Source organism: Pleurodeles waltl, chromosome 11, assembly GCF_031143425.1.
Source record: "Pleurodeles waltl isolate 20211129_DDA chromosome 11, aPleWal1.hap1.20221129, whole genome shotgun sequence".
Lineage (NCBI taxonomy): Eukaryota > Metazoa > Chordata > Amphibia > Caudata > Salamandridae > Pleurodeles > Pleurodeles waltl.
In genome coordinates, this window is record NC_090450.1 from 852,091,235 (window position 1) to 852,163,323 (window position 72,089).

General features: G+C 42.4%; 1 protein-coding gene across 1 annotated transcript; it reads left to right on the forward strand.

The window, feature by feature from the left end:
- Positions 1 to 6,362: 6,362 nt before the first annotated feature.
- Positions 6,363 to 58,253, forward strand: LOC138266196 (retinol dehydrogenase 12-like). Its single transcript, XM_069214682.1, has 4 exons — positions 6,363 to 8,089; positions 25,252 to 25,494; positions 52,820 to 53,122; positions 57,558 to 58,253. The coding sequence occupies exons 1-4, from the start codon at positions 7,969 to 7,971 to the stop codon at positions 57,830 to 57,832; spliced, it is 942 nt and encodes a 313-aa protein (XP_069070783.1). The 5' UTR covers positions 6,363 to 7,968; the 3' UTR covers positions 57,833 to 58,253.
- The last annotated feature ends 13,836 nt before the right edge of the window (positions 58,254 to 72,089 follow it).

The window sequence follows — 72,089 nt, forward strand, 5'->3', positions numbered from 1 at the left end:
CACTGCAGCTGCTGCTGCTGCCAACCCGTCAGACAGGTTTCTGCCCTCCTGGGGTCCAGGCAGCCCTGGCCCAGGAAGGCAGAACAAAGGATTTCCTCTGAGAGAGGGTGTAACACCCTCTCCCTTTGGAAATAGGTGTGAAGGCTGGGGAGGAGTAGCCTCCCCCGGCCTCTGGAAATGCTTTGATGGGCACAGATGGTGCCCATCTCTGAATAAGCCAGTCTACACTGGTTCAGGGATCCCCCAGCCCTGCTCTGGCGCGAAACTGGACAAAGGAACGGGGAGTGACCACTCCCCTGACCTGCACCTCCGAGGGGAGGTGCCCAGAGCTCCTCCAGTGTGTCCCAGACCTCTGCCATCTTGGAAACAGAGGTGTGTGTGGCACACTGGACTGCTCTGAGTTGCCAGTGCCAGCAGGTGACGTCAGAGGCTCCTTCTAATAGGCTCTTACCTCTCTTGGTAGCCAATCCTCCTTCCTAGGTAGCCAAACCTCCTTTTCTGGCTATTTAGGGTCTCTGCTTTGGGGATCTCACCAGATAACGAATGCAAGAGCTCACCAGAGTTCCTCTGCATCTCCCTCTTCAACTTCTACCAAAGGATCAACCGCTGACTGCTCAGGACGCCTGCAAAACCGCAACAAAGTAGCAAGACTACTACTAGCAACCTTGTATCGCTTCATCCTGCCAGCTTTCTTGACTGTTTCCAGGTGGTGCATGTTCTGGGGGTAGCCTGCCTCCTTTCTGCACCAGGAGCTCTGAAGAAATCTCCCGTGGGTCGACGGAATCTTCCCCCTGCAACCGCAGGCAACAAAAGACTGCATCACTGTTCCTCTGGGTCCCCTCTCAGCACGACGAGCGGGTGCCTGGAGCTCAGTAACTCTGTCCAAGTGACTCCCACAGTCCAGTGACTCTTCAGTCCAAGTTTGGTGGAGGTAAGTCCTTGCCTCCCCACGCTAGACTGCATTGCTGGGTACCGTGTGATTTGCAGCTGCTCCGGCTCCTGTGCACTCTTCCAGGACTTCCTTCATGCACAGCCAAGCCTGGGTCCCCGACACTCTAACCTGCAGTGCACAACCTTCTGAGTTGTCCTCTGGCGTTGTGGGACTCCCTTTTGTGACTTCGCGTGGACTCCGGTTCACTTTTCTTCTAAGTGCCTGTTCAGGTACTTCTGTGGGTACTGCCTGCTTCTGTGAGGGCTCCTTGACTTGCTGGGCGCTTCCTCTGTCTCCTCATCCAAGTGGCGACATCCTGGTCCCTCCTGGGCCACAACAGCATCCAAAAACCCTAACCGCGACCCTAGCAGCTAGCAAGGCTTGTTTGCGGTCTTTCTGCGTGGGAACAACTCTGCAAGCTTCTTCACGACGTGGGACATCCATCCTCCAAAGGGGAAGTTCCTAGTCCTCTTCGTTCTTGCAGAACACCAAGCTTCTTCCAACAGGTGGCAGCTTCCTTGCACCCTCAGCTGGCATTTCCTGGGCTCCTGCCAACTCTTGACACTGTTGCGACTCTTGGACTTGGTCCCCTTGTCTTACATGTACTCAGGTCCAGAAATCCACTGTTGTTGCATTACTGGTGTTTGTTCTTCCTGCAGAATCCCCCTATCACGACTTCTGTGCTCTCTGGGGGTAGTAGGTGCACTTTACACCTACCTTTCAGGGTCTTGGGGTGGGCTATTTTTCTAACCCTCACTGTTTTCTTACAGTCCCAGCGACCGTCTACAAGCTCACATAAGTTTGGGGTCCATTCGTGGTTCGCATTCCACTTTTGGAGTATATGGTTTGTGTTGCCCCTATACCTATGTGCTCCTATTGCAATCTACTGTAACTTTACATTGCTTGCATTACTTCCTTTTGCTATTACCTGCATAATTTTGGTTTGTGTACATATATCTTGTGTATATAACTTATTCTCAGACTGAGGGTACTCACTGAGATACTTTTGGCATATTGTCATAAAAATAAAGTACCTTTATTTTTAGTACTTCTATGTATTGTGTTTTCTTATGATATTGTGCATATGACACCAGTGGTATAGTAGGAGCTTTACATGTCTCCTAGTTCAGCCTAAGCTGCTTTGCCATAGCTACCTTCTAGCAGCCTAAGCTGCTAGAAACACCTCTTCTACACTAATGAGGGATAACTGGACCTGGCACAAGGTGTAAGTACCTCTGGTACCCACTACAAGCCAGGCCAGCCTCCTACACCCTTCTGCTTGTTTTTTTTGTTTTTGTTTTTGTTTTTTAAACAAGGAAAAGGAGTTGGAGCCTCAGACAAACACTATCAGAGGCAAAAAGATAGATGTACCTCCCAATCTAATGATAAAGTCAATGGCTCAATGCATCACACTAATGCCTAACGTGGGCGACTACCTGACATACCTGCAATAGAAATATCATAAATTTGTACTCAAGGCGGTGTGCTGGAATACAATCCAGAGGTGGACATGATGGACTGCTCTGCCAGCTTTGAACTAAGCAATTCAAATGTTAGGCTGCTGGACGAAACTGAAGCCACACAAGGAGAATTTAGAAATATGACCATACCATTGTTCACATCCCAAAACTCCACCACTCTCTGGTGGACCATTTAATATTAACAACAACCAACTCAGCCCTTCTTGCAGCAACCAACGCACTGAACTGGCAGTCACACAAACTTGAACTGCAGGTGGACCTAATACAATAACTAGAAAATATTATATCAAATCTGAACATAAAGGTAAATTCACTCAAAAACAAATTACGCAGCACAATCAACTAAATGGCCATAGGTCATTTTGCTTGTGCTCCTCTCGTGGACAAACACTACACCCTTCCTGACATGTTAGCGCACTTAGTAGAGAATTTAATGGAAATGACTTGCAGCAATAGAGACTGGGTTGAACCCAATCAAGGTAACAACCCAGTGTCTGCTGTAGAACCGGCCTTCAAACCTACTGAATCCATGAATATCATTATAAATTCAAAATTGGTACTCAAGCAAGAACTTTTTCAAAAGACAGAACAAAATAGCTCTGGCAATAACAGAACCTATACAGCTAGATGCTTGGAATCTACAGCAGCTGCAGATGTGGGTACTCAGTTGGTAATAGCAAAATCCCAGCAAGAACCTGATGAACCAACTCGATTTCTAACAAGGAGAAAAAAAAACAGGAAATCTAAGGTAATGCAAAAGTACCAGGCAAAGCCTGAAAATATTGAGGTAATTAAAAGAGCAACAGGGAGTCTATACAACCCAGTGTTCAAAGAGGCAAGACAAAGCAGGAATGACTAAGGAAACAACATCAAGTGGTGAAACCAACATGTCATACGACCAGTCGTTGCATGCAAGCAAAACAATCCAAAAATGAGAAATACCTCATCGGCCACACCAAGCAGAGCAAACGGAGTTACCCGCATCAAGCAGTGACACAACATGGCAACCAGCTGGAGATCAAAAAAGTAAGACTAGTACGGCAGAAAAAAAGATCGACCATGAAAATAACACATTCTTTCGCTTAGGGAAACAGCAGCAGCTCTATTTTGTATTGTACTTTGGGACTTGTGTCCGTGATTTTATGGTGGAATAAGCAGGACTACAAGCCCCAAAGGCAAATAACCCTGTATTGGATTAGCAAATTACAAATACATTATGGAAAATTGAGCCTCTGTGTCCTCAGTGGGTCTGAACCTTATGATGTCTGCGTGGGCACAGGTATGCTGAGCTGAGAATATCTCATAGATTGATGGTGGTGTGGAGGGGATATTCAGAGTATTCTCAGCTGCCTTGTGTGCGGTGTACTTTTGTAGGTGTATTGTAGATGTTGATAGCCTGAACTTCTACACAGCAGTTATAAAAGTCTTTAAATATATAACAAGCAATATTGAGAGCACAATCACTTTAGGAGAACCTCCTCCCTTCCCACTCCCCATTGTGAATAGAAAGTCGCTATTTGAGGGACATACTGTTCTGTTCAAATCAAATCAAATCAAATCAAATCATTAACATTTATAAAGCACGCTACTCACCCGTGCGGGTCTCAAGGCGCTAGGGGAAAAAGGGGGGGGGGTTATCGCTGTTCCAACAGCCAGGTCATTAGGAGTCTCCGGAAAGCGGAGTAGTCCTGGGTGGTCCTGAGGCTGGTGGGGAGGGAGTTCCAGGTCTTGGCCGCCAGGAAGGAGAAAGATCTCCCACCCGCTGTGGAGCGGCGGATGCAAGGGACAGCAGCGAGTTCGAGGCCAGCGGAGGAGGCGGGTGGGGACGTAGAAGCTGAGGCGTCTGTTGAGGTATTCCGGTCCCTTGTCGTAGAGGGCTTTGTGTGCGTGGGTGAGAAGTCGGAAGGTGATCCTTTTGCTGACAGGGAGCCAATGCAGGTGTCTCAGGTGTGCGGAGATGTGGCTGCTGCGGGGTATGTCGAGGATGAGGCTGGCCGAGGCGTTTTGAATGCGTTGCAGGCGATTTTGGAGTTTGGCTGTGGTCCCGGCGTAGAGGGTGTTGCCGTAGTCCAGGCGGCTCGTGACGAGGGCGTGGGTCACGGTTTTTCTGGTGTCGGCGGGGATCCAGCGGAAGATCTTGCGGAGCATGCGGAGGGTGAGGAAGCAGGCGGAGGACACGGCGTTGACTTGCTTGGTCATGGTGAGAAGAGGGTCCAAGATGAAGCCGAGATTGCGGGCGTGGTCTGTGGGGGTCGGTGCGGTGCCGAGGGCCGTGGGCCACCAGGAGTCGTCCCAGGCGGACGGGGTGTTGCCGAGGATGAGGACTTCCGTTTTTTCAGAGTTCAGCTTTAGGAGGCGGAGCCTCATCCAATCTGCGACGTCCTTCATACCCTCTTGTAGGTTAGTCTTGGCGCTTGCGGGGTCCTTGGTGAGGGAGAGTATAAGTTGGGTGTCGTCGGCGTAGGAGGTGATGATGATGTCGTGCTTGCGTACGATGTTGGCGAGGGGGCTCATGTAGACATTGAAGAGTGTCGGGCTGAGTGATGAGCCTTGGGGTACGCCGCAGATGATCTCGGTGGGTTCTGAGCGAAACGGAGGGAGGTAAACTCTTTGGGAACGGTTTGAGAGGAAGGAGGCGATCCAGTCCAGGGCCTGGCCTTGGATCCCGGTGGAGCGGAGGCGGGTGATTAGGGTGCGGTGACAGACGGTGTCAAAGGCAGCCGAGAGGTCAAGCAGAATGAGGGCGACTGTTTCACCGTTGTCCATCAGGGTTCTGATGTCGTCAGTGACTGAGATGAGGGCGGTTTCAGTGCTGTGGTTGGTTCGGAATCCGGTTTGTGAGGGGTCGAGCAGGTTGTTGTCTTCCAGGAAGGTGGTCAGCTGTTTGTTGACGGTCTTCTCTATTACTTTGGCTGGGAAAGGCAGAAGAGAGATGGGGCGGAAGAAAAAGAAGAGTTGATGACGGTCCGGAGGTGCGGGCGATGATGTCGTCGGCTTTGTTAAAGATGAAGTGCAGGCAGGGGTCCGAAGGGGCGCCGGAGTGGATAGAGTTCATGATGGATTTGGTTTCTTCCGTGTTGATGTGGGACCAGTTGTTGAGGGTGATGGCCGTGGATGCCGGTTCGCTGGTGTATGGTTGGGTCTGGTGTCCGAAGCTGTCGTGGAGCTGTTATGCTACAACGGTATTATAGAGCACAATGGTCAGTTTTCAAAAGCTCCTTTTTGTGGAACATGAGGAGGTTGGGCCATTCAAGAGGAAAACTAAACGAGAGAGTATGCCTACAGATCTAGTCATCATTAAAACCTATTTTACCATGTAATTCACCAAATATTCAGGAGGGGGGCAAGTTAGAAAATACACATATTTGCCACTGCTATGTTATTTGAGTGACTTTGAGTAAAGTTTTAGTTTTATAAATCATATGTCCACTTTACCAGCGATCAGAAATAGCCTGGTGGTGGCAAGTGCGTTTTGCAAAAAAACAAAAATGTAATCGCACAGAAATGTCAACAGAACGTTTCTGATTTCTCGATTGTCTACACGTCAATACAAAATGGCGCAAAATTGCAAACTTTTTAAACTGATGTGTTGTGCTTTGTAATAAAAAAAAATTGCTTTCTCCCGCCTGATGTTGCCTTAATAGAGTTAATGGGGGAAATACATTCTCCCAGTTATTTATTTTGTGCCACAGCTACGAACTTCCCTCGGTCTTGGTCAAAGAGGAACGGCGTCCCCTCTCTAAAAAAAAAAAAGTGGGACGACTCCGTATACACGGGTCCTCCCTCGACGTGTGTCCTGGATACAAGTACAATCCTTTCCTCCTATCTTTCAGACTAAAAAAAACAAAGCGTCTCTTCGTCTAACATGGCCGCTATCAACCTCCAAATACCGCGCTCTAGTCTTCCTTCCTTCTTGACACGCCCCAAAAAGACCAAATCCCTTCGAGTCTGTCGAAAATACAGTTACTATGCACCGTTGGGTATCTGTAGTTTCCGTATTCCTTACTCAGCTATCCAACAATATATAAACATTTGTAACGATATGTTCAAAGGATTTAGAAACGGAAATTGAAAGCGCCGCAAAAGCATCAAAAATAAAAACGCCACGAATGATAATCTCTGCAACAAACTAATTTGGAGATCTGCTGCTTCTGTCTGGGCACGCAAGGGCGGGGTTTACTTTCCGAAGACGGCCGAAGAGCACAGGATCGCGTATACCGGAGATTACTGGAAATTATACACCTGCCTATTTTCCGAAACTGTACGAAGAGCAGGAGAATACAAATATTATATAAAATACATTACTTAAAACCTACTAACTATTCCCTTGTAAACTGCAGCTGGTGTCGCTCCAACAGTGGGATGCTGATTGGTTGTAAGTGAAGTATAGAGAGCGGTGTGGATGGTTGAGAGTGAGCTGTCCCTTGTAGCTTAATAGGATATAGTGGCTATAGAGCTGCAAGACGCTGCACATTTACAGAAGGCTGAGTCCGATGCAACGCCATTAAGAACAGTGACACCGGCAAGCGTAGAGCTGCAGCCAGTGTGACTGTTTTATGCACATATATAGAAACACTGACTGGCAATACAGAAACAGCCCTTTCAAGGTTCGCTGTGGTTTGTGTGGCCCTATGCAGGTACATGCCTTGTCTTTAAAAGTCAGCGAGTCGTGCAACGCTGGAGAGACGCAGTAAGTAACGCACGTAGAGATGTAGTGAAGAGTAACGTGCATCTTTGTAATGTACAGTCACTGTTAAGGCTGCAGAGACTGCGCCAGGTGCAGCTCCCTAGAGAGATACAGTAGCGAAGGCATAAACATCCCTGTAAAGAACGAATATTCATGCATGTGCACCTCTCGGGTGTCTCAGTAACAGTGTCGAGTGCAGTGACTGTAGCACGTGCAGCTCCGAAAGGATACAGTAGCAAGCCTTCAACACTACGTGAAGGTCCATTGTATCATTCTAGAGCTACAGCGACTGTCGCATTTACTGCGATTGTGGCAAGTGTTGCCCCATAAAGATTCAATAACCAAGGCATGGACAACTTTCTAAAGTTGCACGGGGGCATGTGCAGTTCGGTGGAAAAAGACTGAATGTGCAGTTTTAGAGACGCATTAACTGAGTACTGAGACGGGGTGGAGATCCAGTGACTAATAGTGGTATAACCCTATAGGGATAGCGCGACTGAGGTTTGAAGCATCAATTTCGAATGATGTGGGCCAGTGATGCGTTTTGCTGATACAAATATTGAGGACTGTGCAGCACTATAAAGATGCAAAGCCTGCCTGTGTCCCCATGTGGTAACTAAGCCATGCAGTGACCAAGTGTCCTTCATCTGTGTATACTTTCCTGCTTCCCACTCTGAGTTGCGGGCCAGACCGTACATTTTTTTCATACAGTTTAAAATGTATTCATCGGACCTTAGCCTCACAGGTTGAACGTCAGCCTCTATGGACGATTAAACGTTATGGAAATGTCTGGCCTGGGGGTCACAGGTTGCTATTTTGGTTGATTTTTTTACCCGAGAGCACTTGAAGCCTGAGATTTTGGCGTCACCATGTATGCCCTGGTGGGAGTGTTGCTGGCCCTGCTCTGTGTGCTGCTGCTCAGGCGATTGAAGGCCAGGAGATTGTGCATGGACATCAAGAGACTGGATGGAAAAACTGTCTTGATCACAGGTGAGAGGCGCAGCTGATTATGGAACTCTCTGGGAATACTACCATATCTCCTATGAAGTTGTATCATGACATTAAACAACAAGAGCCATTTTCAAAGAAATGTCTATATATTATGATAAGATTCTTATTGGGAACCTTTTGATTTTGTCTTTCATGAAACTGCAGACAGCTTTTCTCAAACAGCACGTCTCCTATTTATAGAGAGAAAAACATACACAGCTAAAGCTAATTCTAATTGTAAATTGCATTTATGTCGTGCTTATTACCCCTGACAAAGTGTTGAAGTACTTTGCTACTCCAGAATCAAGGATTAGAGTTAAATAGTTAGTAGAATAGTAATATATGTGTTAATTTTGTGGAGGGATACATTAAAAAAGGATGTTTGGGAGTTCATAGTAGTTAGAAAGTTTTGAGGTGAATCAGGGAGAAGGAGGTATTGGATAAAGACTGACAGCAATACATTTTTAAACAAATACCTGGAAGTAACATGCATGTATAGAGGCATGCTCACATATCTAAATATGTAGTCATATGAATTGAATTGAATTTCCTTTATTTCGATTGTAAAAATAATCATAAAAATACAAGCATCACAAACTTTAAAAAATCATGTAATAAAAAGACAAACATATTAAAAGCATTGCCATGTCATGGCCGTGAGTTCTAAACAGAAATCTTATGTATTGTTTTAAGAGACCTCAAAAATGTAGGGCCCAAAGTTAATAATCTTGTTCCTGCATAATGCGTTCTTTAAAACGTTAGAGCCTGCCAATACAACAATATGTTCAGTCAACATTTGTAAATATATAAAAGCAGGGCAATATTGATAAAATCCTTTACCTTTGAGAACAGGCAGGAGAAATATTCTTCCAAATGGGTTATAAAAACTACAAAACAAGACCAGATAGTTTAAGGTCTGGGGCAAGACATTATCGCAAGGACAAATCTTAATCGCAGAGACCACATATTGCCCAGGCGGGAAGCATAAATTGCATCGGACAGAACCTAGTCTGAACCTAGTGAGAAGAAGTCTTTCCCATAGGTTTCTGACAAAGGAAAGATAGGGTTCCGGACCAGGAGTAGTATTTAAAATCATCAAAGCCCTGGCTGATTGACTACCAAAGGCCAGGTTTACTCTACTTTCACAAAACTCCGTTAATAGCAGCCCCTTCATAATCTTTTTGTTTGCCCTTTTCAACGATTCAGGATTATAAAATAATTTTGGGCGCCCCAACAATAAGGCTGTAGATCTAATATAGTTAAGCCATGGGATTTTGTGGCCTAGATCACAACTGAGGCAGTCCTCAATAACTTCCCTTTTAAAAGTTGCCATTTTCCCACTCCAGACTGACATTCACAGTAACATAGGTGCAATTTTTGTATGATCTTCCGCAAAATCCAAACCCAGCTCCTCATGCATAAACAAACTTGGGCTAGCCGGTCCCACCCCTAATAGCTTTCTACAAAAATGATTTTCTTCACGCTGAATAGATTTACAATTAGAGTACCCCCAAATTCCTGCACCCTAATAGTACAGGTAAACATTTCATCTTGTAGATCCGCAAAAGCGGTAGAACGGGTTTGCTCCCAGGTAATCGAGCAAATCTAGAAAGCACCCCACATGACTGGTCAAAGCGCAGATATCGTTTTGCAAGACATTGGGCCCACGTGCAATGCTCATCAAATGTGACCCCCAAATAAGAACAGGAGGTCACCCTTGTTATCACCGGATCCTTGATTGTGATTGTCCTAAGTTTCGGATTCCACTTCCCACATATTGTAAAGTGTATTTTGGAGGTATTAACATCCAGTTGCAGGTCTCCCATAAAAACAACAAACAGGTCCACCAGAACTTTAAGACCATTCAGTGTTGAGAAAGGATGAGTACATCATCCACATAAAATAATGAGGGGACAGGGCTGTTTTTGACTTTTAAAAAGTCTTTACCATGAGTGACTAGGTACAAATTCAGACCATTTATATATAGTAAAAATAAAATTGGCTCCATGATACATCCCTGCCTAACACCCCATGACAGTTTGAAAACATCAGAGCATTCCCCTGCCTTCCCAAATCTTGCTGAGGCATTGACATCTAGCTTTGGCACCCGGAGGCAGTTTACCAAGGGTAGGGGCAAACCAAGGCCTTTCAAAATTGACCATAGCTTTGATCGACTAACCCTTTCAAAGGCACAGCTATGGTCCATAAAATCCAGATAAGCAGTACCCTTCTTGGCCCCCACATATTTACCCACCAGAAGGTTGAGATTAAGACACTGTTCCATTTTACCTATGCCCTCTCTAAATCCATATTGGGCCGGGCAAATAATATTGTTTGCTTGTATCCATTCTTCAATACGAAGAAGGATGATATGTCCCACTATCTTAACAGTGGAGTCCAGCAAAGAAATATGGTGATAACACGCTGGATCTTGCCTACAAACTGCTTTAAAAAACAGCACTATTACTGCTGACTTCCATGACCTAGGGATACCGATTTGCATAGCAGCATTAAGCACATTAGTCAATTATGGGGCCCACATGGCAACATTTTCCTTATGTAAATCCATAGGAACTCCATCAGGACTTTGTTTAGAGGGGCTTCCCAAGATGGCATCCTGAACTTCTTCCAAATTAAACTTTAAGCCCAAGGGGAAGGAAACTGCTGCGTCCACCTCCACTGGTTGTGCTAAACTATCCAGTGAGTAAACCCTCTCAAAACGGGCAACCCATTTTTGGACGGGTATGGTAGTCCCTACAGTGTCAGGGGAAACTTGATAAGCAGGCTTCCCATTCACTATACTACAGAAGGTCCTCGCATTCCCAAGCTTACAGGCACCCACTAACTGCTCCCACTTCTATTCTGTGAGGCACTGCTTCCTTTGGTTTATTGCCTCTATATAATCAGCCCTAGCTGCACTGATAGATTGGGGGTTCCTTGGCTTCTCCTTAAGGGCTTTATTTAGGTGCTTATTAGCACTGCAGCAATTTTTATCAAACCATCCCTCTTTATGATTCCCTAGCAGCCCTTGCAGATCCAACATAATGGATCTAAGGATGCTATTCAAAAACTGAAAATCTGCCAAAATAACAAGTGGTGGGGCCTCAAATAGTAAGAGGGGGCTAAAAAGCAAATTCCTGCATCTCTTACCAACCTCTCCCAATAAAATAGGGATCGAAGTTTTCCACCAGCTGAGCCTCCTGGCCTGATCTTTTGGGGTCAGCCCAGACACATCTGGAGTCAAGTTCATAATCCCTAAAGTGGCAATAACCATTCTGGCATCAACAGAATTATGATCACTTTGCAATTGGCCATGAATCTGCCCCTTGGTAAACAAAATCAGCAAACCTGCTGAAGATAAAAATATAATCAATTGTGGTCCCCTTTCCCCACCCAACAAATGTGGGTTTGTATAAATCGCAGCTTGCCACTCTCGCCAGCACATTACAGAGGCCGGCACGACTCACTTAGGTAATCAACAGGTTAGCTCTGGGGTCAGGGGCTCTCCGGGCAATACCCCTTCTTCCATAAGAAGGAGATCTGCATCCAGAAGAACCGCTCCTATCTTAGCATTAAAATCCCCTGCTAAAAAAACATTAAAACAACCCAACCTATCGGCAGCCCTTTCTTCCAGGGTCGAAAGTGCTTAGAATAAAATCCTACTCTGACACCCCATATGACAAACTAAATTATACAAATTTACGACAAAAAAATGAAAATCTGCAGATGCCACAACCCAAAATATCTGTATTCCACTGTGCCTAAGAGGAATTGGAACAACTTGCAGCTGTGCGGAAACTCGGAATAGTAGAGCCAGGCTTCCACTAGCTCTTGAACCTTGTCAGGGAGTTGCTGGTACAATATGGGTCTCAAAACCCTCCACATAAAACAACTCCTGTACCCACGTTTCTTGAAGTAATACGACATCATACTGGTAAATAAACATAATCCACTGGGGGTCAGAGATTTTATTCCCCAGACAAGCACAATTCCACTCGAGGCAACTAAGTTTCCTAGTTGTGCATGTGGTATTTCCCTCCTGTGAGCCACAAACATCAGACTTAGCCCCAGCCGAGGACCCCTGTAGGCAAAGGAATAATTTGTCAGTCGATTTCACTGAGGACAGACAAGGCAAACTCACATCCTGTACTGGGGTAGGTACATAGATGATTGTCTCATGATTGGACAGGAACACCTTCACAATTGGAATAATTTTGTAACTATTTAAACAATAACGATGCTCATATTAGATTCACATACCATTATAGCATGGAAAAGATTGAAATTTTGGATGTGGAATTGTTTATATCAGAGAACAAAATTCATAGCAAATTATACAGAAAACCTACTTCATGTAATGCCATACTCTACGCTACGAGTGCACATCCTAAACACCAGATAGATGCCATCCCGTATGGTGAAATGTTAAAGACAAGATGCAATTGCAGTAGAACTGAGGATTTTGACATATGTATACAAGATATGAGACAACGGTTTAGTCAAAGAGGATATCATACAAGGGTGATTCCGAATGCCACACGAAAGGTTGGTAAAATCAGTAGGTACGTGATGCTAAAAACTCGAAAGAACAAAGGTAGACACAACGATAGAGTAGCTATAGTTATGGATTATTCAATATCTTCTGATATATTGAGGAAGTCATTGATGCGACATTGGAATATCTTAAGACAGGATGAAACACTAGCAGAGTTCATATCATGCAAATCAGACAATTCTTTTCGTAAAGGGAAATCTTTAACGAACTTTGTATGTACTAGCTATTCTCGTCCATTAAACACAGATAATTGACTAACAGAAAAGAATAAGGGTTTCTACAAATGTGGTCAATGTGGGGTATGCAATTGGGCCTGGGATGCCAAGAAGGAGTTTAGAGAGATATTGGATGCTTTGTTTTTTTCACTGTTCTCAACGCTGGAATCGATAACCGATTATGATTTACTAAAGAGGAAGCAATTAAAATTCGGACTAGAAGCAGACAGCCCTGATGAAGTCGTGGGGTAAACCCCTGACGAAACACGTGTTGGCGGGCGAGTTCCTTTTGGTCATCTACAATTAATAGCTGGAAAATTGAAGAATTGAAGACATGAATATTGGTTCTCCTTGAAACATCGACAATAAAAATTGAAGAACTGTGGATATGGTTTTTCGCTTTCTGAATTTTGGAATGATATGTACATTGACAGACAACAGATTCAATGTTTGGTTGTGTGCCTCATATAAACTTATATTGTTATCAGTGATTCATCGCTGTATGTAAGGAGTTTTGGATTACCTCCGTTTAAGTGCACCACCAGTGATATATAATAAACTTTGACAGGCAGCGCCAGATACTCATTTCTTTTGGTGTCATCCAGGGTTGTTATTAGAGGTCAGACAAGGTGGTGAATCTATTTCTGGTAGGTATAGTGAGGATAGGGCACAGCCTTGATCTCTGCTCCAGATAATTAAAACCCCTAGCTGAAAATAGGGTTGTGGGCTTATAGAAAAATCCTAATGGCAAAATCCTGATGCCAGGTCCCATTTTAAATGGTTGCCTGGGAGTAAAAATCAACCTCCCCGCCATTTCAGGTGTTCTGCAGTTGATGACCAATCCACTCAACTCTTCGCACAAATAATATTCCTCGATTCCAGAGGGTGAAAAGTTGCATTTTGACTCAACCAATGACCTACCTTGTTCTGCAGGTTTTCAGTTGTCTCAACCTGAGAAGACTCAAGAGGGGGAACTCCAGCCAATACTGCCACATATAGGCAGCATTCGAGCAACAGATTCAAACAGGGCAATCTCCTAGATGGTGCATTTCAAACATCCTTGCCAATGTTATTTCTAGGGACCCCGTCTATGGATTGCCCCTGGTTCACCATTTCCCTCCCAACATCGCGGGACAGAGGGCCCTTTACATTACCTAACGAAGACCCTGAGGCACGAAATTGGGAGGATTGGACATTGGGTAGAGCTGTAGTCAGGACTCCAAAAAAAGAACACCCCCTCCATAAGCTCAGGTTTACTAACGGCCTCTCCCCGTGAGCGACTATCCTCACACATTCTTTCCTCCAAACCAGGGGTCCCATGTGTGGTCACAGCAGAATCTGGCCTGCTCAAGGCAGAGATCGACATCCCCAATTTAGATAACCTTTCTAGTACAGGAGCCAGACACTGCTCAACAATGTGTTTAAATTTATCCAAAATATGATCCCAGTCCTGGCTACCACCCAGGACTGCCACCTTACTACTCATAGATTCTATTGTCACTGATTGCTTGGACTGTCACTTCCTTTTTTACTCCAGAGGCACTCGCTTTGGTTGTAGGGGCCTGAACTAATGAGTCCTCCAGATTCTCCGTCCCAACTACTACCTCACTTGGGTGGGTATCATCATGGAGCCCCAAAGACAGATTGTCAGGGGACCCTATAGGATGGAGGAGGGAGCTTGAAACTGCGGCCAAGCCACTTGGGCCCTCCCCCGGCTCCATTGATAGCCTCCTCTCAGCCAAGTCAATTTCTCTTGCAATCACACCCATGGCCCGGGTTAAGAAAGAGTCAATTGTAGTTCCCTTTTGGAGCTTTGGGGATACTACCTTACTCTCTTGCAATTTGCGCTTTACCATTATTGTTACCCCAAGGCTCTGGAGACCTCGATACACCTCTACAAAGATAAGAGCAGAAAAATAAGGAAAACAGGCCCACCTCTTTGCTTAAACCACACAACATTAAAAATGGGCGGGAGTAATAACAACCAAAACCAAGAGGGCAGGCCCGCCCAGCCTCGGCCTGCCACAGAGGGGCACAGACGGGTCTGCTCTTGGCCCAGTCTTCGCCTGGGCACGTCCCGCGTGCGTTCCGTGTGTCAGAAGCGCAAGTCTTAATTTAAGTGCCTTTGGGCGTGGCAGAGCATCATTGGTGGCCTCCTCCTGCCGGTGTGCCTGGGAGGTGTGGTCCTTCTCGGCCCGTGACCCCTGAGGCAAAATGCAGAGTGTTCCGCACAGCGGAAACCCAAGCCTTAATTTATGCACCTACGGGTGCGGCAGAGCATCATTGGAGACCTCCTCCCGCCGGTGTGCCTGGGAGGTATGGTCCTTCTGTGCTTGTGACACCTGAGTCAAACTGCAGAGTGTTCCGCGCAGCAGAAGCGCGAGTCTTTAATTATTCACCTTCGGGCGCAGCAGAGCGTCGTTGATGGCCTCCTCCTGCCGGTGTGCCTAGAAGGTGTGGTCCTTCTGGGCCCGGGACCCTGATGCAAACTGTCCACATATGCATGCATACATATATACAGACATGACACTACTTTATATATACAGCCAAATGTTCATAGAAGAAGCAATAACTACATGTTCTGATGTAAACATGTATAAATAGACAAAGCTGTTGTCCTCCATATCAATGTATCTGGTTATAAAAGGAAGTATATTTTCATGTACAGGCACACTTATATGACAACAAATTCATCTCCATACCTTGAGATGCATACTTTTCATGTATACATTAATATACATTCACTATCTCTCTCTGTACTCTCCCTATATTCCGAGTTACATACTGTGACGTGTTTTGATAGAAAGATTCCTAAAGCCATATACACCCACTCATCCACTTATATGTGATGTAATTAAGGTGTATTTACTTTGTACATATGTATGTAATGTGAAAGACATACATTTATTGTCATATATAGATTAAATGAAAAAAAATTTTTTGTTGTTTTTGATGTTAACATTTATTTATATATTTACTTATTATTTTTTCCTTTTCAGCTGATAAAGATTCCCTACTAACACTAACCAAAACCTTTGTTGTCAGAATGTATAATATTCCACAGAAAGGTGGGAAATCTGATTAAGGACCAATCTTCCTGCCAAATGTGTGTTAAATATATATTTAAATACTGAGAATCAGACCTTTTTTCTTTCTTTTTTGTTTTATCACCCACGTAAATCCTCTAGGGGTTACAAGCAGTATATAATTTAGTTGTTGGCTGTCCTTTAATATGAGGTTTCTGCTATTATCGTACTAATCTTAGAGTATCTGGTAATACCCAGGGAAAATCTTTTTTTTAACAGTGTCTGTTTCCTCACTTTCTACTATGATGTCTCTTATGTTAATATATTCAGAATGACTGTCAAGAGTCAGCATCTTCCAATTCATTTAAATATAAGTGTTACTGAAACGTAGATCTCTCTTTCCGTAAATCATTTGCTTTTATTTAATATACTACGAACATGCAGAGATGCCAGGCTGAACACATGTTCATGATTTAAACAGTACATTGATTCATTTCCTCGCAATTACCATGTTTTATTCAGGTAGGGTCAGAGAAACCGTCAGTCTTACATATGATAAATGAAACCTATTGATTATTCCTTGGATATAAAGTAGTTCATGTTGCTCAGCTTCCCATTCTCTTCTCCAGGTATTCTAATGTTTACATAAAGGGTGTGATAATTGTCATGCAAGGGTAAAAATCCTGTTTCCTAAATCCTAGTTTGGTCACAGGATGAAAGAAGATAGGGTGGTAGAGGCTCCAGTGGCAATGACAAAATTAGTTTTTAATCCCTGTGCATGTTTCACAAACACACTGCCTGCTTCAACATTTGGGTCAGGAGATGGTATTGATGGGGTATTTTCTTCAAAGTATCTGTCTAGAAACAGAAAATCCGAGCAGTTTTCATAATTTTAATGTTATCGTAATCAATGTAGTGGGAGAACAATTTCTTCATTATGTGTTCAGTGTAAACAAACTATGCACCTAAACCTCTATGCACACGCCTTGCACCATTATCTGTTTCTAATCAGTTTTCATCCTAGATTAAGGCATAACCAGAGGACTGGATTTGCTCATTCAAAATTGTGGCTCTAGAAAATCTCTCTCCTGATGTATTTCTCTCTTGTTAAGTTTCCCTCTTATGATAGGTAGCAGCCCCAATATTGAAACATATCAGCCCTTTACCCACAACAGTGAATTCAGAATAATAAATCAGGCAATTTAAATTACTTTTCACAAGCTCTATTTGCAATATTCAAATGCCTAGGTGTACAAAGAGATGTCTTTTCAACCCATCTAGCATGTATGAATTAAGTCCTTGTTACTTCAACTTTGTAACTTTGATCAAAGAAGAATCAAAGAGTAGCATCTATTATGATTTTTCAGATTCATGACCCATCAACCAGAATTTTAGAACATATGACAGATGTGAGCATTGTTTTTTAGATTTCATTGCCCATGCTCTTTTAAATAAGTACTGACAAAGCCAATAGATCTGCGTTTTGCACCAGCCTTTTGGCTCTGTCATTTCTTATCTTGTCATGGTTTTTGGTTAACATTGTTGAGAATGCTGCTGGGCCCTTATCTGTCTCAAAAACAACATTGGCAGAAAGCAAAAACATTTTTTGGTCTCAAAGATCGCACATGGCAGTAGTAGTCCCTGGCACGTAAGGAAACAACTTTGTGTGTGGATAAACACACAGAAGAAAAATGTGAATGATGCAACAATAGACCAGGGAACAAGGAGGGTGGGCTGAAAACCCTTATGAATATATTACACATATAACTTTAAGAAAATCAAAAGGATTTGGCTAGTGCCAGATCTTAAAAAAATAACATTGATTACACTCATTATGATTTGGCTGCAGGATGACAGTGGTAAAGCTTTTAAAATACGTATAGTTGCAACATATCCCTTAAGGATGTACATATGCAGGGCAGGCTTTAGGGCAGTGGGACTGGCGACCTGGGGAGGGGACACTGACCTGGGGAGGGGGCACTGACCTCAGAGGAGGGTACTCTGTTTACCACTAACTTAAACACCTGCAGTTCCTAGGGCGACCAGCTTTCAGGCAGCATTAAAAATGTCAAGATACCTCTTGTGATTATTGTTCCTGCTAGAGAGCGAGATCACAGTTTCGCCCAGTGACAGTTTTGACTTATCATAAAGTACTGTGCAGATCACAGATCTGTATTTTATATGGATAGCTGAGTAAATTACTGTTTTTGTCACAGAGACCCCTTTGTTATTGAAGTTTATAAGATAAACCCTAATATAGACCGTTAAAATCTCTGTCATGAAAGAGCTGCATGCAAACTGCATAAAATAGGTTAATGCGTTGTTATATTTTTTTCTTCAGTCTTTATCTACTCCTACTGTTGCCAAAAAGGGTTGGTTTGGGAGGATAGGCATTCGTATTAGTAAAGCCAGGCTTTAACAGTGCTTTAAAGCAAATTAAATGCATGTGAGAGAGGGGCTATGGAGAGATGAGGGACACTTTTGCAAGGTGCTGATGATAGAATCCGAGGAGGAGGAGGTCATGAGGGAGGAGCCAAAATTATTGTCGCACCGGGCACCACCAGCGAAACAGACGACCCTTTGATATATATATATATATATATATATATATTTATACAAAACTATAGTTTCGCCTTCGCTCCAGCCACTTATTCTAATGGTGAATCACAGCAGGGCGGCGTCCCCTCATATAAACATCAAGACATTGTCAAAACCTCACGGGGACAGATGTCCCATGACAAAGATCAACAGGCCGTGATTCCAAGTCGAAGAGAACGTGATTTATTGAATTAAAATAATCCTGACGCGTTTCGGAGCAATGGCTCCTTGCTCACAGCAATGGAGTTTAGATAGCACACACATAACTAGGGAGCAACAGAGATCTAAATAACAATGTCTCCACCAACACACTGATAGTCTCTTTCGCCTGTCATTTTATTGTACCTGGGGTCCATACACTAGGCAATTCATTAGATTTAATGGGTATTAATGATTTAAATATTTGCAGCCTATTTATCTTTATATCAAATTTATATTTTCAAGTCTGGGCATGCTTGGTCCACCATCTGTAACATAATCTGTGCACATCTGACTTACCAATTGCTCTTTGAGGCCAAAAAAATCAGTCAGTTTTACATTTTAGTAATCCTTTATACCCCTGATGATGATTTACAGAAGAGCCTGTCCTTTCAACATCGGCATTGCCTGATCCTGATTCTCCTCATGGTTTGACATGATGGTTTTATTTTCACCTCTGTCTTTCTATTTAGTTTATTGATCATGTCCTACTATTATGGTGGCAGCGCTTTTTGAACTTTTTTACTGCTCATTGTCAGTCCATATTAATGTAGTTTCCCTTGCATGTTCAGTGCCCTCAGGCTTAGTTTTATTTTAGTGCGGATGATGATCCTGGTATTGCTAAAAGGATTGAAATGTCATTGACTTTGGTGCATTGACCTCATGCGAATTGCTCATTACATGTATAAGGGCTATGTATTCTCTTTGTTGAATTGTGATTTATCAGATGTATTTATTTTTGTCACATATTAGCCTGAGTCTGCTCTTATGGAACATATTTTCTCACTTACATTTCTTTGTGTCATTTAATTGCTAATAAAATATATTGTGTGTTGATTGGACTTTGCATATAGGTATGATTGTTCTCCCGTATGCCTATATATATTTTTTAATCTCTAAATTAGGGACCATTCTTTCTGCAGTAATTAGATTTATAGAAGAGAATCAAACAATGTGAGACCTATGTAGAAACTCCTATTAATGAGCAATAATTTTGAAGATCAATATACATTATGGGTAGGTTCATAATTCCAGCTAACCGCGTATTCCAGCCTTTTCTGTTTGTCACCTGCATTCATTGCCAAAACATTTTTATAAATGGGTTGTTTGTGGAAGGGGAATGAGTATTAATGGAAGCCAGTATATTGCCAATTGAACTCACATCTTTTTCTGCATGACCATCTCTGCAGATATTCTGGGCTAGGGCTTCCTGAAATAGTAAGTGATATGAAAACCTAGGATTCCACCTAAATAAACCTTAACCCCTTCTAAGGATTGAGGTGTTGTTTAATTCTAAAGTGACTCAATTTTTCTGATGTCAGCTAGGATGAGTCAATGCAGTTGTATCTTTATTTTCACTCTGGTTTCAGGCAGAAAGTGATTCCTTCTACATGGAAGATGCTATTAAACAGACTAGGGTGCAAAGCCAGTCTGTACAAATTTGGAACTAAAGCTCTCACTAATAAAGGATCCAGATGGGTCCCATCACACAACATACATTGATTGACTGACAAAAGAAGTATAAATATACAAATGGGATCTATTTTTCATTACAGGCTGATAGACCAATGCTTCTGTGTGTCCATGCCTGTCTGTTACTTTTTATTAATGGAAACAAAATTAACATTTATTTGTGTTTGCAATGTACTGGGATTTTCAGGATAAAAAGTAAATATAAGGCCACCGATGTTCTTTGCATAGCAGACGATGAGATAGCAAAGCATCCCACTTTGTCTGTTAAGAAAAGCCTACAGAAAAGGGTTCATACATCAGTGCATGATTAAATATATAAATCTAATAATCCACAACTGCTGGGTGAGTATCAAATATGTTTTGCCCTCTCTGCACGCCCTTGTCTCCTGGAGCTGGGTGATCAATGGGAGATGAACTTTTCTGACCTTGTGACTGAGAAATAATACACCCCTCTCCAGCATCTGGTTACCCTGAGCGACTATCCTCACCAGAGATGTGTGAAATAAAAGCTCTTTTCACAGAGGTTACAGCTATTCTAGCTTTGTCCTTGTGGCTCAGCTGGATGTTCATAGCTGGCAATTGGTCATAGGTTGCATGGCTACTTTAACATCATGTTTCATTTGGTCTAGGAAGCTACCCATGGTTTAGGAAAACAAAAATGCAAAGCCATCCAGGAAGGACAAGTCACAGGAGTTCAATATTGTGAGAAAACAATCCAGCTTTCTAGAAAGACAGCGTAACTAAGCTGCACTCACACAGGATAAATGAGGTCTCCTCTACTTTTAGCCAGTTCGGTTTGATGAGTACCCAGCATAGTATATATAGGGATATCTGAAAGGGTCCAGCTGAAATCTACAATTAATTCACATAAAACTCCTTAAAGAATTGGCACTGGACCTTCCAACGAAAAGGCTTGTCTAATTGGCACACATCCTAAAAGTATGGCTGGGTTTGCATGAAGCTCAGTCTTTCTTAAAGAACAAGATCATTCATTAGAACTAAAATGTTCACTGGTGTCGTTCTATTGGTCACCCTTACAGCTTTTTTGTAAAACACTACTCCGTTCTGGCGGTAAAAAGGGAGTACATTGAGGTAAATCTTGTGAAGCTTTGAGTTGTGCCGGGTTGGTTGCACTTGAGCTTAAATCTCCACTAATGGGAGGTTATGGAGTCCAGTTCAAATTAAGACTGCTGCATACTTCACAATTTACAACCCAAACTCTTAAGACACCTAAAACTAGTTTTGCTTGTGGTTGAGTACCAGAAAATATTGATGGTTCTTCATTATAATCTATTTACTGACTTCATGGTCATTCATTCATATTTCCAGAGGAAACCACTCCGTTATTGTTAGAATCCACTCCTAATCAGAATGAGGAATCACCCATCAGACATTATGATCATGACTGTCACAGCTTCACAAGCCACCATTCTTTACATTTGCTTGCAAACCCCATCCATTTGACCTGTTTAAAATTCCATGAATCAATGAGGGAAAACTGTAATGAGTTGCTGACTTCAGAAATTTCTTACATGACTTTACTTAGCTGTAATATAGTTGGGATAACATCTAAATGGTTAGTGATTGGTGGTTGTACATATATAAATTGCAAATTTTGCTTACTCCAGTAAACATGGGCCACTACTCCAGTACACAGGATGGGGTTTAAGACATTTAATATTGAGGCACATAATTCAAATGTCGGCAGACTCTCAGGTAGGTTGTCTGGATTAAAATATCACTTCATTGCAAATTAAGGCATATTAGCACAGGCTCAGATGACATGTTGGGGCTGATTATTACCCTTGGCTAGTGGTAAATCTGTCATGTTGATTAACATTTCTAGTTTTTAAAAACCCTTAATAAGAAGTCTATTATTCTCTTCCAACTAGGCATTGTTTTAGAATCTCTTGGTAATTTTGCTTCATAATAGTCAGAGGAGAACTAGATATATGCTTTGTTCCTCACTTACTAGCTTTGTCTGTGCCCTCTGGCTTTCTTGCCTGTAATAGTTGTTGTTCATCAGAAATCCATCCTACTTTTAGGAGGGGATATTCTGCAAGTAACATCAATTATATTATGCTGGATGTTCATATCTGGCATAAAATAATGGACACAGTTGTACATCTGCAATCAGAAAGTGACCATTATGAGCCTTTGGTATTATCCCTAAAAAAACACCAACATATGTGGGCATGTTGTAGATTCTGTGAATTGAGGGGATGACTTTATTGAGCCAAGTTGTCTAAGTATCAAAAGTCATGGATGTTTCAATAACCACTGTCCAGCCACAAATGAATCCCTGATTACTGCAATAAATAAAGTCAGAATAATTGAAACTAGGGGGGGATATACAAGGATTCAAAGATGGACTAGAAAGATCTATTGAAAATTGTTCATTGAATAGATACAATGGCCTTCTGGGGCATTATAGCCTATGGAAAACAGAATAATATTTGAGAACTGAAATATATATATATCCAACCACTTGAATGGGTTTCACCTTTCACTGATTTACATGGGCAGCCCCTACAGATCAGCTCAGTTTTATTCTAATTGTATTCTATGTGTATGGAGTCTTGAAGCAACAGATCCAAGAAGCTTTGCCCTGACCCACTTCTCCTTATGCAACACTTTCAAATCCCTAAAAGCCGAAAAGGCAGAGAAGGCCGCCATCCTGGACATGATTACTTGTGACTTGTTCTGATCTGATCCTTAAATTTAGGGGTTCTTATATACATAGTTTATCAAAGGCAATAGCAGTAGAAACACCAAACTTTGATACTTGGAATGGTGTAGTGCAGAGATCAGTCCCCATCCACAAGAATGACTCCTGCATCCGCCCAGGGAACTATAACCCTATAAGCTTAATTGACAACCTAAAAAAAAATAATTTAAGCTAACCTTGTAGATAGATAAAAATCAAACACTGACCCATTTTGAGGCTGGTTTCTGGTTGAATAAACTACAAAGCACAGTGGACCGGCTTTCTTTTCGTGAAGTAGAAAACTGTTAACTTACATTCTGGTCACCTTTATTTAGTATTTCTTGATATATGGGTCACCCTTATTTTGGTACCAAGAACAAAATTATTGGAAGTATTACAAAAGCCAGGAGTTCCCTCACGTTTACTGCCTCTAATATTCTAACTTCATACTGAAAAGTATGACCACGTTTTTTGGGGCACTCATGGGGAATTAGCAGAGAGGATCCAGATCAATAGAGGGGTCTGGGATGGTTATGTTTTTGCCCCATCATTTTTTTCACTTTAAATAAATGGTTGTATCAATTTTACATTAGAGTGCAATACTGATTCATTACGTATTGTGTATCAAAATATTCAAGCACTACTGTTTGCCAATGATACACTTCTGTGTTCTAAAACCCGAGTGGATATTAAAATTTGAATTGAGAGATTTTACTTGTTTTGCCAAATCATGGCTTCAAATTAACACCACTGAATCGCAATTGATAATTTTTAACTCTCATAAATCTTTGCAAGGCTTAATTACAACAAATTATTGTACATTGGTGAGGATACATGAATTAGACTGTTTGGACATTGGACTCTCATTCTTGGTCTTCCCAAATTACCTAAAGCCAAGGTATTTTATACTATAGAGCATCAGCCCTTATTAAATTTGCAAGAAGTTTTCCTATCACACTATACCACCAGCCGTGGAAATCTACAGGGCCAAAGCTGTCAATACAGCGTTGTGTGGGTCTGATTTATGAGGACACTGCAAAGTTGAGATGCTGGCAAGAAGTGAAAATCAATATATTAAGATCATATTGAAGGTCCCCCATGGTACAACGTCTACCTCTAAACGACTTGGTCTTGAACCGTCTATCCCTGTACAACATGGTTTAGCACCAAATCCCATTTCCAAACTCATATCTTCAAAGTCCATTATATTTTTTAAACGTATTTGGGCTGCAGGTGAGATAAACCATTAGAGAGATGCATTGCAAGGCGTTTTACATAGGCTAGCTGTCTTGAGATTACCTTTGGTTTCACATATTAAATCATGGTTCGAAACATTGAGCTTGCATCATTATGGAGCAAACCCATATCAAACCTTAGAAATGGTTCGTAAATTGTAAAAAACGGGTATTGGGAGGTAATTTCTGGTAAATGGCTAGATGAAGCTAGTGGGGGCCTTTTAGTTTATTAATACCTAAGTATAGCAGTAAATTTGAGGATTTCTTAAATTATATAAACCCAGATGCAACAAGAGCGTTCTTTATTAAATTCAGGTTGGGCACTCTTCTCTTGTCTGTTACTTCCTACAAGCAGATGACTAACCCTCTTAGTTCTCCTATGCACAGTGTGTGAAACAGATACTAGTATCCGTGTAGTTTTTGCAGTTTCTAAATATTTACAGGCACTATGGCCTTTTAGAGTGATATTTGTTTAACACTGTTGATAATCTATTTTACCTGTAAAAGCTGGGTGCATTTTAATGGAATGTTGTGAATTTGTTGTAAATATTTGCATTACATTTTGTACTGTGTTGGTGGGTTAATTAACCTAATGGAACAACTTATTATGTCTGAAATATGCACTCACTCTTTCACCTACACAGACTAATCAATTCTGGCCAATCGTATGGAAATTAACTTTTGGACCATCATTCCCCCCAGCTGTTCAGAGAGCAAGCAGGGCCTTTGGCATGTCGTGCCAGTCAATGCTGTCGCCCGTCACAAATGCAAATGATATCATTATAAAGGCTCACTTTTACACAACCTGAATAAAGAGACAGCAAAGACATTCTGTCACCACCAGGCATTGCTGACATGTGTTATGCAGAATCTACATCATACGCTGGCATTGTCCTTTGACATTAGAAACCATTTACCATTGCCCATTTGGGAAAATGGAAAGGGCCATTTGTTATTTCACTAATGCTCTTGAAGAAAACACAATAAAAATACATTCTTTCGTGCTGGTATAGCAACTACGTACAGTGGGGATATTTGACATTCTGACTTTTGAAAACAAATAAGTCTAGATATTCTTTAGAAAAAATATGTGCAAAGTTGCTGTAAAGTGAGACTTTGCTTACACCTGTCAAAATCTGTTCTGTTCTATTTCAGGAGGTAGTTCAGGCATTGGGAAAGAGACCGCCATTGCATTAGCACGGAGGGGTGCTCGTCTTATAATCACTTGTCACGATGAATTAAAGGGTGAAAGTGCAGTGCGGCTTATTCAGAAGGAGAGCCACAACCTGAATGTACATTTTATGATGCTGAACATGGCTAACCTACAAAGCATTCGCAACTTTTGTAAAACGTTCATACATAATGAAAAGCGCTTGGATATTCTTATTAATAATGATGGTGAGTAAAATCTGTGAAGAACCTAACCAGTTTTATTTTCACTCCTTTTGTTTGTGGTATCCTTTTGTATTTTTCTTTCAAAGGCATTAATCTATTTTCAGTTTTAAAAATAAATGTTTATTGAATGTTTATTGATGAACCTACAGTGATGTGTGTAGAGTCTTGCAATTGTTGCGTACATTGGTTTTTGTATATTTAGTTTTGATATAAAGTTATTATTTTTTCTTTCCTTATAGTTGTTCGACTTCCTGTCAACCTTTACCTTGTTTTTCAAAACCCCTTTTAATATTTTCGTTTGTGTATATTACTGTTGCCTTTTTCACTATATTCTGTGTACCTGGATACTGCTGCCTTCACAGTGTATGTGCTCTGATAACTAAAACACTGGTAAAATTGGTTAAAGTTTTGAAACAAAATAGAAAAAGTAACTTTTAAAAAGTTTAGTTTCACCTCCAGAGGCCCCATGTGGCTAATTAGAATTAGTCTGCCTGCCACTTGCTTGTCAGTGCTGCTTTAATGGGGCATGACATTTTACTGTCAGCGCAGAGATAATGGGGCCTGGCAGGATGGCTTGAAGGAGAAATATGGCCTAACTTTATTAAAGCAGGGCGATGTAGGAGTGTAATGTCCAGGAACTTCACTAACTCAAGAGGGATTTTTATAGTTTAGTGATAAGGCAAATCTGAAGATGGGTCTTTTGATCTCATTGCACACTTTAGCCTCCTGGCTTTAGTCTCATTGGAACCTGTTTATAGTGGTTGAGTGGGAACAGACTGCTCATTATCTAAACACACCCCTAGATGTGCCACAAGCTCCCATCGGGGCAGAAAGATTTTGCCATCTTACTGAGAATGGTGCTTTGTGGGATACATTGCAGCGAGGCAAATAAGATGTGCTGCAAAAGTGGGAATGTTTGCTATTGGGAACTTTTTATCTATTGGTCAGGACATGTCCCGGAATCATCCCTGCTTCCTGGGCAATTAATTGAACAAACGTAACACTTTACCCCTAGCTCATCAGAACACTTTCTGGACCTGTGGCAGGACAGAACAGAAGAGAACTGGACCTGCTGTTGGTACCTTTTGTGGGGACGGGAGGGGCTTTGCCTGATCTATATGTAACCAGGACAAAGAAGTGGACTTTAGTGGTCAGTTGGCTGGCCTCCTGTGTGGCTACACTGAGGTAACAAGCTTCAAGAGGCCTTTTTCCTGGAGTGACCAGGAACAACTGGGCCCAGGCTGGACCTTGCTGGTGGGATCTGCTGGAGTGTGTCCTGGTCGCAAAGTTCTGTTAGTGAATCCTAGGGCCTTAGAAGTGGCTGATGAACTGTCCAAGAACATCTAAAAAGTTGTGACTTAGAAAAAAGTTTGAACCTCCAAGACCTCCAGACCTTGTGGTAAAGGTGTTCAATTTAACTAATTTCAGAAGTACTTTGCTGGACACAGCTTCGGGTTTGCCCAACAGGAAGATTTGGAGCTCCAAAAAAGAAACTAAATCTGAATGTTAAAATCTTGACTTAGCAAAGGCACAAAAAGTATCTAACCTGACAAGAGGATTTTGGCAAGGCAAGATATGAATTTTCCCTGTCGTATTGTTTCGTGCCAAAACTAATGGCTGCAGCAAGACCTTGTCAAGTGGCTATCCAGATTCACAAAGACCTTGTCAGATACACTCTTCAATCTTCCCCTGCTGCAGGATTTAGACTTGCATAAAAAAGACTGAGGGCCTGATTTAAATATTGGCAGACAAGTTACTCTGCCACAACTGTGATGGATATTTTGTCTGCTGAAATCTAAATCCTATAGGACATAATGGGATTTAAATTTCAGCAGACGGGATATTCATCACTGTTGTGACGTAGTAACTCGCCAATATCTAAATCAGGCCCTAAGTCAAGAGGTAAACACTTTGACCAGGATGACCTGCTCGGTCGATCTGATATCTGCTCCGTCCTGGTCATCCTGAAAATGCACCTAGGATGCAGTCAACCACAAATAGTTGTTTCTGATTGGCACTTCTCTTTTGCTTGGTACTTTGTGCCTTAACACTTTGAAAATTCATACATCTGGTCCTATATACTCAATTTTAGCTCCTTTGGTGTAATTCTACTTATTACATTTTACTTGAATTTTAGTAATTGGTTGTACTATTTTGATTGTGTTGTGTTTTGACATTTTGACTCTTAATGTTGCTAAATACTTGATACGTTTTCCTAAGTTAAACCTGCCTGCTCTGTGCCATAGCTACCCAGGGTTGATTACAGGTTAAAGTTATTGAAACTGGGCATTTGAGGACAGATAGTGGATGATGGATAGATTGAGGGTGGATAACCCTCACATGCACCAAACTAATAACCTATTTTTTGCATGTATGATCCAAAAATGCCAGAAATTCAAAAAGGTAAATACAGGTTAGAGCAATGTTCTGGTTAGCTGTGGTTAAATCACCTAAGCAGTAATTTACTTAGAAACACATGTAACATGGAGTTATGATTATAGCTGTGGCAAACTATGATTAGAGGTAATTTACCACACCTACATGGCCGGGTGAAGAAGCTCTGACCAGACTCCCAGTCAGAGCCCTGGCAAGCCCAGGGTTGGAAGGCCCAGGGCTTTCTTCCCTGGCCCACCGTATCTAAAGTGCCTGGAATGGGATTTCACAGGCTTGGGAAGACCTCTCCTGCGTGCACTGCCTAAAAGTCTCTGACGGTCCTCACCTCAGAGCTCTAGAAGGCCAAAGGGTTTACTCAAATATCCTTCTCTGCCATTCTTTGTGCATGGATTACAAGAAAAGCAGGTTGCTTTCCACCAGACGTGTAGGGACAAGGTGCTAGGAACCTCCTTGTTGTCCTTTTTTCTCAGGTGCTGCAGTGGCCCACGCCAGCCTGCCCCAGGCCTCCAGGGGCCTGGTCTGTGGCTGCTGTCCAGTCCTGTCTGCTGAGCCTTTTTGCCCAAGCCAGTACCCCAGTGACTCACTAAGGCTTTACTTTGTCCTACCTCTCCCTTCCATTGTCGTAGAGCAGGCTTGGTCCTCCAGTGCCCATTTGACTGCCTTGCCCTCCCCAGCCCTCTGCAGGCAAGCAGGGGGTCCTACAGCAGGCTACTGAGGTGTCTGTAGGTCGGTTCAGGATGGGCATGCATCTCCTCCTCCCATCCATTTGGTGCAGATACATGGTTAATTTTACCAGTAGCATATGCTTGTCTCAAAGGTCTATCCATGTATGTGTAAGTACACATGGGCGGTAATAGTGAAACTGAAAATAGCTAATTAAATCAGTTATGGCTCCTTTGGTCACTCCATCTGTTCAATGGATAACTGTGGTAATTCTAGAGCTAATACATCCCGAGGAGCGTTAATCCCCCCTGCCCTAAATGAGTGCATTTATCAGACCAATCCGGACTTGCCCAGCCACTTAGGTAACTCTAGATGACAGTGATGATACATTCCGAAATCTGCCCTACCAACTTTCAAAGGTACTATCTGCACCTACTATGGAGACCATATGTAATGGGGAATCGGGGTTCTATTCCGAAGAGGTAGCATGAGAAATGGGTACCACATTCAAGGAAGGCAGCAGGCGCACAAATTACCCAGTCCTGACTGAGGGAGGTAGTGACAAAAAATAATAATACAGGACTCTTTCAATGTCATGTAATTGGAATGAGCATACTTTAAATCTGAGGGCAAGTCTGATGCCCTAAGTGATAATTCTAGCTCCAATAACATACATTAACATTGCTGCTGTTACAAAGCATAGTTGGATTTTAGAATCAAGCTGGTAGTTTGCCATGAGGCGAGCTACCACCTGTCCCAGCCCCCGCCTCTTGACGCCCTCCTTCACGCTCTTGACGGAGTGTCCTGGGGGTCTGAAGTATTTACTTTGGAAAAAATTAGTGTGTTCAAAACAGGCTGGTAGTCTGACTGACTGCTTCATCTAGGAATAATGGAATAGGAAACCGGCTCTAATTTGTTGGTTTTCAGAATTGGGGCATGATTAAGAGGGACAGCTGGGGGAATTCGCATTGTGCCACCGGATTTGAAATTCTTAGACCGGTGCAAAATGAACCAAAGCAAATGTAATTGCCAAGAATGTTTTAATTAATAAAGAATTAAAGTTAACGGTTCAACAAGAACCAGTTACTGTCAAAGTTCTGGCCATAAATGAAGCCTCTTAATGATCCGGTGGCATTATTCTCATGACCTGTGGACCAGCTTCCGGAAAAACTAAGTTTTTGGGTTCTGGGAGAAGGAATATCTTTGTATAGCCGAAACTTAAATGAGTTGACTGAGGACATGCGCTCATTACCGGGCAAAGGCGATCTTACTCTGATATTGTGTGGCAGTGTCCCCAGTAATGCTGGAAATGCTGGGCCAGTGCCTTGTATGCTTAGCTCACAGGCTTTGATCCTTGATCAACTGGCTTTTGATCAAACATCAATCAGCCTGGAGAAAGAAGAAAAACCACGGCAAATCGCGGATTCGTAGAAGTATCAATTTATTCTCCTGTGGTATATCAGAGAAGACGTACACCCTAAGATTGACCCAGTGAAGCAACTGGGAAAGGTGTCAACAGGCCAATACAGTTCTCATGTTCAGATAAAACAACAGCCGACACGTGTATCGTCAGTAATGACTTTTTCAAGGCTGTGAACATGATGATTTGAAGATGGAATGTATTAATCACATGTATTGCATAGACTATTGTACAATATATTGCCTGATGTGAAAGGAAATAAAAATTATATTGTGAATGAAAAGAGAGGCCCAAATCTGATAGTTATAAGTATGCCGTGTTCCAGACCGAGAACATAAAATTGCCCAATCCAAGACAAATACGAAAGTTAATAAGAGAACAATGAATGATACAAGAGTCTGTGACATCAGTGTACAGGTGCCAACTTCTAAAATGTATAGTGGCAAGCATAGGACAATGGTAATGTAACCAAGGTCCTGGTGTGGATAGTAATACAAGCAGCATGCCCAAAAATCCCAAAACATTCAAAGTAGAATTAAATCAAAGTTAAAAAATCGTAGGGTAAAGAAGTAATAAAGAAAGCGCATAAACAAAGAGATTGAGGAGTCAGACATACCTCCAATATGTAGAAATATCAATCTATGCTATCAGCCTCCTATAGGCACTACAATTGTCAAGTAGAGTAAATGGAGAAAAGGTCCAAAGACCATGATAAGCCTGAAAGAAGAGATACAAAGATTCCGAAATCTCAACTTGATCCCTTTTTGGTTTGGTTGACAGCGATGGAACTTTCTCTTACGGATATTAGCAGGCCTTTGCCACTGTTACCGTCATCGTTCTCTCTACCTATTCAGCCCACTCAGCACTCGCAGATTATTCAGCCTACTCAGACAGCTCGACTGCAGATTACCCAGTCTTCACAGGTCTCACAGAATGCTAACAATAATGACAATATTCCCTCACAGATGCTGGATGAAGCTGGGCATGATAAGGGGCATGATAGGGGGCTAAAGTCAATTAGCGGGGAGAGCTTTGTATCATGGTTAATGGGAGGGCACAGTTGCGAGAAACTAGGAACCTCCCTGACATTGATTTACCCCTGCGTCATGCCCTTATGGAATAGTGCTGACAGGAGTACTGGGCCCAGACGCGGAACAGTTAGAATCATACCACAATTTGATCAATAAATGTCTGCACTGGTTCACGAAGTACAATAACTCCCACCCCCCTTCCCTGGCCCATAACATACTCCTTACACGCAGAGTGCGGTGGATTGGGAGGAGTAGAAAGGATTGCCCTGGGGATTGTGTTATAGTTAATTTTAAAGACCCCGGGCTGGTTCAGAAGTTGCTGGTCATTACCAAGAATCCATGTGAAGGCCATACTAATATTGGCCTTTCTCCCTTAGGGCATTTTTATAAACCGCCACATGACGTTGGCAGGATCGCGCAGCCTACCCCACTAGTACAACTCCCCATACGTTCTTGTTTTCCAGATACTAGTGCCCCACAGACAGTCTGGCCATATAATGTTCCGGTGTCTAACCGTTTTGACATTCTAAATAAGGTTGACTGACTAATTAATATGGTGTCCCTAGGGTGCTCAAACAGTAACAAGATTAATATGGATGGTGAGTATTTAAAAATGGGGGGTGTTACTGGGCCCTTCCCATCAAGGGAGCCTGTCCATATGTTGGGAGCCATGGATGGCAGAATCACCTTAGACGCTAGTAATTGCCTGGGTCCTCACACAGAGAGCCCCCTTTATACGGATTACTCGAATTCTGGGGGGGCCTTTGAACCTTGGCAAAAGTTCCCCGCTTCTTTTTGGGACCAATGTGACCAGTTACAAGCATCAGGCCTCCCTGGTAAGTGGGATGCAGCTCTATCCCCACATGGAGTGGGGAGTGTAGATCTGGAGGCTGAGGTAATTAGAGATTATACATCCCAGTTAAAGGGGGTGACAGTAGCAACTTGGAACATTGCAGGCACTCGTAATAACTCGAATAATCTAGATTGGTACAAGCTGGGTGCATCTTCTGATATTCTTGTTATTGTGATTATGTCATCAAACAAAGCACTTGTCTCTTTATTATATTCTGTCCACTCTCTGCAGGTCTGATTTTTGCATCAAAGGGAGCTTAGACAATACCATCCTGCAATGGAAATTATCCAGATATTAACTACGATTGATTTGTGCCATGCTGTGTTAAATTTTATGAATAGTGCAATTTAAATTAGAGACCTGTATGAGCTTGTAAATTTAACCGGAGATCTTAATGGGAAAGAGAAGCGAATTTTATTGGTAGTGATTTTATATGTTTATTGTCTTTTGGTGTTATTTATAGGAACTTTTTCTATGCTCTGCACTGTACCACCTTGCTTTTTATGGCTTATTGCCAAAATAAGGTTGTGTGACTGAGGGCACCACCATGAAATGAATCGGCGGCTTAACCGGACTCAGCAGGGGAAACTTCACCCAACTTGGACACAGATTATGAATGAATGCCTGTAAGTCAGAATCTAAACCATAACAAAACCACATAGTTGTGGCGTCTCAGCTGGCCTGGGATAGTCAGCTTCTGAACTGGTGCATAGAGACACGCGCTTGGGGACTGGAGCATGGACGAGGGGGGCCACCTCCATTGGCCTTAGTTCATCGCATGTTTGTGAGGCACCTATTGTTAAATCATTTGTAGGCAAGCTGATTCTGTTTTATAAGTAGCAGAGCCACCACCCCGGTGTGATCTGTTGAAAGTCATCTTCTTAGCCAAGCTTTTGTCTCCATCCAGGGGTGTCCAAGCTCTCCTGGGGTGTATCTGCTGCCAGACCAGTGGCAGAGATGTGGTGCGGGCCCATGTAAGGCTGCCTCCACCATGTGCAGTATGGCACATGGGCCTCACCTTTTCACCCTGTGCGTCCAGGTCATGGGGTGTGGGCATGATCCCCCACAAGTCCGCAGCATGACCAGATGGCCGTGGAGGGCATTAGTGGAATCGCTTGGAGGCAAGAAGCTGTTGGGTGGGTCTTTGAAGGACGTCTTGAGTGCTGGTCTCAATGTCGGCTGCTACCCGGGCACTCTGGTTGCCAACTTGGCCTGAGCCATCTGGTCACTTGGTTGACCGACCAGATGACCAGCGGGCTGGCTGTGCAGCTAACTCCGACTTGGGTGACCCACTGGGTCTTGTAAGCCTGTTCATTGTGGTGACTTAATAATCAAGGAACATTACTTCCCAAACAGATCCAAGGGGGAGGGGAGCTGACTGGAAGATTAACCTTCCTTATATCCACAGGCTTGGGCACCAGAAACATGAAAGGCACCAACCTGGGGCGCCCTTAGCCGATGGACTGTTGTGACACTCCCTACCCGGGACATGATGGCTGCATACTGGGAAGGACTGTTGTGTCCCTCTGTGATGTGGAACCTGTAAAGTCCCAGCCACCGGGCAGATCCCAGGACAGGATGGCATCGGACCCACGGTGAATGGCTTTCAACTGGTAATCCTGGTGCCACAGGCCAGGGCTCTGGACAGGGTTATCTTCCCTACCCAGGGCAGGATGGCTTCAGACCCAGGACGAATCAGTATCTCCTGTGGGCTGAATATTTCCTGTAATCTTGTGAGATGTAGACAAAGCTATGGTTTTTACCTGGTAGACCCGAACGCCGAAGACCAGAGTTCCAGGGATAGGTAAAGGCCACCTTCCTTAACTAGGGCAGGGTTGTGTCAGAATTAGGAGGAGTTTGTGGCTATTGCAGGCTGAACAGCTCCCATAATTACTCGTGAGAGTTGGGCAAAGCCCTGGTTTTTGCTTGGGAGGCCCAGTCCCCACAGGCCGGTGGTGCCAGAAGAAGGGCCTGCTCCTGGCAGGGTGGCTCCTCACTGGCAAGGGTTTGCCAGGTTTCAACGTGTCCACCAGTTTGCTTGTCGGTTTTGTGTTGGGAAAAAAATCATGAGTGACATTTCATTCTCAATGCCGATCCAATGAATGGGCAGGCATGGGTGTACAAGCTCAGTCACAACTAATTTGCCTGATGTTCAGGCCTTGTTATGATTACAAATTACAACTCAAAAAACACTAAAATATGCAAGCTGTTATTAGGACCACTCTCATACCAAATGCAGTGGTTTACATGGCTTTTTTTGGTTGTAAGTTGTAGCCAGAAATGCACTTTGGTGGGGGGGAGGGGGGGCGTTAAAGTGTATTTTTTTTAATTCGTTAGTGTTGAAAACAAAACTACCCTTAATTCATTTGATAGTGAAAGCCAATGGAGTTATGTGATTCTGTGTGTAGGAATATTCTTGTGCAGTTCATTTACAAATAGAAAGGTCTGTACCCTCTGCACTTTTTCTGATAGGGAACTGAATGTTTGGGCCTAATTCACAAAATCATGTAAGAGTGCATAAGAGTACTAATGTAATCTAATGCATGCTGGACTCAAATGCTTTTGTAACTCACCCCATAGTGTTCTTGTGTTTATTGGAAATCTCACTTTACTATCTAGGAAAGCAGGATGGTCATTGTAATAAAGGCCAAATAAATGTGAGGAGGGGTCTTGGGTAAAAATACAGTTATATTTCAATATCTTCAGATTTTTTTGTGTATGTGGATCCTGTAGGAACTTGGTTGACAATCGTGATCCCATGTCATTATAACAGTTTTGTAAAGAAACCTACTACTATCAGCATAGTCAAAGGTTGTCTTGAAATCACAAACATTGTGTGAGATTCGAAATTGATTGTTTTCCACATTGCTAAGAGGAAAACACAATGAGTAACTAAATCGGGGATAGGAAATTTGAGTAGTAATCCGTGAAGCATAACTTTGTGTCTCAGTGTGTTTCAGACATAGTAAATCATATCTAACAGCGCGAGGCATCACCAAATGAAATAACTATTGGCAAAGACAGTTCGTTCACATTTTTCAGTGTACTTTATTTTTTTTTTTAATACAAACGTGTGCAACAGATGTTAAAATTGTAAAAAAAAAAAAAAAAAAAACTCGTCATCCAGTGGCATCCATATGGGGTGCATAAGTCTAAAAAAGTAATGAAAAAGATGCGTTTAAAAAAATGAACATGAAATGAAAGCAGATGTGAAAGCACGGATTGGACAACCAGCCCTAACACTGATAGGCACTTATTTTTAGGTGTATGGGCACATGTTCAAGAGGAAACTGGCCACTCACAGTGAAGAGAACCAACGACTGATGTGGGCTGACCAGCTGCACCATACTGTTGACAGGGTCTAGTGGCAGCAAATTATGAATGCGCGTTGAATGGATGTACATTGTTAACCAAAACCTTTCTAAATGTTTTGCATTTTTTACTTTTTTTCTTCGGAAAACATGATTCTGGGAAGATTCACTAGACCATATCAAAAAATAGTGCCATACTTTCTGAGACTGCCTGCTTCAGTACAAAATACTGCGTCTCTTATCTGAAGATGTACTGAGTTTGTTCGTTTACTGAAAAATGAATGTTACTAGTAACTGTTGCCACGTGGACAAGACGCATTTGGGGCAGTACAGAGGCTTTCTCCAGATAAGAAAATAATGCGTTTGATTAAATTGAGCAGGGTGCTTGACCAGTGAACAGCCTTCGCGATCTTCTTGTAGGCTGATTCCTCACTCCAAAACAAACTGAAACCAACTGAACCTGGCTGGCGGAAAGATACGATTCTGCAGTGGGTGAGTCTGTTGAAGTGCAGTGGATGTGATGACAGTGGTGTCCGTGCATAATTTGAACTCGTGATGGCCAGTGTGGGCGGGGGGCACTAGAGCTCACATTTGGGGATCAATACTTACTTTTCAGCTTCAGATACTGTGCGAGAGCAGGAGAGGGGAACACAAAGCGGAAAGACGGAAAACCCGTCACAGAGGGAGAAAGCGAGGACCTCCAAGAGTGAGATAAGGGAGTAGGAGTATTAAGTAGTGGCTTAAAGAGGCCTGAGGTGAATGGAAGACCACAGCTTTTACGTTCGACACACTGGCATTTAATTGCAGTGGCCGCGGTCTTCTGACTAGAGCGTTGGGCACCAGCACCAATTCATTTACACATTAAGCACTTAGTGGTATGTAGCAGTTTTAGTACCGTGTTTAAACGCATGACAAGAAGGTGCAGGCCTTAGTCTACCACGAACGAGAAATATATAAAGAATATGTGATTTATTTTGTAACTCGATGGAAGGAAGGCGGCCTATGGCCTTTACATAATTTTCGATACAACAAATAGGCTTCAAAAATGTGTAATTGCTATAAAATAGTGCACCATGGCTAATCGCCTTTTTTCCTATTTTGAGCATCTTGTCTTTCATAGTGTGGTAAATTGTAATTATGACAGGCGGTTCCCTTCGATAGGGCACCACGGCATGTGATTCGTAAATTTCACCACTGGATGTCCCTATCGCTCCATTTTAATAAACTCTCATCCTCCAGAAACGCATTTACAAACAAACGTCGCCAAACGCCTACACTAGGCGTTTATCAAGTTTATGCTAAACGAATTTAGAAACGACGTAATAGGATTTAGTATGGCAATTCTGTAAAGTATGGCTTCTGGGTGTTTGCCCTGAGACATTTCTTTTGATGTCCTTATAGAGAAACGTCTGTTGTGCGGTGCATTTATATTTGTGCCACTGTATTTGAGGGATATGTGTTGTAGAAGGTACTGTTGATGTTGCAGATAGTGTGAGGTCTGGACATTGAAGCACAATAAAGCTGTAGGTTGTTTGCAGACAGAGACAAAGGACTGGGTGTCTAGAGTTACATACAGGGAGCGCAGGTAGAGTACTGGGGGTGGTCACTTCCCCAGGTGGTAGGATTGGAGGGATGCAGCAAGGTCCCAACATCAGTAGGCCGACCACCTGGCATGAATGCAAATTGTGGGCAACGGCGATACAATTTTGGCACAAAGTGTCCAAATTCAGGACATATAGTACATTTTACAGACACATCTGAGGAAGTTAAGCAATAACATAAAAGTAGGTAAATAGGCAACCAAGACAAGTGCAAGAAAATAATAGGTTAATGGTTTTTCTTTTGAGTATTGCATAGCAGTAGTCAGAAAGCTTTCAGAGGTAGGTGGACTTATTTAAGGATTAGAAAAATTAGCAAACATAATAAACAGGCTTTGACTGCCGACATCAGGGACAACTTCATGCACATTAACTTAAAGGGTGCACGACATTGTAAAGGGGCAAGCTAGGACAACTTTACCCAGCATTGTCACTTTTCTGATATGGGCTACAGACAACAGAATTGCTTTCAGGAATGAGTAAGCTACCGTGGCACCCCTGTGGTGTGTAAAGGTGCAGATGCTCATGATACTACCTTCACTTACAAATAAAGTTCAGTCAATAACAGGGGGGAGGTTCAGATATTGTCTAGTTAATTTATTAAGGTGATCCAAGCCAAATCGTGTAAATCGGCATGTTTAGGCATGAGTAAGTAGTCAGACTTGGTTGAAGACTGTTTTTTTTTTTACTATGCTCTATAAATAATATTTTATATTTTTCTCAAACGCCAATTCAGGAGTTCTGCGTGCCAACACAGTCTGCTTTTGTTTTTATTTTGTTTTTATTTTGTTTTTTTTCAGTATAGCACACTCGCGGTTACAGTGCCAGCATAATTCACTATTCATACCTGTCTGAAACACTAGATTACGCATTCGAAAGCTGCTGTAATCCATGATTTAGGACAGGCCTGCTTCCTTTCCTCTAAAAAAGTGGTTGGAAAGTTGGGCCATGACTGCACTGTCCACTGTCCATAAAAATATAACTTGAAACAACCGTCCAGAACTTTGGCAGTACAGAATGCGAACTCGCCTCGGTGCACTATTTTCTTCATGCTGCGTGCACTCGTTTTTTCCCTCTTTCTGCTCCATGGTCTCTTCATTGCAGGCAGGTCTCTGCTTCCTCGACCTGGGACAGTGCAGGGCATGACGTTTCTCTTACTGTGGAACAAGAGTTATATTATCATTTACGTATGTAACATGTTTTCACCCAAATCAGTCATGAGTTTTATGAACATGTGCCAACAGTGTTGGTGGCAGTTTTTGTGACCACCTAACCCTTAAAAACTGACTGGGACCTGTCAAAAAGCCTGTTTTTCGGACTGACTTCATTTTCCGCCATCCACACCACAAATATTTTTATATTTGACAGATTGTGTTTGTTGTATTACATACCTTCGTCCCAATCTGTTGACTGATCTCGAAACGTAATATTTATGCCTTTGTGACTACTAATCGGATTGGTTCTTCTAATTTGCTATCAAAAGGCAATCAGATTGTACCTAGTGCAAACCTCATTCTCAAGTTCCTATTACTCGAAAGCAGAAGACCAGTAGCAAAGGTTTTAATTTTTTTCGCTGCCTGTCCCTCCTCTCACTTCACAAACTGGTGTCCTTTTCAGCACCTCGATATACAAGTGTTCAGGAAAGGTTCTTTTGTCATGGAAACTCCTATTTTTGTATAATGAAAAAAGCGTGGGAGATTCATTCGCAATAGACCCTGCCCACCTTGACCTCTGCTTGCATGTCCCCATGAAGTTATACTTTTATCCATTCTCTGCTGATGTAAATTGAAGCCAGCTTGCTCTGGAAGTCACAGCACTGGGCGTTATCCACGATATACTGGATATCAAGCATCCATCCCAAACAGGTTTGCACAGTATTGACAATGATTTATCCTTTGAATCCACCTTTGTCGTATCTTGTCTCTCTTACGAGCCTCTTCCCCTCCTCCAGGGTTTGTTTCCATTAGGTTTTTTAGTGAGTGCCAGGATTGACTCTTTTTCTGTCTCATGTGTGTTGATTTTGGGGTTTAATTTTATGTTTAGTGCCCCCAAGCGTTTGATCATAGCTCACAGGTGGTGGGTTCTCTTTCCTCCTGGCTGCCCAACTCTAACCAGCACCCCTATCGGGAGTATGTTTTTTCACTTTGAGCAGCAGACCGTTTGCCTTCTGCTCCAGGTGTTGTGTATGGGGAATCACAGAGCAATCCCCTTGTAGCTAAATTTTCTGATTATTGGAGTTGGCTTCCCCCTGTATTCTGCTCTCAGAGACCACACCCTCGAGAGCATTTTGATCACACTCTTCCACTAAGAGTTCTAGAAGGACTCTCAGTAGACAAACTCAAACGACCCCCTACCAGTACCATATACTTTCCTGGAAAATATTAGGTATGCAAAACCCATGAAACGGTTTCGTATGCACTCCCCTCTCTGCTGGAAAGGGTCCCACATCACATTCCTTCAAAAATCCCACCTAATGCAGGCGAAAGGCAGGTGGCTTCTAAAACACAGGAGGGGGTCAGGTATAGACTACTATCTCACATGTGCTAGGGGAGCCCTGTTTTGGGTCCGGGTAAAAACACCTTTGCAGGTTCTAGTAACGGAGATTGATCCCGAGGATGGCTTCGTATCTCTGGAGGCCCACCTAAATGATGCTCCCCTGCTTCTAGGATGTGTATACGTCTCTAATGTAAACTAATCAGACTTTCTCCAGTGACTTGCAGCCCTGCAGGCCCGTTGGACACTCCTCACCTAGAATATTGGAGGTGACTTTAATAGTGTCCTCTGCTGGACCGCTCACACCCCCATTTACCTTGAGCCCCTACAGTTGGCAAAACTGAAGCCCTTCTGCACTGGCTGGCACATTGTTTACTCCTGGACACCTAGCGCATCCGTAACTCAGGAGTTAGACACAATTCATTGTACTCTACAGTCCCTGACCTTTATGTATGCCTTCACAGGAGAGTTTGTTCCATTCCTTTCTGCCCCGCAGGGCTTGAGACGTTGTACCTTGGCACGACAATCTCCAACCATAATTCCTTGCTACTGTCCCTCATGTGGGGCTGGCAACCTCATCCAATACCTACCTGGCAACTTCAGCCTACGATGCTGGAGTATCTTACTTTCCGGAATATCCTCACAGACCAGCTTAGGGAATACTTTGACCATAACGAAGGGTCCACCTTCTCATGAATTACAAAAGAGGAGGTTGTCAAAGTGGTCATACGTGGCAGCTGCATTCACAGAACTATAGGTGAGTGTCCGGTCATATTGCAAGACTTAATTGCTGCAGAGGTGGAGACCAAAGAGTTCAAGCACACGGCAGTGACAGCCAAGAACTCCCACATCTACGGGAAGCAGAGACAACATTATTAGAGCAGCTGCACTACCTAAACTACAAACTATTTGTGGCCGCACCCATTCAGAAGCCAACAGATATTGACACCTTCTTGTGTGGCTCACAACTAGGGAGTCCTGCCAACTGCAGGTCATGTCCTTTTTGAGGGCGTGACTGGGAGATGTTTTATTCCCAGCAGGCCAGCCATAAGGCTTTCCAGGGTTTCTATGGAGACCTCTATAGGTGGCAATCTGACACTTCACTCAAGACTCTTAAGGACTTATTAAGCTCAACCTACTTTCCTAGGCTGACCTCAGAGGAAGAAGAGGCTATACTGTTCAAGATTTCAGTGAGGTGATTACAAAGTTATCTAGCTGTCCTTGGAATAGACTGCTTCCCAGTGGAGTTTTATAAAACCTTCCTGGCCTTTCTGGTGCCATGGCTGGCCAGGAGCTCTTCCCCACACCCTTCAGGAGGCTTTACTAGTCACACTACTTAAACCTAACAAGTCCCCTGAGTACTTACTGGTGATCCTACCACCCAAAAGCAATTCTGACCTTGAGTTATAACATCTTAAGTAAATTACTAGCAACCCTAATCTAACAAGTTCTTCCTCACCTGATCCATCAGGACCAGAATGGTTTTGTGCCAGGCCATAATACCTCCTTCAGGAAACTGCTTTTTCCGGGTCATGGAAGTTGTAAGGCACCCGTGGCCTCAGGCAGCAGCCTCGGTGTTGGACCTAGAGAAAGCGTTTAACTCCTTGAACTGGACCTATGCCTTTGAGGTCCTTACCAGACTTTACTTTAAAGCTCGCTGCATATCTATGATCAGACTACTTTACACTGCTTCTATTGTCTTCATCCACCTAGAAGACTTCCTCTCAATGCCTATCTCGGTTGAAAGAGGCACACAGCAGGAGTTCTTTCCCTCTCTCCTTCTCTTTGCACTCATGATGGAGCCCTGAGCAGTAAAAGCGCGGAAGTCAAGCACTGACTGGAGCATTCCACTGCCAGACAGACTCTATGCCATTATGTGGATTATGTTCTATTCTATATCAGGGATTTGGAGGCTGATACCGCTCTGATATCTAACCTCCTTTCAATGTTCATGGAACTATCGAGCCTCTGAGTCAGATGGCACAAATTATTCCTATTCCTACTGTCTCTAGAGTTCCCCGATGCAGTCTGGCACCTGTGAGATCACCTTCTGGCATATTATCCCATGTCCCTGTTAGGACGCATAGCTGTCTCAAAGATGGTGATGCTTCCCTGGCTGCTATACTTATTCATGAATCTCCCTTTAAGTTTGCCTCATATTTTCTTTAACTATCCGGACAGACTACTAGGTAAACTCACCTGGCACTCGATGTGCCAGAGGGTGACCCTAACCAAACTACACATCCACTGAGATGCTCGAGGTCTTACAGCTCTGCACTTTGAGTACTATAACCGGGCAGCACAGCTACAGTGGTTAGCCTGTTGGATAGCGGTGCACAGCTTCGACAATACTAGTTATCTTCTTTCCCCATTCATGCAGGAAAAGCTACTAAGAACTTTGGCCACAGGAGTCAAGTCTCCCATCCTGTCTTCTAGACTGTTGTAGGTCACCCAAGGGACTCTCAACAGAGGCTGCTGTTTCTCAGGAACTTTCACCTTATACTCCGGACTTGTCCTTTTTGGGTTTCCTGGTCAGCAGGGGCCACTTCACAGAGGGCAAGCTCTGCGACTTGGGTCAAACAGTAATGAGAACCCTACTTGACTTGTTTTGTGAGCACTTCTCCCTTTTGTGGACTTGATGGAGCAGATGGCCCTGCCAGGGGGACAGTTCCACACATATTGCCAGGTGCGTATGGTTTGTCTGCCCTTGGAATGACAGCAGAGATGAATTGGCCACCAATCAGTTCACAACATATTACACACCATTGGCTCTGGCTGCCGCCTCATCACCTCATATATAGAGCCCTGGTGGCCCATTCAAGGGTATTTCTTGTGTCTGTTAGTTAGGTGTGGGAGGCTGAACTAGGCTGTACTCCCTCAGCCAGGGAATGGTTCCAGGGCCATGGAATATTCTCACTAGGTATCCGATAATGCTGAGTTCCAGTTGATACCATTGTATATCCTCCACAAAGCATGTCTGTCTCCAGCCAATCAATGTAGAATCCTTATGGATGCCCCTGACCCCTGCCTGCACTCCAATTCTCCAGCGGAAGGCCAATGTCACTAAGCTACCAGATTTGTCTGCTTAAACGGCAGGGGTTCTTGGTCTATATAGACGCCCAAAGAAATTAAAGGTGATTTCTAGTGTCTTAGACTTAGCTTTTTTCATAGCCACACACACCATCACATTGCACTGGAGGAGCCAAACTCCCCCTAGCAGTATAAAATGTAGTGCTGTCTTCGTCAAATGGGCAGAGGCCAGGACCTTACACCATGGGAGGCCCAAGGGCTCTGACGCCGTCCAATAGCACCAGCATGGGATGAGCTTTTGGAAGCAATGACCATCCCAGCCAAGAACCTACACTCCCCCTAACCCAATAAATACCCCATGGCCCATCAATCCACACCCAGTAATCAACCTATAGATTAAGCCCCGTACCCTACATTACTCAGTTGGTCTGTTGTCCTATAGTTGACTAGAATCTCCCTGCCCTTGACCGAAGCACCCCTCCTTATACACCTCCCCAGTTTAGACACAGTGCCATTTAACCCCCAATTCTAGGCCACACAACCATGCTGGCAATCTGCTGGCATGACTCCTCTGCATCTTAGGTCCCCTCTAACCTAGGAAAATAACAGTAGGTGTACCACACTATCTGGAAAGGGGCCCATACAACGGGCCATTCTGTACACTTAAAGGGTTTTTTATCTGATTCTATCAAACCTGTGCCTATTCATGTTTAATATTAAATGGCAAAATATATATATAAAAGAAGTCCTGCTGTTCTTCCTGTGCTCACCTATCGAGGTGGGTGCTCAGACAATGGGCACAGGACCCATTCAATATATGCTGCACATAAAATTCGAACGATGGCACTCCATGCAGATTACTGTCCTTTATTTATATCCAAAATTCCATATCAATCCATGAAACTCAGAAATCAAAGATTTAGGGTGACGCGTTTCAACCATCACGGTCTTCCTCCTTGGCCCTCCAAGTATTCAAGCCATGTGACCCATTCTACTCTTTAAATAATCACTGATCCATTGCATAGACATAGAAAAAATCTATTTTTTTATTTTTTTTATTTTTTATATATTACAGTGTGCATTCTACGTCTATTTTCATTTTGAAATATTAATTACCCAAGTACCCAAATCATCTCTAGTATTCACAATTTTTCATCCAACCTTCAAAGTTAACCTAATAAACAATGTGTCAATATCTTCAACATTGTTTTCGAACTGGTGGGGTAACCACATGACTTTACTAACAAAATTACAAAATAATAATGAAAAATACAAAACTCTGAAACCCTGACCCAATTCTTAACAATATCTGGCTATCCAATATGAACATGAAGTTCTTCATCCTTATTCAATCCCCAGGGGAAACGACAGTTTAATCGAATAATGTATTCCGATTCTAACTTCCTCAATTGTTTCTCTCTGTCACCCCTCCTTGGGGTACCCACTACCCTGTCAATACCAAAAAATTGCATCTTATCCAGTTTTCCATCATGTGCTAGGTTGCAGTGGCGCACTACTGGGTACGTGGTGTCCTTATTCACTATTGCTCTCCAATGTTCTAAAATGCGTTTTTTTGAAGGGAAAAATTGTGCTTCCAACATATTGCAGCCCACATGGGCACTCAATAACATAAATAGCAAAATCTGAAGTACAATTGATAAATTTCTTAATCTTCTCTTTTTTGCCCGTGGGTAATGTATACTGTTTACAACTGGTGCTATATCTGCATGCTTTACATTTGGAACATTTGTAGAAACCTAGTTGTGTATCTAAAAAGGTTCCCTTCTTTCTCCTTGCATAACAATGTACCAAGATATCTCTCAAAGAGCTACTTTTCTTATATGTTATCATCGGTAGAGGGCTGACTAACTGACCAATCACTTTATCAGCCTTAATTAAATGCCAATATTTCATAAAAATCTTTTTAACTTCCAATGAGTATGCATTAAAGGTTGTCACAAATCTCAGTTAAGGTCAGTATCCTTCTATTTTGGAACTAATAGCTTATCCCTTTGGACTTCTCCTGCCTTACGGCAGGCGTTCTTGATAATTTTATACGGATATCCCCTGGCTCTGAACCTCTGTATCATTGTTTCTTGTTCCCTGTCAAAGCTTTGTTGTGTACTGCAGTTCCTCTTTGCTCTTAGCAATTCCCCATAGGGAATGCCCCATTTCACACTGGGTGGATGGTGACTTGCGGCGTGTAGGATACTGTTTCCCGCTGTGGTTTTCCTGAACAATCTAGTGTGTAAAGTGCCTTCTTCCACACTAACCTCTACATCTAAAAATTCCATGATCTGTCTGTGAATTTTATATGAAAATTGTAAATTCAAGTTGTTATTTGGTGAAGAATTCACAAATTCATATAACAGTGATTCAGAACCATCCCAGATCATGAATATATCATCAATATATCGTGTCCAGAAAATAATATGCTGGAACTATTTCAAATTCTCATCCACCATCACCCATTGTGTTTCCCACCACCCCATAAACAGACAAGCATAACTCGGAGCTAAGCAACTCCCCATTGCAGTCCCGGTTGTTTTTTTAAACCACTGATCCTCAAATATAAAGAAATTATTTTCCAAACACAACCTTAAAATACTCAGAAGTAACTCAGAATGTTCCAAGAGTCTAATAGGTTTGTCTCTGAAAAAATGTCTGCACGCCTGAATTCCCTTCTCATGTGGAATGCACGTATACAACGATACAACATCTATAGTCACCATAATGTATTGAGTTTGCCACGGGATGCCCTGTATTTTTGTCAAAAAATCTGTAGTATCTCTGCAATAAGAACTCAAATTAAATACATACGGACTTAAGAAATTATCTAAGTAAATAGAAGCATTCTCTAAAAGGCTACCTCTTGCTGAAACTATTGGTCGGCCTGGAGGGTTACAGATATCCTTGTGTATCTTAGGTAACAGATAAAAGCAGGGTGCCAATGGTTTCCGTACCAGTAAAAACCTGTACTCGTCCTCAGAAAGCAGACCTCTGCTAACACTGTCAGACAAAAAATCATGGAACCTGCTTATAGATTGCCAATACGCTGAAACAGTGGATATCTCATAGCAATTTGAGTCTAACAATTGTTTCTTGGCTTCTTTTTGATATTTCAATGCATCCCTTAACACAACATTACCCCCCTTGTCTGCTGGTTTAATGACAAAGGAAGATGCTTTGTTTAGGGATATTAATGCTGACCTTTGACCTGGGGTTAGATTTTGTGCAAATACATTGTTCGCTTTCTTCCACAATTTAAATAAATCAAAGACCACAGCTATATATATATTGTTTTTTAAGTAGGTATTGTGTTTAATAGATTGCATTGCATTTTGATGTGGCCAGATTTCCCATTCAACACCCTTTTCGAAAGGCCCTTGAGACGTGATCACAGTCTGCATTGCCACTTTCCTAAATATTTAATCTGTGAGCACAACATCCCATTCGTAACTCAGTAGTAAATAAACTTTAGGCTGCAAGAAAGGGGTGATTATCAAATACGAAAGGGCCATTCCAGTGCTGACGTTTTTAATTGTTAATATCATTTTCTATGATCTCTAGCCAACTTCATTCACTTTAATCTGGAGAATCAGACTATTAGAATAATCCCATTCTTAAAAAGGCTTTCTTCTTTTTTGTCTCGAGGTTAGAATCTAAATATGCATGTCTTTTCATGGTGTAATTATTTGGCATGTAAGTTGAGTTTCTATAGGGTGATGATCGAAGTAGATTACTCAAATAGACTGCACTTTTTATTGAATTGTTTACTTAGGGCTTGCATTATAATCATTCCATTGATGATAATCTGTAATTCTTAATAATTTTATGTGTACCATTAGTTGCAACTGTAATGTAGAAATGGTGACTGGAGCTTCTTTGTAAATCAGTTTGTGAATATATTATCAATTCCTGTAATACAGTCAAAATAAATCAATTAGTGAAATGTTTTTAGTATCAGTGAGAGAAATAAGATCCAATTTAGACTCGAACAATGAGGACTTGAGGTTCTAAATTGTATTAAATAATGAATGTTTCTTACAAATAGTTTTTCTAGCCTGAAGATATCCTTTATTTTGAAGGCTGAAGAGCCATATAATAACAGAGGAACATATCTGGCGCTGGCTGTGCTAATGGTAGGTCCAATTACACTTTCTCTATAGCTCCTAGAAATGCTTTTATGAGCATTTGCAATCTCCATGATTTTAGTATCCACCTTCAAGATGTGGTTTTACCAATGTAATTTAGCATCAATGACTACTGAAAGATATGGATAATTAGAAACTTTTTCATTAACAGTTTCCCTAATGTCTAATTCAATTTCACATTCCAACATCCGGATGACATAATGTCTGTTTTGGCAAAGTTGACTGTTAATCCATTTATATTTTTATAGTATAGTCATTTAGACAGCTTAGCTGTCTTTGTAAACCGATTTGTGTCAGTGATAGAATAATTAAGTTGCCTGCTATGCAAGGTGATTGGTCTTTTCTTGTCCAAATTTAGGCCGTCAAAATGTGAAAACATTTTCTGAGGATTTGGCTACATATAAAGAAAAAAATGAGGGTGCTAAAATACAACTTTGTTTTAAACCATTTACAGTTAAGATTTTTTGTTATCAGACCACTATCACCAGATAGTTTTGCTTGGACCCAGGTGCCTTTGTGGAACTTCATGAAGAAGTGTGATAGAGTGCTGTTCATAATCTATGTGTAAAATGTATGTCAAAGTCTATTCCTGATCAAAAGTGATTGGGTACTCAGTGTAAAAACCAAAAGGTTTATTATTCTTGTTTTTGATTGCTTTACTTGCCAAAATGGACAAAACCATAACATTTTCGGAGGCGGAGATGTATGCTCTAAATCGTCTTTTGAAAGAATTGATTGTGTGTGTTTTGGTATCCTATTGTAATAGTTTAGTTAGCAAATACTTCGCAAAATGTTTTCCATCAGAATCCCATAAAGAAATAAAATAAGTGTTATGGTGTGATTTCTATCATCTTTTATAAATAGTTTGCATCACAGAATCCTCCCTCTATAAGGGTTTTGGACCAATTAAGGAAATACTTGGATATGCGAGGGCTGAACTAGCACTCCAGGCAGTCTTAAATACTGCCAGTTTGGGCCTGGAGACCGTGATACTTTGTCAACATTTGTAGTGTCAAAACTTCTGATTGGGAGAGTCTTGATACTCCTGCTTCCTTATTGACCACACTGAAAGCAGAGGAATTACTCATAAAGTAATTACATTTTTATAATTTCCCATAGCAAGACCAAGTGAAGACCAAATTTTACATGAATCATTTGAATTAATTTCTTCATATAGTTCTCCCCAAGCTTTTTCTTGTCTACATCAGACAGTTGCTAACATATTCTTTTTCCAACAGGTTTTCAGATGTCTGTTATTTTGTCTTTAAGTTCAGAAGTTGGTAGTTTCAGAGTATGCCAAATCAATTTCCTATTGTTCCTTCTTTCTGTGGCAATTACTGCTTCATAGTTGTTATAGTGTTGTTTAGTTTGCATCTAATTTTTAATTACAGTTATGGACTCTTGTAAAAGTTAAATATTTATCAGACTAGTGTTCCATTTAAGGCTGATATGTTGAGGATGTTCATCACTTTCAGTTCTTTCTATTCTGGTGCTTTTTCTTGGCTTATGTAACTAGTCCTCAGTTATAAGTTAACACCATCTTCTTCTAAATGGATTTCTCGCTGTGCACATTCACTGTTTATTATTACTGTAGCACACAATAAAGCGAAGTTGTATTTGTTTATTTCCTTTGACGTTGTTGTCGCTGTTCTTGAAGAAAACATTTGCAACATGGGCTCAATAATGTTGCAATTGCTCAAGATTTATTCTCCTAGCTCACTGTACTACGTTAGTGTTGTTTTGTAACTAATTTGTTCTGCAGTCTCCAGATAACTTTAGCATAGGGAGCCTGAATCAATATTCATGTAGTGGGATAGTGCTTAGATGGCAAGGCAATAAGATGTTTAATAACTTTGTGATCAGATAGTCATTTATTTGTTCATACCTTGATGAATTTGCAGCTTTAGTTATGTTCTTTAAGTAAATTTCCCTGATAAACTCTCACATTTGGGGGTGAGCCAGAGACCTTTCAGATGTACTACGGATGCTGTTTCTCACTGACTTATATTTCCTATTGATTTTACTGCTCATTGGGGCTTAGACTATTTCTTGATTTTGACTATCTTACTGTATTGCCCTGTTACTGAGAGCCTATTGGACAATGACTCTCTATATTTGCACTTTAGGATTTCTGTAATGCACATTTTGAATTTTATGGTAGATCTTTAAAAACTGTAATTCTGCCCTAGAACTCACTTGATGCTGTGTTGTGCCTTACCTCAGGACAGTTTGCACATGAAATGAGGTTTACCACCACCCCCAACCCATCCACCCGGGGGGACGTGCTAATGAGGTGTAATTTGGTATGTAGCAATTTAGGCGTTCTCCAGTGCCCACAGTAGTAACTAGTGACAGTGATGTATGGATAGCAGGGATTTAATCTGCTTCAGGAACAGTAGTGATGCAGACCTAATACCAATATGAAACTGCAGGTTTCCTAAATGAGGCCCAAGACGGGCAACATGGAGTCCATATTGAACAGTTATTTCGTAAAGATGTGATTGGAACTTACACTGAGTGAATTATTTCTGGTGTAGTACTCCATTTCAGTTCTTCCTTTAGACTGTCATGGAGAGACTCTCTTTATGGTAACAAGACTGTTTTCTCTCAGTCACACATGTCTCATACAGGCCAAGGACAAACAGAAGCAGGGCTAGGTTCAATAAATTGTATTGAATCATCTTCATTCTATGTAAAAAGGCATGTATTGTGATTATGAGGATGATAAAACATAATAGAAGTAAAGCAGTGACAAGCAAATTCAAACGTAGGAAAAGTCCCACCATACTGTCACAATAATGGTTCTAGAATCCCTGCCTGCACTACTAATATTCTATACAGGAGCACAGCAGTGTAAGCCCTAATCTGCTCATCAGCCCCCCAGAAGGAATCCATCCCCCATACCTGTGGTTCTAGGCAAAGAAGAGGTCTGCAGGTCTACTGAGAATCCTCCTACATATAGACAGAGGAGGTGTCAGATCTTGGCAGAAATTCCAGTGTTGGCATGCAGCTCACAATAGCAACTGGCTGGAAATCCCCTTTAATGTAAAGAGGGCACTGAGGTGTTTTATAATAAAACATCAGATGTAATAATAAACTGCCCTGACTTGACAACATGTATATTTCTGTGTATAAAAGTTAGGGACATGATGAACTCTTTGTACCGGCAATAACGAATAAGCTTATCATAGTCAGCCTTGGCGAAAGCACAGAGTGAATCTCATGCAAGAAAAGAATAACATAGTTCTTCGTGGAGGAACAACTGATAGAATAATAAAATAATAATAATAAAATAAAAGCATCTCCACTAAACGGAGCCCTTGCTCAAATAATAAAATGAATAAAACAACATGTATCTAGATAAAAGGGCACAAGCTGCAGGGCTAAGCTAAAAAAGGCTAAAATAATGTGCTCGTATGCTAGCTAAAGCAGCCTTACAACATGACCTTCTTTTGGTGAGATTGCTATTCAGTTTCCTGTTACATACCTTGCAATAGCATTGGGAGTATCTTTGCAAGTGCCATAGTGTTAAAACACCCCTGGCCGCCTGTCTGTGAATGGGCTTTTTTCATTTTTTGATAATGCTGTCAATCACGATCCACTATGTTGCTTGGGTTGTCAGATAGGTTACCATTTTGTTTGTTATAATTTATTAGGAAAACTATTTTTCACCATTACTCAAGAGTAAATATGTTTTTGGCCCTTTGCTGCTCACAATATTTTCATTAGCTGCAAATACTGTATTTGTCAGGTAACTACAGGTACCGGAAGAAAATATGTGTTAAGTTAACTGGGAAATATTTCAGGCATTTCCAGACCACAGTAAATTTGGGTGTTCAAGGTTCATACTAGTTTTCAAACACTACCTTTAACAGACTCCTGAGGCAGCACAGCTATTCAGAGTGCCAGTTCTGGAACAGTAGAGCAGGCCTCCAACTTCTACATATCTTACTTTAGTGTTTCAGAAAGGAAGAGCAGGATCTCAGATACTAAAGATGCTAAATGTCTGTTTGATATACGAGATATCCCTTGCGCTATACAGATGCTACAGGTCTGTTTATTATTGGGGCCAGATCTTTGATTACACAGAGATATTACATGTCTAGTAAAGAGCATACTCTGGTTGAAAAGTTGTAACAGGTGTGCACCTCAAATAGCAGTACTGTTCCTCCTGTTAAGGAGATGTAATCTGTGTGCATAACGGGAGACAGCATACCTGCTGCTCATATTGTACAGGTGATACTAGCAAGAACATCAATCTGCCTTGGACAGCTCACATATGTTAGTTCTCTCTAAGATTTCTAGATTAGTATTTACAGATGTGCTTCATATTAACCTGCCTCTCAAATTACTAGATGGGCTGCATTCATATTAAAGACAGGAGCTGCCCTTTATATTATACAGATGCTACAAGTGTGTGACTCTCCCAGATTACGGAGACATTTGGTATCAAACATTGCTATGGTTAAAGATATAGGCCCTCATTAAGACCTTGGCGGAATATACCGCCTTCCACCCCGGTGACGGCCACCAAAAGACCGTCACCGCGGCTACCAGCCATCCGCTCAATCATGACCACAGCCGGATTTCCACCAGAAGGATGGCGGAAATCCGACTGTGGCCATGCCGGTGGATTGCGGTAAGGTGGTGCTGCTGCCAGCAGCAGTGCCAAGCCAGTAGATCGCCACCGGCCATATTATGAGAATAATACGGCCTGGCTGTGTTCTGCTGGCAGACACTGCTGCTGGCAGCAGCGCCTTGTCCCCATCTCCTGCCAGAGGACCCCCTGAATCAGGGTAAGTAGGTGCTCCGAAGGGGGTGGGGGTGTTGTGTGTGTGTGTGTGGGGGGGGTTGCGTGTTGTATGTGTGTGAATATATGGGGGGTTGTGTTTGTGTATGTTGAGTTGTGTGAATGCGTGTATGTATGTGTGTGTGGATGTGTGTTTCTTGTGAATGGATGTATGCAAGCGTGGATGAATGTTGGAATGGGTGTGTGTATGCTTGTGTGCATGTGTGAAGGGAGGGGTGTGTATGAGGGGGGGTTTGGAGAGGAAGGGAGGTTGGGGGGAAACCTGGGGAAGAGGGTGGGGAAGACCCCTATCAGCCTCAGGGAAGGGATTCCCTGTCACTGATAGTGCCTACCGCCATGGTTTTCATGTCGGTAAGGATGCCAAGAAAACCATGGTGGTAGGTGGGGTCATAATCCCGCAGGGTGGCAAGTGACGGCCGCTGGGCTGGAGATTGAAGTCTCCAGCACGGAGGTCGTTACCGCTGTGGGAGTCGGTGTGGTACATTACCGCCAATGTCATAATATGGAGGAAAGTACCGCCAGCCTGTTGGCAGTACTTTCCTCCATATTAACGCCGACCACCGGGGTCATAATGACCCCCATAGTGTGTGTGCAGCTCACACTGGAACACCGACCCTGCGATAAAACATCCTACAGATGTGCACATCAGACAGCATAGTTATCCTTCTGTTGGATAGGTGACATAGGCATGCACCTCGAAAAGCAATCTGACACGAGAATTGCAAGATATGTTGCAGGCACTGACCACAGACTGCAGATTCATGTACTAGGCTACATTGATGAGGCGTGTTATACAGGCAGCAAACATCCCTGTAGACATCTCAGACATCTCAGACATCAAAGTTATGCCTACATTTCACAGATGGGATATCCATCATGTTTGTGATGGAGTATCCCATCCGCCAAGGTCATAATCAGGCACTATGTCACTCATCTACCAAGTCTGTTGGGGAGAATTTACAGAACTGGATCTTTCAGGACTATTGTGGGTTATTTATCTGGTCCTTCATCTTTCAGAATTTTGTCCTGTGCCAACTTTCATTGTCCTTGCTTTTTCATCTTTACAATTAGTGCTGAAATGTACATCACCAAGTGTTCTTTACCCCCTTTCATTATGACTGTTGTTTAATTTTATTTTCCTAAGATGTATTCCTGTAAAATCAAATAACTCTGTGCTGCGTTTGGCCGTATCACAATTTATTTCTGCAGGTTGATATTTCTAGCAACTGACCTGTACCCAGAAGTACTGACACATGTCTGTGTTTTTGCATTCAAAATATGTGAACAATCTCCATTTTCCCTGTATTTTTATTAGACTAATTTGATTGTGGTCATTACCTTATTGCAACACGAAACGAATTCCATTCCTGAAGGGTCTATTATACATTAGCACAACTATATCTTTGACAATATTGTTAATCAAGAAACCCACCATCGAGGTAGGTTTTCAGTCCATTTGGTAGGCATCAACGTCTAAACCCTTAACCGACGGCATTATGCTGATTACAATTATAGTTTTGTCATTATCTACATGAGTATCTCCAATGTAATATGTATTTTCTTCCTTCTAGGTGTACCTGCTCTCCTTCACTGGACAGATGATGGCTTCAGCATGTGTTTCGGAGTTAACCACCTGGGTCCATTTCTGCTCACACACCTCCTTATGGGTCTTCTTAAAAGCTCAACACCAAGCCGCATTATAACCATCACCTCTGATGTTTATAAGTATCAAAAGCTGGACTTCCAAGACCTGAACTACAACATTGTGCCCATTTTCACTTATTGCCGGAGCAAACTTGCAAACATATACTTCACTCAAGAAGTCTCTAGACAGATGGAAGGAACGGGTGTAACAGCATATGCAGTTCATCCAGGTTTGTTAAATACTTTTCAGTATTTTTTTAGTATCAAAATTATATTTGTAAGCTAGCATGAGAATCTGAGCAAATCAGTGTTTGGCAGAGAAGGAATTGTAGCACTATTATGAGCCTTCCTTTGCAGGACTTTTAATCTAATTACTCGAAAATATCACATTAATGTAACACAGACCCTGCAACACGTCTGCGTTGCTAAAGCAAAGCTGAGTAATGTAGAGACTGATTTAAATACATTCCCAACTGGTTCAGTGCCCCTTGACAAATGAGTTGGAGATCTGAGAGCAGTTATGAGTTGGTAGGTTTCCAATGAAAACAGACAACACCATGGGTGGCAGTACTTGGTTAAAAAAAACAATACATTTGCCGTAGATCAACCGTACAGCAGACGTGAATTAACTAATAATACCGTCATTCTTGAGTGTTAAATCATAGTGCTAAACCATAGACTCAAGATACCAGTAATAACAGTGTTGTTGACAGTGACATTTTACATGTGTTTGTGCTGCACTTGCATCGTGAAAAAATGTATTTGACATCTAACAACTTTTACCCTTTTGATGCATCTGAATAATTTGTTGCCAAGTGTCGTGTAGCTTGATAATGAGAGACTAAACATATGGGTTGTCCCAAAAGTGTGTTTCCCATTCATAATCCCATACGTAGTATTGTTTCCTGCTACTGCATCAATCTCTGGACTAGTGACTTCGACTGTGATAAGTAGATCAAGCATATGCCAGGGAGGCACCTTTGCTCAGTGTAATGCATATAGGTACAGTACCATCTTATAAATGAGGAAAAAAAAATAGTGCCATCTTAACAGTTGGAACCAGTACAAGAACAAACATTTGAATGGGTAATTTAATCTGGCTGGCTAACACAAAAAATCTGTTTGCCATTGCTGCATTTGAGAAGCAAAAGAGATTGTTAAACTTGTGATATCTGACTGAACTGAGAGAATAGAATATCTTGCCTTTAATGCCATACCAAGGTTCAAGAATCGGCTGTGTTCTCTTCTGAGCTCACCCTACAAAACTATGATGTGCGGACATAGTTACCACACTAAATCTGAGTGCGATAGGTTAACTGGAAAAAATAGATAATGCATGGCTTCAGTGGCCAAGGTTAGAGAAATGTTTTGCCAGTAGGTTCCGCAGCAAATGCCCTTTGGTCCCTCACATGCAGGGGTAGGCTCATATGACCACTGTTAATATTGTGTTATTTGACGAGAATACAGGAGGGGACAGTATAAGCTTGCACTCTATTAAATCCCTAAAGTCCTTGGCCTATGTGACTGGTGGTGGCATAGCCCATGGCAGAGAGGAGAAATATTAGCAGACCAAAATAGAATGGGGCTTTTAACACTGTAATCTCTGTTTTTGCACTTTTCTGTCTTGGTATTCATAATTAACCCAAGCCTGGGATAAAGACATGGCCACTATGAAGGACCTGTTAATCAAAAAGGAAAGTTCTGATCCAGGCTAGTGCTTAACCACTGAGGCTGGCTTAATGGAGCCAGTAGGTTAGGACTGTACGGTCAATTGTGTAGAAGGCTACTAACAGATTGAGTTACCATAGGCCCCCAACCCTGTTGATATTGATTTATATCTTAAGGTTTTACTGTATGGTTGTAAGGACCACTGCAAATTCTTTCAGTTCAATAAAATATGGTCTGAAAGTTTGAATTTGATGTTAATCATTTACTCTTTGCATGTGGAAAATGGCTAAATGCAGCAAATTGAATATTGGCTAATAAGTGGGCATATCAAACAGTTCTATCTAGAGCTGCAGTCATTCTTGTGAAGTTTTTGCATTAAGCAACAGTTGCTCACGAGAGGATAAAGCAAGCTCCTGTTGGTTCAGGTATTTGCATGAGTTGAACAAGATCTCTGAAGGCCTGTCCTAACTAAATATTGGTGAGGGATCTGCATGACTTGTTCTTGTGAACTAATGGGGCGTTTGATGTAAATTAAAACAGTGGGGGTTGTTTCTACACAGTGTTAATCAGTGAAGCCTTTGTGGTATTTGGCATGGTGGGCAACATTATATTGTGTGTCTAGTTTAGTTTTGTGCTGGTTTGTTGTACATGTTGATAGATTTTTGGGGGTAAAAAAGCTAGTCGCAGGGGCATTGTGAACGGTTTGGCACTTTAGGGTTTGTAGAATTTGAGATGTGATTCAAATGCAGGAGCTGAAACTATTCCTTCTGTGTTGAGATGGGTGACCCAATTTGTCATGCAAAGTAGTTGAGGTGCTTATTATGATTCTGTTAGTGCATTTGTTTTGTGCATGATTTCGTTGTGAATAATGGAAGCATTTGACTTGCATTTCCTATCCACTGTTAATTTATTTTTTGTGCATTCTGAGGTTGTTGGTGAAAACCTATTTCTGTTCTCTATGTAGGGTGTTTTTGCTTTGTTTCTCAGATTAGTAACCAGTTTTCTGGCAAGGTATAAGGTAATAGAGAGGTGCTAGATTGAGAGCCACTCCTAATTCTGAAATTAGATTTCCAAGAGTGCTCAGTAGTGTATTATTTTGATGGAGGGCAACCCAAAACCTTGATGCAATAAAAATAGTCTAAAATGTAATGGCTCCAAAACAAATATTTTGTTCAAATGAGGACTCTGTGACATAAAGATAATTGATTACATGTTGTTCTACTGCGTTCATGGGAAGACGGTGTTCCAACCAAACGTCAGAGTCCTTGGCACATTCTGTGACACCGACCTCAACCTAAACTCCAAATTGGAACAGTAATTAATGTCTCAAAGCACCACTCCTTTATAGTAAAGGCCGATTCAACTTCCATTTTGACTACTGCAAATTCCTCTACATTGGTTGATTGTCCAACCAAATCAGACTCCAGAAAGCCCAAAATGCTGTAGTACTCTTTATCATCCCAAAACATCATACAGCATGGCAGATCCATCACCTGCCGAAGGTTAAAAGCAAAGTAACCTTACAATACGCTTCCTCACCTTGAAATTCTTTAAAGGCTTATCACCAACATACCTACAAATCAAAAAAGGCGCTCCTCCTCTCGACTGCTCTCAAGCTCCAAGCAGTCCAAAAAGAAACCATAGCATCTGCTTCTTTGGATATTAGGCTTAAAGTCAATGACGCTGGGCGTGGGGTAGGGGTGGTAACAATGCATGAGTTTTTTAGCCAACAGTAGCTCACAATGATTTTCACCAATCAGAAGTAGCTGTCAGTACAGAAAAGGTTGGATACCCCGGTGTATCACCAGAAACGTCTCGGATGCCTCTCTCATAAGCACCTAGAATCAATTCAGTTATCCATTTAAAGAAATGTTTTAAAATAAATTGATCAATAGTGGGGGCAGTTTTTCACAGATCAATCTGGCACTCAGGGAGCTCCAGTGGCTTTCTTTACCTGTCGCCTTTGAGTTAATAGGTGCTTCCATCATGTTGGAAGCCGTATGACTTGGCCCTACTTCCTGCCACCCAAGAAAGCTTAAAAGGTCAGGGTGGGAACTAAATGTTCACATCTCCCAATTCTTGATTCGGTAAATGTTCAGACTAAGAAAGAGAAAACACATAATCAAGCTTTTAATTCGTTTAGTCCATACCTCATGAATACTGTCACAAAGATTTAAACCTCTCCTCTTCCTTATTGCTTCAGGAATGTACCTTGTCTTTCTATAGAGAACAATATCTGTTTGTTGGAGACCTCATGTTAGTAATACCGTAATACATAGTACAACATACGCACACAGTACAGAGACAGGGCTTTTGGTCACCACTTTTCAACTATTTGCTGTTGACATTCTTTAAGCCTTAACATTGGTTCAGTGGGCTGTCCTTAAAGTCATGTATATTCAACAAGGACAATTCTGTCTGACCACACGAGAGGGGTTATCTGTCTATCTGAACACGTCACAGGAGACGAATTCAAAATGAGAGACTTTGTCTCTGAGTTAGAGGCCTCCACCATCTACTCAACAACATAATTTACATACTATGCATACAACTTAATGTCCTGGCATTTCATAAGGTTATATGACTGCCATTATTTAACATATTAGTGCAAGTCACCTCCCACCTTGTGCCATATTTAATTCTGTTGAAACTTCACTTCCTAATTGTTCTCAAGCTACTCGAACAAATAGATGTGTCAGATATGTCATGGTGTTCCCATGCTTAGTTTATTTTTCTGTCAGTTTTTTTCATTCGTAGAAAAAAAGACCCTTTGCAGATGCAAGAGGGGGCCCTGATAGCTTGACGCCCACCACCATTCTGGCCACCAATGCTAGTTCTTCTGGGCCTGTTCTTCATAAAGTGGTGCTTTGAGTCTTACTGTGATGTACAAACCTAATTCAGCAAGCCAGTTAACATTAAGTAAATCGATCTTACATATGCACTGATGTTTATACTGTTCAGCGGGAGTTTTAATATCTCTTGTTTTCTTTTATTTAGGTTATGTAGTTGGAGACTGGACATCACAATTCTCCGTGCTTTTCCGCATTGTGATGTACGTGTTTGTGTCCATGTTCTTTATTTCGTGTGAAGCGGGGGCTCAGACTGTGATACACTGTGCTGTGTCCGATGAGGTGCTTGCTCATAATGGTGGATATTTTTCAGACTGTCAGCCCAGAAAACTCCGTCCTCACGCCCATGATGCTGGCATTGCTAAGAAGCTTTGGGAAGCAAGTGAGGGGCTGGTTGGGCTGACATCACACAGAGACAACTAAAACACTAGTGGCATAGAAATGATGTAACGAGACAAGTGCAGTAGCTAAGAAGAGCAGAAATTGTGACATGTGGACTGCACGGACATTGAGTTCCTTTGATGCGCAACAAAAAAAGTGGTGAATTTACTCCTGCTTGGCTTTTCAATGTATCATTCAAGAGCTCGCACCGTGAATGTAGGGGGACTGCATGTCACTGGTGCAGACACAGCGGAAGAAAAATTAAAAAACACCAAAAAGTGTCACCCATAACCGTCAGGTGAGACACAGGCAGTCACTCGCTGCCCCACCGACCCACATCAGCGGGTGGAATGCAGGCAACACTTGCCCTAATGGTCAGCATTTGGTATTCCAAATTAATTTGAAAGAATATATCAGCAGTACTGTTGTCTATCCTATAATAAAATGCTACTGCCTCTAAAAATCTATGTCTGGCTAAATGTTTATTTACAATTGTTCACGAATTGAAGTTGAGAGCTCATTTGGCGCTGGAAACCGAATACGCTATTAATATATCCATTGAAGGCCACTTCAGAGCATGCCACCCACACCAGGCGATGAGTCAGAAACGAAGCACAAATGAAAAAATACGGAAAAGTACAAGCTTGTGTAGTCGAGTATTTCTCATTAAACAGAAAAAGCGTCTAGGTCTTTTCAAAGAAGCTTTTTGTGCTTTTTTATTTTACATTTACTGAAATACTGAGTCATTGTCATTCACACGAACAAGAAAAATAGTGAATCTGAGCATCGGGTCTTGCCAGTAACATCAGCGAATAGACTGATGAAGGTTTAGTAATATAACTCTAATCATCATCTAGTTATCTGTGCTTCTTTCATCCCACGGAAGAAGCATCGGTTGCCAATGCAAATGAATGAAAATACTATAAGGGAAACACATAGAGTAATTCCGAGAGGTGAGGAAGAGTTAACCATTTCAGACTCCAATTTTAGGAAGCACGGGCCGTTTTCAACATACAGTTTTCTTTTACTTTGAATCGTTCTTTATTTCTCATACTGCCTTTTTGTGTAAATTCATATGTTTAGTTTTCCGACACATATTTTGTTTCCATATATCATTTTCTCAATTACTCCTTGTCCATGCCTTTTTTGTCATCTAAAACGATGCACACTCTCCAGTTTAAGTTAGACAACGATTTGAGTGCATAGTCGAGTGAGTGCAAACATGATTACATCAGTGACTTAACCAAATATCCATTCAGTCGAGTTTACACGTTTTTTTAGTTTGAATCGTTTTATTGCTAGTGTACAAAACCCATTCTGTTGTGTTATGTTCCATTCCGACTACCCATGTCAATGCCCCCCTAACAGCGTCACGTCCTACAAGGTAATTATAAGAACACAAAACCCTATACGCCTCGTTATCATCTGGAATCCAGTTTTCCCCTATGTAGAACCTCTCTTTCACATGATTTATAACAGTGGACAGTGGGAAGGGTCTCATTGTGCAGGCAAGGGCTGCTTCCTTTGTCATACATTCAGTTTAATTTCCTGAGTTCAGGTGAACAACTTCTCATCTCCTTTCAGGTTATGAGTGATCTGCTAAATAACCAGAATATGCCAATATTTCCAGTGCATGTGTGATGAATTGCTTGAGCACAGGAACAATGTGAACGACCAGAACATGAGCTGTTGTTCGGAATGCTTGTGGTTCTGTGCAGTTTTTTTGGCACACAATTTGGCTTTGCATTCAAAATGGATGTGATGATACATTTCTCACTAAAATATATCCAGATTTCCATTTCACGAAATTATGTAGAATTTTTCTAAAATTTCATGTAATTTCCCTAAAGGAAATTATGCTTATGTTGTACACCCCTATTGATCACCCATTTGCTATACTTTTGAATACTACTCCTTACCACTAATCAGACGAGAATGGAGAAATCCTGAAGTTACCTAAAGACCTGGTCAGTGGCACCAAGCACCTTCTTCCATAATATTGCTACTTTGGTTTACCAGCACCATATGTCAGTTACATCGTTAATGCCTAGGCCACTAAACTCACCATGACGAGCCAATAGACTGCAGTCTCCATCACGCTTCCACACACTCATGTTTCTCAATGAGCTCTTAAATGGCTCCTCACCAATACTTACAGAACTGTCAACCAAGCCTTCATCATCAGAAAGATGGACTATGGCAAACACATTCTATGCTCAAATCAGCGCTTAATCACACTATAGAAAATCAGTGGCCAGGCTCATTCTCAACCTCCCACTCTGCACTCACATCACCTCACTCCTTGAATAGCTCTACTGGCCCCCCCAGTTCACAGTCACTCAACAAATTGTTCACACACACATATACAAAGCCAAATAGAACATTGGCTTCACATACCGTAACAACCGCATAAACTTCCACAAACCTACCAGACACCTCTGCTCAGCCAGACTCCTGCTCGCACATACTCCCCCCATATGCAGAACCAGATCCAGCGGGTGTGATTTCTCCTGTTTTGCTCCTAAGGCCTGGAACCACCTGCCTCTGCGCAATAGAGTCTCTTCCTCTGTTCTTGAATCCTGCAAAATACTGAAGACCTGGCTTTTCACATAGCCCCCGACCCTGGCTCAGCCCATGCATCTTCGGCTTCAGTGCCAGGTCACCCTCTCGGGTAAGTTGCATGCTATACAAATACACAAAACAAATATTAGGGACTTGCCTTCACCAAATAAATAGTGTGCTGTGAAGATTTAGAATTATTTATGCAGGCATTGGATTAAATAATATTAATATTAATAATAGGGGGAGCAGGGTAGGGATACTCTGACCCCTAGGCCTCATGAGGGGACCCAGAGAGACCCCCCTCCAGCCAAAAAAGAAAGAAAAATCAGCAACAAATGCTGGAATCCTGCAGAGTCAATGATATAATTTGAGATGCTATCAGTGATGTCATAAATTATGTCATAAAACGTGATATTTGTGAGGTCATAAGCAGTGCATGGCGGGGCGCAAGTTATAGTTAGCACTGCTAACTGTACCTGGTGAACTTCAATAAATGTTAATGTTGTCACTGACAAATTCACCTAACTATAACATTGCTTTAACCTTTGGGTTTTTTTCAGTGATTTTTTTTTTAAGGGTGAGACCACCTATTCTGTAAAGGGAACACCCCCACCCTTTATTGAGCACACGGCCACAACTACCACACCCTATGCCGATAATTGGATCACCATGTTCGTGATCTGATGACTAGCTGAACGGGCCTGATTAGCCTGTTCACAGCATTCCCCATACGCGTTGTGTTGTTGATTGCCAACACTTTAAGCTAGCAATCTTGGGACTCGGAAAAAAAGTGAGAAAAAAGAGAAGGGGCCGGGTTGGTACACCCTGACCCCTTAGCTCTGGTGTTGGGGCCTCAAAGGGACCCCGCACCTGGGCAAAAAAAGCTTTTTTTTAAAGAAATGTGTTGCAAATTCACAAAGATGTTGCAAATTCACAGCAATTGTTTTTTTTAAAAAGCAAGCACGGGCTTCCACGCTTGTTCATATGAAACCCCCGGGTGAGCCGGGTCCCGGGGTCCTTTTGAAATAAAGGGGGGGAGCACAGGGTCCCCCCACCTCGGGCATTTTGATGCCCGGTGAAAGTCACCTCCCGGGGCTTATTTATAATGAATGCGGGGGAGCCACGCAGCCCCCCTGCTGCCCTGTGAACTGCCACCTCCCCAGGGCTTTGATGGAATCCAATGCAGGGGCATGCCTACCCCGCAGCCCCAGGTTTTTTGATGCTCCAGGGACCCCCACCTCCCTGGGGCTTATTTATAATGTCGATGGGGGGAGCATGCAGCACCCCCGCAGCCCCAGAGACCACAACCTTCCTGGGCCTATTGTTCTTTGGAGAGGGGCAGCACAACCCCCCTCGTGGTTCCAGTGATAGCCCGGGGGACCGCCACTCCACAGAATCGGCTCCTGCTATGTCCTAGGGTGCCCACCCATGGGACATAACAGCTCCGCCAAGTCAGAGCAAATACTTCACTTTCTGCAAGTGAGAGCCATCAAACAACCCTCCGGCATGCATCCAACCCCATGCCTTCGGCCATGCGCAGCAGGTTTTTGTATGTGAGTAGTTTTTTTTTTTTCATTGTTCTTGGAACTGCCGCTCCTTCACGAGTTCACATGGGGGCTCGGGCTGCGTGCCATGGTGCATCCGCGATTGGCAAAAAAAAGCCAATGTGGGCAATTTGTCCCACAGCGGTCTTTCAGGGACCTCTCCATCTCTCCTAGGGGTCAGGATACTTGTATCCTGACCACTTATGTCATTTATTTAGTGTTTTTTCCTCTCCCTGCCCTGATGCAAGAAAAAAAAATGGCGGCTGCAACTGTCCTGTCTGGTTACAGCCAGTCAATCAAGGCCTTGCTTTTCCCCTGGATTTGCAGCTTCCCCATAAGTGGATCTGCGTCCCTAGATATCCATATTTGTTTTTCCTTTAATATCTCCAAAACTACTGAACAGATTTACACCAAATCACAAAACGGGACCTTTCTAGACCAAAAGATAGCTTTCTGCCAAATTTGGTGTAATTCTGTCCAGTGGTTCGGGTTGTAGTCATATTCAAAATCCAGATGGGAATTGCATGAGGAAAACATGTTTTTTGACCCCACCTCCCCCCAATGTTTCTTGGCCCCTACTTGATGGATCACCCCAAAACGTTTCATGGGAAACTAGGCAAAGACAAATCCTTCCTTTGTTCCAGTTTTGATCCTTTTTATTAACATGAAGCTCTTCTACTTTTAATTTTTTTTTTTTTACTTCACATCCTATTTTCTCAAAGCCCCGCCATCCTTCAAATGTCTACTAATTTCACTTCTGTTTAAGATAACGACTTTAAGAGCTTTAGGGGGTTTAAGCACTCGAATCAATTAGAATGAAAATATTGGTATCCTCATAGTGCAGCAGGTGCAGTGGCCAATGGTGTTGCAAGGGCATTGAGACAGGGACGCATGGCTTTGAGTCTTCCACTCAGCGGTGTGGCTCAGGGGTCTCCAAACTTTTCTGCGGTATGAGCTACTTATGTTTACTAGAAATCATCTGAGCTACTACTATTATTAGACTTTTACTACTGACTATGTCAGACACGTTTACATTAGGGTCACCATGTGCAATATTACCAGCAATATGAGTGCATCACCCACGGCTCCCAGCAGTAATGTAAAAAATGCTTTTTCAAAGTGGAATGTCCCTATATGGATAATATATTAACAGCCATAGCTGCAATACCCCTGCACCAAGTTATTATTAGTAATACTTCTCCCAAACCATCAGAATTCTGAAAATACACACATTTCTGTCTCAAATACATACTTTTTGATTTCGGTGTACATGTATTAATTCAACCAATAAAAGGCTTCTGATTTAGTACTTATTAGTAGCTGGAGAGCTACCAGTAGCTACGCGCTACTCATTGAAGAAGCCTGCTCTAGTAAATCTGATACAACTGCACTAGAGTCCATTAGTGTGAGAGTATCACTGAACCTCAGTGGTGGAGGGGTGCATTTACATTGACACTCTTCAAATGCCACTGGACTGATGCAAAACAACTGTGGCTGAATTGTACTGTTGTAGAAGGAGCTAAGAGAGCCCATGATCCTATTTCTCTTAAGGCTCATCTGGGTTCATGCTAATCCTGCTCTTAGCTTTTTGTGACACATCAGGAATTAGGGAATTGTGAGTGAGGGAAGTGTTGCTTGGAGGGAGGAATCTGAGTCTTTAAAACTCTGACACGCTGGTTAGCAGCAGTGCATCAAAGAAAAAGATTGTAATATTATTTATTTACCTCCCCCCCCAGTGATAAAAGAGAAGAAGCTGATACACACCTCAGTTGTCCAGCCTAATACCAAGTGAATCCCCACCGGGAGCATAATTCTGCAGTAGTCATATTATCAGCCCTCACCAAAGCAAACTTCCTGCAAATGACAGACATCTTAGAGGGATGAAAGACAGAGTAGCGTAGGATTTTATCATGTCGCCTGAGATCACATGTGGTCTCTACAACAGGTGCACCAACCCACTGTGCAATATGATACTGATGTTACGTATTCTGTAGCAATAGCAAGATTAACATTGGCACTGCTACAACTGTCCATGAATGTATCATGTAAGTTTCTGAAGGTGTTTTGATAAAACAAAGTGCCTAAGGGTAGTAGGGAAATATCAGAACATGGGTCAGAGAGCACCTGAGGAAGAATAACCGTAATAACTACTATTTAGTAGAGCATAGAAACTGCAGAAGTAAGGCTTGATGTTCTGTTCAGCACTCTCTGGGTGATTTCCATACCATCACTGCGGATACAAAAATTTGAGTATTGTGTGTGCGGGAAGGAAGAAGTATGTGCTCTCATAAAGCAGCTGGTAGCACAGTCTTACAGTCTGTTCCCTCTCCTATAAATTAGAAACGTTGTTTAAAAGGATACACCACTAAGATTTTAACAATGAGCTCTGTCCCTTATATTAGTGGGATTACAATATTTTAAGTAACCTACTGATGCCAACGGCTTTATCAAATATTGCCACCCATACTTTTTTGAAGTGGTATTCTCTGTGCCGAGATTCACAATGATAGACTGACAGAGGGACACTGACATTGAATTTGGAAATTAGCAAGGGGAAATGGCATGGGGTGGTGACACAATGCAATGATCATGGAAAGGTGACACTGAGACACTGGATCGTTGACATTTACACAAAGATACAAGCAGATGGGCACTGTTATTTCAATATTTTCATGGAGACACTAACATGAGTAGGGACATGAACATAATGCACAGAAATAGGGATGCCTGTTGCCAAGGCAACATTGACACAAGGTCAGTGGAATTAGAACACTGATAAGGCAACACAGTAAAGAAGCACAGGGACACAGCAAAACACAGGTATTGTCACTGAGACAATGCCAGTTGGACAACAGTATTAAGCCACTGATACTAAGGCAAGGGTATAAAGGAACGTAGGGACATTGGCACAAGTAAACCAAAATGGACACAGAATCGCAATAGATTCTGACACTGGGACATTGACATGAGAGCATGGAGACTAGGCTACAAAGACAGCCATGATTATGAGATCATGAGTAAAGGGGTGGCAACATCAGCACAGGCAAGTTTATTGTGTGATCTAAGACAGTGGTTGCCAACCTGTGGTCCGGGGACCCCTGGGGGTCCGCAAAGCCTTCTCAGGGGGTCCGCGAGAGCCTAGAAAATGAAAAAATATTAACAAATATTGACAAATTAGGTCCCCAGCTTCCAGTAATGACTCAGGCGGAGGTCCCCGGATTCCCATGATGATTCAGTGGGGGTCCCTGGGTTCCATTAATGTTAAAGTGGGGGTCCACAGAAATCAAAAGGTTGGGAAGCACTGATCTAAGATATACACTCCTACAATAGCGCTCAATGCTTTTTTCAAGGCCAGACATTGCACTTTACAAAAGCAACCCTATATTTTTGGGGGGAATGAAAAATGGATTGACCAGTTATACAAAGGGCTAAAGGTCGAGACATTTCTCATTCCCCATTGCTGTGTACATGGCCTGGCATTCCCTTGTCTGTACTGCCCCGAATGTCACCACCTTCATAAAACAGAGAAAAGTGGTTTTGCCAAAAGTAATTGCTAGTAAACGCCCTTGACCTGTAGGGCACTGGCTTTGGATCATTCTGTTTAGCTCATTCATTGAATGTAGAACAAGAAGGTAGCATGGGGTAATCTTGAAGCATGTGATGAAGCGGGGGTTGTTTAATCTTAATATCTGGGTACAATTGTCATACAAAGCCTTTACTAGTCATATGGGCCTTTGTTAGTCGACGCAAACATAAAGTTCGGAGCTAGCAATTAAATACATTTCCGTAAACAGTGAAACTATTGGACTCCACAGGAAAGGACAACGAGAATCGAAATAAATAAAAAAATAATTTGTTAACAAAATTTTGATTAAAGCAATTACGTTAATCCATTAACAATTGCAATTCAGGCATCACTAGTTACTAGTTTAAATAGTCCAAAAGTCTATATTTCAGGACAGCGAAAGATAGAACATTATTGAGAATTAAATAAAGAAAACAGCTTATACAGAAAGTGTGTTTCATAAAGGAAATGCCTAATCTAAATTAGCTAGTATGAATCAAGAAAAGGGCATTTCTTTTAAGTAAATAATCTTAAAATGTCACCTTCAGAAAAACAAACAAAGGTCTCTGAATGAGAGCACAGAAATGCTTAGGCATAAAGCCTTTGCACTCAAACTGTGGAGATCAGCAGAGGCAAGAAAGCTCTTCTTAGTTCGAAGCCAGAAAGTGTCTCTTCTAACTAACCTCAGTAGCACACTATTGTGATTCGACCAAAACATTAATTGTAACATTTTAGCTTGTTACCACTCTCAGGAACCAATCGTTTTTCTCCAGACTTTCAGAGCAGGTATACTCCCAACTTTCTCATGTCTAAACAATGATCCATGCATGGCTATGTCCTTGAATTGTTACACCGGACAGACTGTCTGCTCGTCCCATGAGTCGTTCTTGCACACTGGCATTTTCCTCTTTAATGAGAATCTCAATATCAGTCGTCGTTCAGCATTACACATGTAAAAGTTGACATTCAACATGGCAATAGAAAAGTTGGCTAATGCTATTTTACATGCTAACATGTTTGCTGCTCATGATGAGTAAATAAAGTAACCTACTACAAATTCTATGATTAATATGCACAGTTTATTTAGCGCTGTAAATCACATTTTACTTATAGATGTTACTTATCCAGATGAACTTCTTTCTCTGTCCCACATGGGAGAATCTGCTGTGTAGGAAATAATACAGCTTCCTTTCAGGGGCGTTCACCCACTACTGACAACTAGTTTTATGCCATGGGGTTCAGTTCAGCCAATTTAAAGCTAAAATATTTCTGCCAAAGCTACTGGTGGGAATAATGGAGTCCTCAGAATTTAAAGGGTTAGAATGAAAGCAGTGACTGGTAGAGGTTGACCCTGATGACACGAGGTCAGTTGAAAGCTCTATCCTCTCCCTTACAGAATCGGTGGTAGAAGTCTAATGCAACATTGCACGTACGCAGTTCTCCTGAGATAATTTTACATAATATGCCTTAATAAAGTTCATGTTCTCCTTTATTGTCCTACGGGGAGATATTTGCTGTTACCCTGCTGAATCATAATTATTTCATCAACTTCTGGTGGGCGTGTGGGAATTTAACCCTTTGGCCACTAGATCAAAACGGATCCATCCTTTGAGGGTATTACTCTACTCACTCACTAGAGTGAGGTAGGCTATCCAAAAGCATTATGGCATCCCCGCTTCTAGGTGCTTTCATTGTCCAATACCAATATGGCCATTGTGCTAGGAAGTATTAGTACTGTCCACACAAAGTATGACATCCCTGAAGAGAAGGGTTGATTGTCCATGACAAATGTAGTAGCCCACCTGCGTAGTGATGTTGATCTCCATTGATGAGTCACAGCCCTGCTGAATAGTTTTAATTAAGATCATATAAGGAACAGAAGCAATGCTGAGTAGAGTACGTAATACTCAATAATTATATGCATAGAAGCCAAGTTTTCCAGGTTCATATGTGATGTGCTGCTCTAGTCCAGGTTTTTCACTTTGGAATTTCTGGGACTTGTATTCCTTTTTAAGTCGAGCATAGCAGTGCAGAAGTGCTGCTTTTCAGACGGTTTGTTATGTATCTGGGCTTTTAACAACGCCCACCTCAAGCCCATCACTACCACTCGTTCGTGGGCTTGCCCTTCAAAAATCCTTTGATGGCATTGGTAAAGGGTTTACATCTGTCCCTCCTTGGGGAGGATTTGTTACTGCCTTGGCTATCGCCCCGTTACATGGCTAATTGCACTTTTGGCAATAAGTTTGACTGAGAGCAAACTTCTTTTTCCTTTTGTTTGTTTCTTCACGCTGATGCTCATGGTGCTGTGAATTGCCTCGCTTATGTGAAACTGTTTTACTTTTAATTTTCAGTTTATGTTCAAGAAAAGTCCGGTTAGGAGTGTACAACGCTAATAGCTCTCTCATGAGCAAATGTGAAATCCATTGCATTGCAAATGCTTGTTTATAATAGAATAAAAAGGATAACAAGTCCCAGAATTAAAAAAAGAAACCTGGAGTGGGCCAGCACATTACACATTGATCTGGGAATCTTTGCAGGGCTGTATATGGAAGGTGATCTGAGTACTGGTCTTGTATTTTAAAGCATAGCCAACCTACAAGAGATAGTCATATTCGCCAATTAAAGTGGGGCAGACCGTCTGCTTAAAATAAAATGTGCTGGTTCTTCCAACTGAATATTTGGTAGTATTATTGAAAGTGTTGTTACGAAATTGGTGGTGAGATGATGTAACTACATTTAACTTAACTACATTTCACTAAAGCATTCGAACCATTGCCTAATACCAAGAATTCTCTACCCTGTTCACCCAGCAAAGGGTGAGTTCACAGGGCCATTCTTTTAATTCTAGAACTGACAGAAATGTACTGCACTTATGTACATCATTTGGTCAAGGAATGACAGATTTAAATACAACTTGATAATAATCTAGTGTTCATCTCACGAGGATATGTGGAACTACGTATGCCAAATGATGCACATAAGTACATTGAGGATAGTTTTTGCAGACAGGGATAGAGGAAAGAGAAAGAGGAATGAGTCTAAGGCAAAAAAAGAGAGCGAAGGAAGAGGAGGAAGGGAGCGGGCGGGTTTGAACATTTTTGCCAGTGCTCAGGCCAATAGCCAGTGGTTTTACTTTGAGGGGGCGTGGTCTCTAATAATGTCAAAAATGCGGAAGGGATTTTCGGGTAGGATGCAGTGAGGTCTGAAAAAGTTGTGTTTTTTTTCTTTATGAAAACTATTTTGAGTGGGAAAAATGACTGACGAGATGTAATTTTACACATAGGGTTACTTAACACATTTCTGGCAAGATTGCTGTAATTCTTGTATTTTAAAGCAGGTCAGTTCAATACACATGGTGAAAGCTGGATTAAGTTAAAATCTACTTTTAAAAAGGAGGATAAAAGGGGGTCTCCTTGAAATTTCATTTGGTAGGACAGATAGGGACGGCATGGTGCATTTTTTTCAGGAGTAAACGCAGCAGTGGAGCCAGCAGGCATAAAAAGCAACAAAAACAGCACTTTCAAAATGTTCCTTTTCTATTTATATCATGCAGGCTGCAAGTGCAATGAGAAGACTTCAGTACATTTTAGCTACAAGCCCATTACATAGGCCCTCATTATGACATTGGTGGTAAAACCCACTTACCGCCATGCTGACTGTTGCCAATATAGCACCGCCGCGGCGGATATCTGTTCACCATATTATGGCACACACACACACAAATCCGTCACTATTCAGCCACAGACACAAGTCCCCCACACCAAAGGTCAGTGATAAAATGGCAGTATCCAAACCCACACCGTTACGCCAACAGAACAACGCCCATCACATTATGACCCACGAATCACCACGGCGGATATTCAGTGGTGATAAACCACTGGCGGTACATACCGCCGCGCTCAAAATACACACACACACATACAAAACAACTTTACATTGGACAATTCAAACAACACACACCTGACACCCATACACACACCACACTCACACACCCACACAACTATAAAACACACACCCACATTACCCACGACCCCTTGCGACTACAAACCATTGGCACGAGACAGACACCATGACTACAGACAAAACCAGAGCCACACACACCACCTACACCTATATACCACCCACGCGCCACACATCACACACCCCAACACATCACCCTACACACCCTCACCTACACAAGTCACACAACACCCATGGCACCACAAAGACACCCAAGATTCTCAGAGGAGGAGCTGAGGGTCATGGTGGAGGAAATCATCAGGGTAGAGCCACAGCTATTTGGAGCACAGGTGCAGCAGATATCCATTGCTAGGAAGATGGAGCTATGGCGGAGGATCGTGGACAGGGTCAATGGCATGGGACAGCACCCCAGACCAAGGGACGACATCAGGAAGAGGTGGAACGACCTACAGGGGAAGGTATGTTCCATTGCAGCAAGACACCAACTCGCTGTACAGAGGACTGGCAGTGGACCCTCACCGTCTCCCCCACAACTAACAACATGGGAGGAGCAAGTCTTGGCAATTATACATCCTGAGGGCCTGGCCGGAGTAGCAGGAGGACTGGACTCTGGTAAGTCACCTATATACTATTATCACCCCCTACCTGCATGCCATCACATACCCCCATGCTCACTCTTACTCCCATCACTCCACCACCTCCCACACACCCCACCATCACATCTCTCTTATCCCAATGCCAAGCCCTGCATACCATACCAGTGCATGGACACCACTCACAGACCTGCATGGACACCTATCACTAAGGCATGCACACTTGAGAGAACTAACCATCCCACCATACACCAATGTACACAAGTGAAATCTGTCAGGGCAAATACAAAGAGGGCAACCCACCAATGCACAATATGTCACACACAGAAACAATAACACTGCATTTACATCCCCACATGTACTCCAGCCAATGTCAGCAGCGAAGAGGTGCCAGCACTATCCTGTCCCCCCCACAGGAGAGGCCCACAGTAATGACAGCAACTCTGGTCGCCTGGATCTGGATGACCAACCTGGCCCATCAGGGACCCCTGGACAGCCGGTTACCCAGGCCTAGTCACACACCACCACAGAGCCACCCATACCTCTGTCCCAAGGACACTACAATCAGTAGTGTGTCCACCACTACAGGGACCCCAGGGCACACCTCATACTCAAGACAATCAGGGACCTGGGGTCAGTGGCAGTGGGCACACAGTTCAGGGGACAGAGGCATAGGACAACAGGGAAACTGGGAGGACTGCTGTGCACCAGGGGAGGATAGGCCCAGGGAACCGACTCTCCAGGAGGCACTGACCGAGATCCTGGGAGCATACCAACAATCCTAGGATACGCAGGTAGCTGCAGGAGGGACAGTACCAGGGGATTAGGGAGGACTTGCAGGCCATCAACACTACCCTGGTCACCATAGCAGGGGTGCTGGCAGACATGGCCAACATTATGAGGGAGTCTCACACCGCGGGCCCTTGCCACTAGCCAGACATCTGAACTGCCTTCCACCTCCGCTGCTGCTAGTGGACAGGAGGACCCACCACAGGACCTACAGGCAACCAGCACCCCTCCCCCTGCAGAAGGAGAACCACCCTGCAAACGTTCCCTGTGATCCAGGCAGACGCCAGAGACTATTGCCAAGACGGCCCTCCAGGAAATGAGACTCGCCTGATTGTCACCCTTGTGTCCCCATCTGTCACCCTGTCCACCTTGAACTGCCACTGTTCCCCTTCCTATGTCCCCTTTGACAATGCACCTGTGCTACAAATAGACTGGAACAATGCTCTGGACTTTCCTCCATCATCACCCCATCCCTCTGCACTTTCCCCTCTTCTTCTTTGCACTTCCATAAACACACTTTGAAAAAATACAATTATGGAATTTGTCAAGTGTTTTTAGTATGTGTTCGTTTAACGAGGTTCAAACATTGCAATTCAACTGTACAGTAATGTTTACATAGTAAAGACCTATAGTTGGCTGCAGTGATCACACCAGGAGCGATAGTGAGGCACCAACATCTGCTAAATGAGTTGCCAAAGGATACTGTGAGTGAGCATAGAAGTGAGAATTAACAGCATGCCAGTGCCATAGATATTCCAATAAATAACAATGAAAAAGTACCACTGTCTTACCTGTGTGTCATTGGAAATATTGTCGAATCACTGCAGTTCTGTTGTCCTCATCCTCACTGTCCACAGGGTCCACTGCTGCCACACGGCCTTCTCCATCCTCCTCCTCCTGCAGAAAATGCACACGGCGTCTCAAGGCAAGTTTGTGCAACATGCAGCATGCCACGATTATCTGGCAGACCTTCTTGGGTGAGTAGCACAGGGATCCCCCAGTTAGATGGAGGCACCTGAACGTGGCCTTAAGGAGGCCAAAGGTATGTTTGATAATTCTTCTTGTTCGCCCATGTGCCTCATTGTAACATTCTTCTTCCCCTGTCCTGGCATTCCTCACAGTGGTCAGTAGCCATGATAGGTTGGGGTAACCAGAGTCACCTGCAAATATCGAGGGACAACATTTAGGCACACACTATCTTATATGACCCACACCATACCCATACACCAACATCTACTGGGTGGGAACCAGGGCTCATCTATTAGCCATACCTTGTGCCTCTGTAG

Coding starts and splice junctions, on each gene's coding strand:
- LOC138266196 (XM_069214682.1), top strand. CDS start 7,969: ATGTATGCCCTGGTGGGAGTGTTGCTGGCCCTGCTCTGTGTGCTGCTG. Junction 8,090..25,251: donor AAAAACTGTCTTGATCACAG/GTGAGAGGCGCA, acceptor GTTCTATTTCAG/GAGGTAGTTCAGGCATTGGG. Junction 25,495..52,819: donor TATTCTTATTAATAATGATG/GTGAGTAAAATC, acceptor TCTTCCTTCTAG/GTGTACCTGCTCTCCTTCAC.